The following is a 72089-nucleotide window of genomic DNA, read 5'->3' on the forward strand; positions in this document are numbered from 1 at the left end:
CAAACTGTGTAATTAGAAAAATTCAACATAATTTGAAAAAAAGTCAACATGGTTTTGTGAAAAGGAAATCATGTTTAACATATTTATTTGATTTCCTTTCCAGAGTCACATGTGTGTTGGATAAAGGGGAGCTTGTAGATATACTCTTCTTGGATTTCCAAAAGCATTTGACGAGTTGCCACATCAATGGTTCATAATGGAAAATAAAAGCTCATAGCGTTGGGGATAATATATTAGCATGAGTTGCAGTTTGACTAAACTGAAACTTCACAAAACATACATATGAATGGATCCTTGTCTGAATCACAAGATGTGATGAGTGGAATCCCACAGAGTTTGTGCTGAAGCCTCAACATTTCATAATTTACGTCAGTGGCACCAATGAAGGGAGCAAAGGCAGAACAGCAATCCACAAAGTAAGGAGCAAAGTAAGTTATGAGGAAGTTAGGTGGGGAGACTAGGACCCATGGGCACAGCCTTAGAATTAGAGGGGGTCAATTTAGAACGAAAATGAGGAGACATTTCTTCAGCCAGAGAGTAGTGGGCCTGTGGAATTCATTGCCACGGAGCGCAGTGGAGACCGGGTCATTAAATGTCTTCAAGGCAGAGATTGATAAATTCTTGATCTCACAAGGAATTAAGGGCTACAGGGAGAGTGCAGGGAAGTGGAGTTGAAATGCCCATCAGCCATGATTTAAATGGCGGAGTGGACTCGATGAGCCGAATGGCCTTACTTTCACTCCTATGTCTGATGGTCTTATGGGCTTAAAGACATATGAAGCTTACAGATGAATATAGATAAGGTGAATGAATGGGCAAAAATTTGGCAGATGGGGTATAAATTGGGAAAATGTAAAATTACCCACTTTGATACAAAGAATAAAAAAGTTGAGTATCATTTATCGGAGCACAGCTAGGGCAAAAGATCTAGTTGTTCTACTACATGAGTCACAAAAGAGTTAGCATGCAGGCACAGCACATACTCAAGAAGGCTAAATGCATGTTATATTTTATTCTGAGAGGAATTGAAAATAAGGAATTTAGGGTTCAGTTATACAACAAGGCATTGGTGAAACTACATCTCAAATACTTTGCACAGCTTCAGTTTCTCTATTTAAGGAAGGATATAAATATCTTGGAGGTGGTTCAGAGAAGGTTTACTAGATTGAAACCTGGAATGAGTGAGTTGCCTTATGAGGCTGGTCTTGTTTCCACTGGAGTTTGGAAGAGTGAAGGGTGACTTGATGGGAGTGTATAAGACCAGAAAGAGTTTGTCAAGGTGGGTGCGGAAAGCATGTTTCCTCTTTGGGGTCAGTCTGATAAGGCACGTTTTAAAATAATTGCTCACGCTTTTAGGGCAGAGATTAAGAGATTATCTTTCTCTCAGCAGGTTGTCTGACTTTGGAACTCTCTGCCTCAGAACATAGTGGAAAAAAGACTTTGAATATTTTTAAGACAGAAGTTGAGTCATAGACTTTTATATCATAGGAAGAGCCCCATTATTTCTGCACCAGTCATCAAATATCCATTTTGCAGCTCTTAGCCTGTTGCCCTGTAAGCTATGGTCTTTGTAAGTATTCGTCTAAGTAGTCCTCAAATGTCTTGAGGGTTCCCATTCCTACTACCCTTTAGGCAGTGAACTCCAGATATCCATAATCCTGTGGGTGGAAAAATATTCCTTCAAATTCCCACTAAGCCTCCCGCTCCTTACTTTAAAACTATGCCCACTGCTTAGTGACCCTTCTTCTAAGGGGAACTGTTTCTCCCTATCCACCCTGTATATGCACCTCAGAAGTTGGTGCACCTCAAACAGAGGCCCGTCAGCCTTCTCTGCTATCAGCAAAACAACCCCACTCCATCCAGTGTCTCTTCATTGCTAAGTAGATAGATCCTTGTTAAGCAAAGGAATTAAAGTTTATTGGGGTAGATGGGAATGGGAACAAAAGCAGAACAACCCTGAACTTATTGAATAGTGGAGCAGTCCTGAGGGAGCAAAGGGTCTAATTCTGTTCCTACTTCACATGTTTATAAGTTTTTGGTGGTGACATCATTCTGAGATGACAGAAATGGCAAAGGATGACCTTTTGAGTATGAAAGCTGCTGGGTGGAAAATGAGAGCAATGGGAATTCAATTGTAGTTTTGGTTGACCACTTTGCAGACACTTCTTCTCAGTCTGTGAGAATATCCACCCATCTTCCAGTTTCTTGCTTTTCGAATGCCCCATCCTTCTCTCACACGTACACATCTGCCCAATGCCAGTTGCAGCTTTCCAGTGAAGGCCAATGAAAACTTAAGATATAGCAGCTCATTTTCTGTTTAGGCATTTCACAGCCTTCTGGTCTCAACACTGAGTTCAAAACCTCCACAACATGATCTCTACCCTTCATTTTGTTTCGCCACTTTCTTGGTTTTTTTGTTGAGTTCCTTCTCCACTTTCTGTTTTCATTTCACCATCAACATCCCTGCTCTACATTGCTGAATTACATAGCATCCAACTATTTGCATTCACATGATTTAAATAAATGTATTTCTTGGTAACACAGTGCTTTATGCAAAGGACCATTATCATGGTTACTAAATCCTGTTACATTTAACTTCTGGGTTAATATACTGTGATGTTTGGCAAAATCTTTCTAGCTTATTTATTATTTTTCTAAATTAGATGATGTTCTTGCAACTTAAAAAAAATTCAGGCAATAGACTGAGAGATTAACTGTTCTGCATGATGTTTATTTAAACAGAGCGAGCGATATTTTTATGACAGAGTATTTAGATATTACACAACTAGCACTTTATGCCTCAGGTCATTTTATTGCTGTAATATTGTGTGGCAAATATATTAGCTTAAGCAACCAAAGCAAACATACACGTGTGTCGTCTTGAATTCAGCTCAGTCTTTACTTTTGCAAAGTCTTTGTAAAAGGACTGAGCTGATCCACAACAAAGCTATTGTGTCAGAAAGTATTTTAAAAATGCAGCCTGCAGTAATATTTTACACATTGGGACATTTAAAAGGCATCTGGACAGGCACATGAATAGGAAAGTTTTAAAGCGATAAGGGTCAAATGCGGGCAAATGGGACTAGATTAGTATCTGGTTGGCATGGATGAGTTGGGCTGTAGGGTCTGTTTCCATGCTGTGTAACTCTGCGACTCTAATCTTTAATTTCTGCAAAGAAGTCAGCACAGTAAGATACATTCATACATAAATTAAGAATATGAGCTGTAGAATGATAGACTATTCATCCTCCTTAACCTGCTTCTTCTAGCAAAGCTGTATAGCAGGGCCACACAGTGATAGTCTTACACTGTAAAAACCCCTGGCCTCAAAATATCATATTCGGCAGCTACCCATGGGGTCACAATTTTCAGTGCTCAAGCTATTGACCAGCCACTCCCCATCCAATGTCCCTCATTGTGAATTAATTTTTATAGACAGATTTGTTGAGAGTTAGTATCTCCTGACATGTAAACTGTAGACGTTGTGGAGTTTTTACTGCTGTCAGTGTGTTGAGTGTAAACACTGGAGTCAGGATGGGAAGTTACAGAGTCATAGAGCCATACAACACAGAAACAGACGCCTCGGTCCGACCAGTCCATACCAACCATAAGTCCACGCTAAACTAGTCCCAGCTGCCTGCATTTGGCCCATATACATCCAAACGTTTCTTATTCATGTACCTATCCAAATGTTTTTTACATGTTGCAGCTGTACCCGCAATCACCATTTCCTCTGGAAGTCCATACCACACATGAACCACTCTCTGTGTAAAACAAATTGCCGGTCATGTCTTCTTTAAATTTTTCTCCTCTCACCTTGAAATATGCCCCTTAGTCTTGAAAAACCCCACACTAGTGAAAATTCACCTTATCTACAGCCCTCATTATTGTACAAACCTCTATAAAGTCACCTCTCAACCTCCTACCATCCAGTGAAAGAAGTCCCAACCTGTCCACTTGCTCCTTACAACCTTCCACACCAGGCAACATCCTGGTAAATCTCTTCGGAACCCTTTCAATAACATCCTTCCTATAACAGGGAGACCAGAACTGGACACACTACTCCAGAAGACTCCTCACCAACATCCTGTACAACCTCAACATAACGTCTCGACCCCTATACTCAAAGGTCTGAGCAATGAAGGCCAGCGTGCTAAATGTCTTCTTAAGCATCCAGCTATACATGATGCAAACTTCAAAGAATTATGTACCTGAAACCCTCGGTCTCTGAGTTCTCCAACACTGCCCAAGGCCTGACTTTTAATCATATTAGTCTTGTCTTTGTTTGTTTTGCCAAAATGCAATACCTCACATTTATCAAATTAAACTCTATTTGCCACTCATCAGCCCATTGACCCAATTGATCAAGGTCTCTTTGTAATCTTAGATAACCTTCTTCACTGTCCACTATACCACCAACTTTGCTGTTACCCACAAACGTAACCACGCTTTCTATATTCTCAGCTAAATCACTGCAATAGCGCGGGTCACAGGCTTTCAGTCATAAAAACAATCCTCCTCCATCACCCTGTCCACTGCCATTAAGCTAATTTTGTATCCAATTGGCAAACCCACTGTGAATCCCATGTGATCTAACTTTACTAATTAGTCTATTGTGAGGAACATTGTCAAAGGCTTTACTGCAGTCAAAGTAAACAAACTCTGCCCTCGTCAATCATCTTGGTTAGTTTCTCAAAAAGCTCAATCAAGTTTGTGAGACAGGATTGCCCTCACACAAAACCATGCTGACCACACCTAATAATTCTTTGCTTCTCCAAATGCACTTAAATCCTATCCTTCAGATTCACATTCAACAACTTACCCACTGAAATCAGGCTCATAGTTCTATAATTCCTACACTTCTCTTAATATTCCTTCTTAAACAAATGCACAACATTACACACATGTATCAGTAGATGGTACAAATATTTCTGCAAGGGGCCCCACAATTTCCTCCCTAACTTCCCACAAAGTCCTGGGGTACACTAGATCAGGTCCCAGAGATTTATCCACCTTCATATTTTCTAAGACCTCCTGCAGTTCCTCTTCTATGAACTGTTTTCAAAACAGTTGTTCAATGGAAAACAGTTGAAGGTGAAATGAGCTGACAGTCATGTGGCAGGTTGTCAATTCTGTAAAACTTACAGAATGGTGCCAGTTGCTGCTGTTGAGGTAGTAAGGGAAAAGTAAGTGTGCATTTATGCTGAGGAATAGTGCAGCGTACCCTTATGCTGACTACTTATCAGGTGAGGGAAGAAATTATTCAGAGTGTCATTCTCACCCATGTTACTCAGGTAAAATATTGTAATCACTTCCTGCACTAGATCAAGGTTGTGAGTGAAATGTGTAATCTTAGCTTGCAAATCTTCTCTTTACTTTATCACTTTGTCTACCTCTTTAACATTCTCTAGCCACAGAATCCTTTGAAAACTTATCTTCCAGTTGCATATGACTCGCCTCATCTTACCAATGGTGTTAGCAACTTAAGCTATCCAGGTCTCTGCTCTGGAATTCCCACCCTAAGCTTCTTCAACTCTCTATTTCTTCCTATCTATATATCTTTAAAGCTCACCTCTTTAACTAATCTTTAGGCCATTCCTCCTCATAACTCACTAGCTGGTCACACCTTTATTTCTGATTGGTCCTCTATGGAGCTTTTCTAAAGTAAAGACATTTTATAAATGCAAATTGGTGCTGTCTGCAGCTTGAGGTGATGATGTTTTAACGTAGGAGAATGTGAAGATAATTGCAGGTTCGGCTGTTGAAATCCAAACGACATTAAAGAAAGATTCACTCACGATGTGGGCATCACTGGCTGGAGCAGCATTTATTGCCCATCCCTAATTGCTCAGTTAAGACTCAACCACATTGCTGTGGATCTGGAATCACATGTAGGTCAGGCCAGGGAAGGACAACAGCTTCCTTCCCTAAAGAATATCAGTGAACTAGTTAGGTTCTTCCTGAGAGCCAACAATGGATTCATGGTCATCATTAGTCTCTTAATTCCAGATATTTATTCAATTCAAATTCCACCATCTACCATGGTGGGATTTGAACCTGGGTCCTCAGAACATTCCCTGGGTTTCTGGGTTAACAGTATAGCAATAATACCACTACGTTGTCACAGCCCCTTAATTATGTCAAACATAGAAGTTCTTGAAAACGGTGAGAATTCATTTACAAATGTAAACATTCTTCTCTGGTTAGAAATTTGTGATATGCAGTGCCGAGATTATACTTTCAATATTTGCTTTTATATGCCATAGCTTAATGCACAATCCCTGAAATGGCTTGCCTTTGCATGTCAGATCTATTACAAAGGTCTCAGCTTTTTTGGGACTGGTGTAATTGTTTTCCAAAGTTCTCTTCTCTAGCTATTGGCTTCATCCCTCTCCCTGGCAATAGTCTGACACTAAACTAGAGATAACACAGTGTGGAGTTGGAGGAACACAGCAGGCCAGGCAGCATCAGAGGAGCAGAAAAGCTGACGTTTCAGGTCGGGTACCTTCTTCAGAAAAAAAAAGTAGGGTCCCAATGCAAAACGTCAGCTTACCTGTCCCTCTGATGCTGCCTGGCCTGCTGTGTTTCTCCAGCTTCAGACTGTGTTATCTCCAACTCCAGCATCAGCAATTCCTACTATCTCTGACACTAAATTAGTCTGTTTGCAATCTTGGTATCCCATTTAATTCAAGATGACCTTTGAACTCATATTCATACCATTACCACCATGATTGTCTATTTCACCCTCCCGAACATTTCCCAAACTCCCCTGCGTATCAGGCCCAACCATTTCCAGCTGCTTCATCATAAGGCCAGGAGTTGGGATGTTCATTGATGATTGCACAAACCTCAGTACCATTCATGGCTCATCAGATACCAAAGTAGTCCATATCAACATAACAGCAAGACCTGGACCACATTCAAGGTTGCACAGATAAGTGACAAATTACATTTACATCTTGCAGATACCAGGCAGTGGCCTCCTCGAACCAGCTCCCACTGATATTCAGTGGTATCATCATTGTTGAATCCTCATTAACAACAACCTGCATGTTATCACTGACCTGTAACTGAATTGAAACAGCCATATAAGAACAATGGCTACAAAAGCAGATCAGATGCTGGCAATTTTGTGACAAGTAAATAATCTTCTGATTCCGCAAAGTTTGTTCACCACCCACAAGGCTCAAGGCAACAGTGTACTGGCTGGAGTGTGCAGCTTCAGCAATAATCAAAATTGACATCATCCAGGTCAAAGCAGCTGACTTGACTGCCAACCCATCGGTTACTTTAAATATTAAATCCCTCTAACACAGACAAACACTGGCAACGGTATCTACCGACAGCTAGAAAATGCACCACAGCAACTCACCAAGGCTCTGCCAATAGTACCTTTGAAATCCATGACTTCTCCTTGGAAGGGCAAGGGACTTCTAAACTCCTGTTCAGGGCAGAACGCCATCCTGAGTTGGAACTATAACTACCATTTATTCACTACCACTGATTCAGAATTCTGGATCTTCTTTCCTAACAGCACTGTGGGTGTATCTAACCCCAAGCCCTCCCCTCCATCATGGGCTGCAGCAGTTCGAGAAGGCAGCCCACCACCACGTTCTCACGGCCAGTTAAGAATGGACAATAAATGCTGGTGTAGCCAACCCAAATCCTGTTCAAGGATTTCAACAATCCTGTATCAGCTGCTGCCACCTTTACCTCTATACTCATTTAACCCAATCATTCTTCTTTTAAAATGTCTCTGTGGCCTTGCAGTTTCCTCTTTCTATATTCTCCAAGTGATCCACAACCCTCTAAGATACCTGCACTCCTCTATTTCCAGTTTCTTGTGCATCCCTCATTCTAATTGCTCCACTATTGATAGCTTTGACTTCAGATATCTAAGTCCCAGGCTCTGGAATACCCTTCCTATATGAGTCATTCCCTCATATGTTTATCCAACTTTTTTTTAAATGTATCTATACGGTTCACTTCAACCAATCCATGTAGTGGTCAGTTCCATGTTCTCACCATTCTTTGGATATGGAAGTTTCTTCTGAATTCCCCACTGGATTCATTAGAGACTATTTCATATTGCTGTTATCTAGTTTTACTTTTTCTAACAAGAGGAGGCATTAACTCTGCATGGATTTTGTTAAAACCTTTCATGATTTTAAGGGTCTCTATCAGGCCACCTTTTGTTCAAAGTGACCTAATCTATCTGTTCTTTCCTAATAACTGTAACCACCATTTCTGGTAGTATCCTTGTAAATCCTCTCTGCACACTCTCCAATGTTCCTATATCCCTTGTATGATAACTAGAAATAATACACTTAATTGTGATCGAACCAAGGTTTGATTCAGGTTTAACACAAATTCCCTACTTATCAATCCTGTTTCGCTAGTAAAGTTTGGTTCTTTGTTTGTGTTTTTTTTTTCAAGATGGTCTTGCTAACCTCTGGTGCAATTTCTCCTGTGTGGTGTCTTTGCATTCCCATATCCATTTGTTCCCCTACCCCATCAGGACTTGATCCTTGCAAGTAATAAGAGACTTCACTGTTCTTCCCTACTTGTCCTCCTAAAATGTTTTGTAACAAATTTATTAGTGCTGCACTTTATTGACCAACTATTTAGCCTGTTCTGGCCTTAAAGCCTTTGGCCAGCTTTTTTTTCCTGGTTACTATGTACAAAAAGAAATTAAGGTGTGAGGGGAAGAGTGGGAATAGCCCAGTTACCATATATGGCACAAACGTATTAAACCAAATAGCCTTCATCTGCTGCATAACTTCCTATTATTCTGGTGTGGTGAATGACCCTCTACGCCGCATTTTCTTACTCCTGAGCTCCAAAAATGCTAAATACTCTTATCTATGGGTATCTTCTTATGTAGCCCTGGGTGTCCCTATGTCTGGACCAGGAGGTCTGTGTTCAAGCCCCAACTGCTTCAGAGATGTGTCATAAAATGCCTGTACAGTTTGATTTTAAAATACTTATAAAAGGACTGTGGTGGAAGATTATAAAGTACAAGTTAAAAGACAGCCATAGCTCACAACAATGTTAAACCATGCTTGAATGACAAATGGGTCGCCACTGTTTTAACATTCTGCTCTCAAATCTTCTCTCACTTCCTGACTTATCTCATTTTCTCTGTTATTCCTTTCGATACGGGGGGTTCTGCTATAACGCCTCTGCTGGCAATGCAAATTGACTATAACATGGCTGACGAATAGGGGAACGCTATTTCTAAAATGTGAACTTGATTCCATTGATTCCAACTGCTCTCCTTCAACCCATGGATCAGGGTGCAATAGCAGCTTTTAAAGTTTGTTATTTAAGGCACACCTTTAAGAAGCTGATTGCAGCCCTTGAGGGGGATAAGGATAGTGCTCTTCAATTTTGGAAGAGCTTTAACATCAAGAATGCAATTGATATTATGGTAGAAGACGGGGTGACGTCTGTCAGGACTGCCTGCATGCAGGTTGCCAGAAGCTTCTCTCAGATGTTTGTCAAGATTTTAAAACTTTTGATCTGTTGGAGGAGCTCCCAAGAATCAAAGATCATCGTGATGATTTTGCAAAACAAGTTGTATTTGAAGGAGTGGGGAGTGAGGATATTTAAGAACTGTTTGAGACCCACTGTGAAAACCTCTACATGATCTACAACAACTCGTCACTGAGAGGGAAGGGGAAGCTGGAGATGAAGAAGATGAAGTCCAGGATGCAACATCACGAGAGCTTCCCACTTCTGTTTTGTCTTCTATCCAGAGGGAAATTAAGCAGCTATTGCAACTCTTAGAGGACGACAATTGCAATGCAGCTGGGTAGCTGTTCATGGAATAAGATCTTATTTAGCACCCTATGAACAGCTTCTTCCTGAAAGAAAAAAAAACGGCTAAGCAGCAAAACTGGATGTCTTTTTAAGGCCAACCTCCAAGAAACTGTCAGAATATGATGAACCACAGCTATCTAATTCTAGATTAACAATATTTTGCCCTAACGCTGCAACCACAACTGCATCTGAAGGTGATGATGATGATGACAACCCTCAGCGTCTACATTTGCAACAGAGCAACATCAAAACCTCCTCCCCCATCAGGTCATCTTGACATTTTTTCAAGGTAAGGTGTTAAATTTACTTCTATTTCATTATTGGATATGAATTATTCAAAATGGACCTTAATCTTTCACCTACGTTTCTTAATACAATATCATAGTGCTTCATTTCTGTGAGAGACGATTACCTATACCAATAAAGATAATCTTAAATAAACTAACCATGCGGCAATTTTTACTGCCCCTGAAGGATAGCAGAAAGCATATACTGATTTCAACACAAAGCATTGCTTGTGAGCTATAATCAGACACTCTTAATGTTCCCTATCTAGCAAACTGGGCAATAAGCAACAAAAGATAAAATTGAAAATCCCTCAATATTAGACTACATTTGCAATTACATGATGAATGAAGGGGCTTATCTAGCACATATAATGCTTTGTTGGTTAGCAACCTATGACAAGCAGAGGTGGATAATGTCTTATTGCTGCATATCAACAAGACTTTGCTCTTCATTATGACACAAACACGGCTATCAATGAATCAGGAAAGAAAACTAACCTTTAAAAGTTACCTTTGACAGTGCTCTGAGTTTGATTGTAATGCTATACCTACTGCAAACTGGTGCTTATAATTTTAGTATCTTCCTGGTTCTACCTGTATCGATGGTAGACTGCACTTCAGTTTATTTTCCAGAATCTGTTCACTGAACTTCTCAACGATGGATGTCAATCATTTTGGTAGCATTGTGACAGCGCTTTCATTGCTGATCATTATTTCCAATGCTGTCGTGGTGGTGGTGCTGGTCCTAATGATTCTGAAGAACAGATCTGCTAGCTTGTGTTTCGTCTTGAACCTGGCAGTTGCAGACATGCTGTTGGGACTTACCTGCTTTGGAACAGCTGTTATAGTGCTCAGCAGACAGGATTTCACCGCCAGCAGAGAGTTGTGCATGTTACGGATTTCACTTGTAATCTCACCCTCTGCTGCCTCTATATTAACAATGGTGTCAGTTGCATTTGACCGTTTTCTAGCTATAAAACTACCTTTGCAATACTGCCGACTGATGCTGGATAAAATGGTGGTGTTAATCATTGTGTGCCTCTGGACTGTAGCACTTTTAATTGGGTTCCTTCCAGTGATCATTCAGCAGCTACAGCCTGCTGAGTATAATGGGAACTGCACCCTGTTCTCAATCATCAATCCTAAGTATATTATAATTGTATTTTGTTCTTGTTTTCTTCCTGCTTCATTAATTTTCGTCTACTTCTACAGCGTTATCTTCAAAATAGCATATTCCCACACACGTCAAATCCTCGAAAGTGAGCGAATAAGCACAGTCTCCAGCTCTGCTCCACCACCTCGCTGTCACATCCGAGATGTCAAAGCGATCAGGACCATAGGGATACTTGTTGGATGTTTTATGGTTGCATGGACGCCCTTCTTCATTGCAACTACTGTGCAAGTATGTTGCACCAAATGCCAATTATACACAACCATTGAAGACTACCTCTGGCCCCTTAGTCTGTGTAACTCTCTGATGAATCCGCTGATTTATTCCTATTGGCAAAAAGATGTGAGAATGCAGGTTCTTCAGCTCTTCTGTGCTGCAAAAGCTAGGATTTCCCCAACATGCACCTTCACCCGCTGTCAATGGGAAGCGAGTGAGATCCAAAGTCCTGGTGCAGAAAGTGGAACTGAACGTGAACTACCAGTGTCCTGTCCAGCAATTGGTGCTGTCAGTTATTACATAACAAGTACACTAAACGGTAAGTGCAGGTACATTTCAGTTTCAAAAGGTCCAGATTGTTGGGCTGTATTACTCTGTGAAATCTGAGGTCAAGGCAAGTGTCACCAGGGAGAAATTTAAATTGTTTTCAACAACTTGTATTGTTAGAACACCTTTAAGCCAAATAATAATTTAGCACTTCAGATGTGAGAATAATGCATGGAGTAAAGTGTGTTCCAAGCAAACATTACAGAGATTGCAGGAGGGGGCAATAGTTTGGTGAAAGATGTAGATTTTGAGAAGGTTTTTAAAGGAAAGAAGGGAACAATGAAGAGTTTTCCAAAGAAAACAGCCTCAATCATCATGGGTGGGACAAAGGACGGGAGACTTACAAAAGACCAAAGTCAAAGGAATGAAATATCTTTGAGTTAGGAGGTGCATTGTGATGGCCCAGGGTTGGAGAAGATTTCAGAGTTAGGATGGTGTGAGGCTAAGGAGGGATTTTAAAAAAAGGATGATCGTTTTTACATGGCATCTATTAGAATAGGTTGATCAATTTAGAGAGGAATAAACTGATTGACAAGTGGGACTTAATGTGGCAAGCCTGCATTTTATTTCTTAATCATTGTACGATGTCCTAGCTAGAGTGTTTTTGCTCAACATTTTTATGTATGTATTTTGTACAGGTTCCAATTTCTAGTACAAAACGAAGATATGCAAACCTTTATTAAAACAAAGTTTTCCTTTTGTTTTTACTCCCTAACTTTCTTCCCAACCTCTCCTGAAGGTATTGATTCAGATAGGATACAATTCCTTGAGTACCTGAAACCTGGATGAGTTTTCCCAAATGCCCATAATTTACATAGGAATGTAAATAGTGAGGTGAGTAAGGGATTCGACCATGGGAATATGTGAGAGGCAATCATAATCCTGAAAGGGCACAAGCCAGACCATTAGAGGATAAAAAGGGAGAACCTAAATCCAATGTTTAGCTACCACTTGCTGATGGAATTTCCTGTCTGAGTTGCTGAATAGTGATCAAAAACAAGGACTCTCACTAATTTGTTTCCTGTTCAAAGGATGCTGAAGGCAATTCTATGATCTCCTCTGAATTTGGTTGAGATCAACAAATTCATTAGGGCTGTGAGTAAACATTGCTCATTTAGTAATTCTGTAGGTCAGATTTAAATCTGATGATGCATTTTCGACCAGCACAGATCATTGGAAGGTGTTTTCTTTACAATCTTGCCTAGTTGTATTTACACTGATGGCAATGAAGACACTATGGCTGTAAAACTGTGCAGGTGGAAATTTTGTAAACAAAACAGTTCCAACTGTTTAATCCACCTTTCAAATCAGGCAGCCACATAAGTAAAATGAATAATACAAACCATTTCTTAATGTCGTACCGATCAATTAAAATGGCGCTGCTTAAAGGTAAGTTAAAGGATATTTATAGTTTGCATTTTGTTAAGGTTGTATTACCTATTATACCACAAACAAAAACAGAGAATGCTGGAGAAACTCAGCATGTCTGGTAACGTATGGGGAGAAAAAGCAGACTTAACTTTTCAAGACCAATTACCCTTCTTCAGAACCCCAGTTCTGAATAAACTGGGCTCTAAAGTTACTGTGCTTTCTCTTCACGGATTCTGCGTGGCCTGCTGAGTTTCTTCAGCAATTTCTATCTTTGTTTCAGATATCCAGCATCCACAGTTCTTTCTTCTATTTTACCCATTATATGTCTTGGCTATGGAGGCACGCAGACAATTCAGCTGAACTGAAACTGGCCTGGCTGCTTGATGTGGTCAGTATCAACGTAGAAGAACAAGGGAAGAGTTCATGTTTCTTTGCCATATCCAGTTGGTGCGCAAATTGTGTCAACAATAACTATTGGGTATATTACACGAGAAAAGTATCAGCATTTCAGAATTAAAGGGTGCCAAGCTCCCTGATTAGTGCCACATAACAGAGCAGTATTCAGAAGCATATGGACGTACATGGAATAGTGTAGGTTAGATGGGCTTGAGATCGGTATGACAGGTCGGCACAACATCAAGGGCCGAAGGGCCTGTACTGTGCTGTAATGTTCTATGTTCTAAATGGGAAAGGTTCGAACCTTTAGACGAAACACTTGCTCACCAGTCTAATAAAATTATGTTAGGTGTTAACACATGTACAAATTCTGCAGCAGCCTTCTGTTAAAGATGATGTGAGAAGCGGCGGTCAACTCTGTATTATTCATCGCATGGTGTGGTCCAGAAGCCCCTCTCTGGCATGGCTGTCATTATTTCACTTGCTCAGAGGAAGGCAGCAGGCTAAGAATGTGCATGATTCGCTAGCCCCAGTTTTTGCCAATATGTACAGCCTGACAATTGCAACATGGACTACTTTTCTCCACAATACTTGAGCAGTGAGGTACCTTAACAGTTTATGCAATTGTTGCAGTCATTCTTGTTCTTGTACAGGGTTATAAATTTGCATCATGCATTTCCTGAAGGACTGCCCATTTGTCTGACAGAAAGAGAGGAATTCATGAAGATAGTGAAGGAGTGCTGGTTTCCCATGGTTGTCAGGTTTCAGTAGTATAGCATCAGCACCTTGATTGTTGTCCATGGTAAGTGAGTTAATAGTCATTGCCAAACTCCTCAACTGTAGGTTCAATATCCAGCTCTGCCATCATTCACCCATTCTCTGTGTCAGTTGACATGGCCTACTCATGTGTAACATTCATGTTAAGTTAACACTCCACAGTAAAACTGGAGTGTCCTCACTCGGACAGCCTGGGTAAAATGTATGAAGATCTGGGATGTTCAAGATTCAGGTCACCTTTTTAACATGCGCGGCTGAGCTCAAAGAATGAAAAGCATAATGTTTGGCACCAGCTTAGTTGCAGGGGGTGATGAAACAGTTACATATTTAGACAGTGATAATGGGAACTGCATATGCTGGAGAATCCAAGATAACAAAGTGTAGAGCTGGATGAACACAGCAGGTCAAGCAGCATCGCAGGAGCACAAAAGCTGACGTTTTGGGCCTAGACCCTTCATCAGAGAGGATCTTCATCTCTGATGAAGGGTCTAGGCCCGAAACGTCAGCTTTTGTGCTCCTGAGATGCTGCTTGGCCTGCTGTGTTCTACCAGCTTCACACTTTGTTATCCTACATATTTAGACAGTCTACTTTTGCACTTCATTCCAGGTTTTGTGTCAGGGCTTCACTCCCTTCAGTTTCAATGTTCCTGAAGTATTCCCTAACGCAGGATGAAGGATAAGAGCTAAACATATTAAGCCTTTATTCATAATGAGATGTGAAATCATTGGAACATACAAGGTTCTGGGTGAGCTGGTCAGGGTAGATGTTAAGATGTTTCCAAAAATGAGGGAAATCTCAAACTAGGGGACATAGTCACAGAATAAGGGGAACTTATTTAATACTGAGATGGGAAGGAATTTCTTCTCTCAAGGGATCATGAAAATCTGGAATTCTCTATCCCGAGGAGTTGTGGAGGCTAGATCACGAAAAGTATTAAAAGAGGAATCACAGCGTCTTTGCGAAAAGTGTATAGGTTGCAAGATTTTTGAAATATAAAGAAGTTGATGATCATGTTGAGTTGGCATGGAAGACAAATTGAAGCCTGTGGCAGATTAGCCATGATCTTGCAGAATAGTGGGACAGACTTGACAGGCCAAATAGCCTACCCCTGTTCCTATCTCTCATATCCTTATATTCAGTGGAGCTATTCACACATAGCTGACTAACACACAAAAGCAGAAATCATGCTAGCTCTCATTTCCCACACAGCCGCCACATCACATCAACATGTTGGACACACAAGGTGAGGCTAATTGTAATGGAATAAATGCGTTTAGAATATCTGGTTATAAAAGATCAGGTCAGGGCTCACAAATTGACCAGAATGAAAAACTACCTAAAAAAAGGAAAAATCTTAATTACATCTTTGAGAAATTTCAATGAATTGTATCTACTTATTTAAAATGCAACAGAACTTGATAATGTGAGTTTTTGTTATTTTGAATCTCTGGATGGTGCTGCAGGCTAAAGCACCATTACAGATTGGAGCATATTTCAGAGTGTAATAAACAATAAGCAAAAGACAATCAGATTCTGTTGTCTGATTACATCTCCATGAAGTGCCTTGGCAATGTTTCCTGTTAAAGGCATTACAAAAATACAGCTGGTTATTATTGTTGATGTTGGATTTATGATCAGAGAACATGAATGCTGAGCTATTGGATTATGGTTGACAGCATATTTTAGAGTAATCTTGTTGTCATTATGCCAACTTTCCAGGTTGAGTTTTCTCTTTCTGAGCTCTGGAGTACGGACGTGAATTGAAATTGGTGTAATGTCTCCTTTCCTTGTTTGACAGTGAAATTTAATCTTCTTGAAGCTGCAAGATAGATGAATGGGCACAATGATCAGATAAACTAGATTTCTAGATTTAATCTGGATTTAATCTTAGTGTGACCACAGCCAGGAATTTAATAAAGTTATTCAGTGGAGCAAAGCAGTTGTACGCATAGTTTCTTTTAAGCTTATTGAGTTATTATTGAGATTTATAGCAGGAGGTCTGTAAAAATTTAGCAATACAGTTGTTTTGTAACAACAAAGCAAACAAATCAGACATTTGTCTTACAGCTAGGTTTACAAATGAACTGTTAAGAAGGTAAACATTAATTCTGGTTATCTTTAACTATGATATTCAAAGAAATTAATTGGTTTATCATTCATTGTCTTAACCATTCATAGTTCTGAAAGCTCTTACCTGTGTTTTCAAACAAGATGTTGGAAAATTAAGATAGTTTTCTGTTTAATCATCTGCAGCTATAAATGTTAATCATATTGGCTCCAAATTCATCCAAAAGTCAAATTCAACAGTATCCCATGTTAAATTCAGAGCTGATTGTTAATGCTTACTAAAGTTACATATTATAATTTAGCTTTCATGACTGAATTCATAACTATGGTTTGGGTTCCACAGTTGTATTTATACAAATCCCAATTACACATTTTTACCAGAAGTAACAAATCACCTGGCTCAGTTCACATTGTAGAAATTGCAGTTACAAGCCTCAAATCTAATTCAATACCCTGTCCATCACACCAATGCCATAATTTATAAAAGTTCTATTTTTTCTGCATGACATCTGAAATTATTATCCTTTGTCTTTAGATACATGAGGAAGATACCTGATCTGGTTCAGTAACTTTGACAAAGTGAGCGATGTGGACTCAGCAACAGATATCTGTGATGTAAGGAGAGTAATGTATCTCAGAAACTTTTCATCTCCTTCAGGATAATATTGAAAATTATGCAGTGCTCCGTAAGAAGTCATCTCTCATTTCAAGTCACCAACACCAAAGATTCTCATATGGCAATTGTATATCTATAATATTCTACATCAGAATTATCTTCCACTTACACAAATCAACTCAAAGGAGACAGAAACAAACATATTTTAAAATAACCAGGTGACTACTCAAATTGATTCATGACTTTCTTTATCCTCAGTACTTTTGGAAGAAGTTGAATAGGTCAAACAGTTAACATCCTGGAGCCCAGACTGTCACTTTAAATTATAACTCATTAGTTTCAATCAGATTTTTATGTCAGTAACATTATTACTGTCACTTTGATGGCTGGCATGGTGGAGAACAATGGAAGTTCTTTTATTTATGGAAATTGCTGAAAGATTTCTGCACGTCTCTGTTCCTTTCTGACATGAATGAATCGCTCCTACTCTATTGGGCAGGGATGGATCGGAGAAACATCAAGACATTCTGTTCCTCGCATGACTTCACAGTTTTAAGTTTGTATGGAATAAAATCTGTCAAGTTTGTAAGAACAGGAAGTGCTGGAGAAACTTAGCAGGTCTGGCAGCATCTGTGGAGTCAGGAAGTCCTTTAGGAAAGGATGCCTACTATCATTACCTGCTCTTGCCTACACGTAACTCCAGACTGACAGCAAAGTGGTACATTTTTAACTGCTGTCTGGGTAGTTCGGGAGTACAATAAATGCTGGCTTTGCCAGTCCTGACCACATCCCGTGAACTAAGTATAAAAGAGTCTCAAGCCTGATATGGAAGTTCTGTGAAAAGGTCACTGGACCTGAAACATTAACTGTGATTTCTCTCCACAGATTCTGCCAGAACTGCTGACCTTTTCCAGCAATTTCTGTTTTTGTTTCAAGTCTGATATGACTCTTTTACAGAATTAAAACAGGCTGGATAGCAGTGATTTTCATGCTGCTGACAGAGGGAGAGAAGATGTAATTGGAACAGATGGTGAGGGTGCCCCAAGCAAAAGACAAAGACAGTGCTAATCATGGTAAAGGAGAAATAGAGGTGTAAAACCAAAACAAATTAAGGTGCAAAAAGGTGAAAACGGGTCTGCTCCACAGCAAAGTCAACAAGAAGCAAACAAGACATGGCTGGAGGAGCATGGGAGATAAAAGAAAATTAGCAGATAGAAGTCATGCACTGAAATTGCTTGGCCTGCTATGTTCATCCAGCTCCACACTTTGCTATCTCATTGTGCAAACTGACATTGAGTGTTCAAGGATGTAAATTGCCTCAGCAGAAAATGAAGCGCTGCTTTTCCAGCTTGTGTTGAGCTTCATTGAAGCGCTGTAGCTGGCCCAGAGTGGATGTATTAGTATAGGAGCAAGATGGTCTATTGGATTGGCAAGTAACTGGAAGGCCCGGATCATTCTTACACACAGGACAGAGATATTTTACAGAGCAGTCACCAGTCTGTATTTCGTCTTGCTAATATAAAGGAGACTGCATTGTGAGCAGTGAATACGATAGACTAAATTGAAAGTACTAGTAAAACATTGCTTCACCTGGAAGGTGTATCTGGGGTCTTGGACAGTGAGGAGGGAGGGAGTGAATAGGCAAGAGTTGAACCTTGTGTGATTGCATGGGAATGTGCCATGAGGAAGTGAGGAAATGTTGGGAGTAATGAGGAATGGAACAGGGTGTCACAGAGGGAGGACAGAGGAACTAGGAAAACAGATTGAAATCCTTGCAAGAAGCAGGATGTGAGGAAGTGTACTCAAAGTGCAATGGGAGTTGGTGGTATTGTACTGGATATTAGATTGACAGGCTATCTCCAGAAATCGAATTGGCGAAGTCAAGGAAAGAAAGGAAGTGTCAGCTGTGGATCAGATGAAGGTGAGGGGAGGATGGAAATTAGAAGCAACGCTGATAAATTCTTATCTCCCTCTGTCAGAATTCAAACATTTCTTTCTCCATAGTTTCTTTGTCCATAGATGCTGCCAGGCATACTGAGTGCCTCCAGTACTTTCTGTTTTTATTTCAGATTTCCCGCATCTGCTGTGTTTACTTTTACCCACTGAAGTAAATATCCAGTTGTGTGTGTTGTTGAGATGCATTACGGTCTGTGTTTCAGAGTATATTGAGAGATAACTTGTTCAAATATCACAATAAAATAATTCTATTTTTATTCCGTTTTATCCAACACAAACTAAACCTAACAATAAGATGTGATCAAGGTCATTTCTGGACTGTTGAAGCAACTGTAAACAATCTTCTCCAATGCTTCATGTAACCTATTTAAGGGGAGTCTTTCTTTTAGCTGCGTGAATACAGGGGGCAACATTTCCCAACTTCTGAAATTTGCATTTTTGTTTTTCCCAGTAACTGCAGGTCCTAATAAGATTTAAACAAGTCAACTAAAATGGATATTTCAAATGACAGGATTGCATTAGATTTGTTACGTTTGCTTTAATTGTCATTAATATTTTGCTTCATGGCCTCTGCCTGTCGCTATAACCCTTGCTTCAATTTATAAACTTTCCCAGAACATTTGAAATCAGCTTCTTTCTCCAACTATTAAGTCCTGGCTAGTGAAAGCAAAATTCTTGTTCCTCAGTCTTTCGACACAGGGACCATAATTCATGCCATGCTGCATCTGTTCAGATGGAGGGGATAAAACACAAATTCATCTACCCATGTTGCCTGAATGAATTTAGTGACAGTTCCTAATTCATCTACCCATGTTGCCTGAATGAATTTAGTGACAGTTCCTACACCTTAGGTACTAAACCTTTAATTCCCCATAGCGCAGAAGATGGGAGTTGCATTTAAGCAGATGGAAAGATTTCATTGTCCCACCTTGAGTTTGGACACCTTCAAAAACCACTCTCACAAGGAAGTTGGGGTAGGTGCTGAGAAAGGTCAAATACTGAAGAGTGGAATTTAACAACTTCACGTGGGTAGTCCGTGTCACTAAATGTATCTTCTTTGGACATCTCGCACCCAACACAAGGTCAGCTTCTCATAAGTTTAAATGCATCACACCTCCAGCATACTCACAGTAGCAACTAGTGTCGCTCAAGTCTCATCTTGACATGAAAACACTGAGGAAATGAGCAAAATTGGACAATACAGCCCATTGGTCCACTCCCCAGTGTTTGGATTTTTGTTCTTTCAGAGAATCATAAGAAATAGTGAGAGAATAAGATAGTGGAATTGAGGCTAACAATCAGCCATGTTTGTATTCATCTTGGCCTTAATATACTCACCAATTGAGCATTCACATCAGCCTTAGTGTAGATAATCCCAAAGTTTCACAACTCATTGAGTGAAGATATTTCTCATTAACTCTGTCCTTTCATACACTTTCATCAACTTTTTGCAACATTGTATGGTTATTCCTTAACAATCTTTAACATTCTAGTAAACTACAGATTGATCTTTCTCACCATGTCTGTGATTTTATCATAATGCATCTTCATTAAAAATTTTGCATAGTTTCTTCAAACATTTCCTGCTGCTTATTTATCACCACAGGATTTGGTCTATTCAGCTAATCAACCTTAAAAAACTCGCTTGTCGTATCTTAAAGTTTAAGTCTCTTCTTTTGGACTCAGAATGTCATTCTCTTTAACAGGACTCCCTAAAGATCTTTCACTATAAGAACTTTCACTAATTACCCCGCCTTAATGTACATCATCAATGTAGCATAAAGTTTTATCCCTAATTGGTTCCACAATTTATTGTTGTGGGAAGCTGTCATGAACATTTTCTCCAAAATTATTTTCCATGCTATCTTCGTCAGTTTAATTTGTCCAATGTTGATTACCTTGCAACCGTGATTCAGCAATGACGAATATATCAAACACATTTATCTTTATTTGTTGCATTAGTTTGTTCTTTCAGATAAATTGTTTTAATTTCTTTTACTGCTATTATTTACTTAGACCTTATTAACTGATGCAGTATTATCATTAAACTGTGTCTCCCCACTTCGACTGCTTTGAGTACATTCACTAATTTTGTCTTCAGACTCTTTTCTGATCCTCTGCCCCTCTTTTAAAGCTCTATCCACCCCCTTTTGGGTAATACCTGTGCCAGTGTCTCAACAGTTGTAACATTGTCTTCTCACAGCACTCTTTGAGTCACATGTTTAATTCTCTCCTCTAACCCAATACTGATGTTTGAGGCTCAGGTAATCCAGAGAATATTGTCTTTGAGGTTCTGCATATTAATTTATAATGCAGTTCAACAAACTCCCTGTGCAGAATCCTGATTCTTAACGCTACAAATGCAGTCTGTCACTGTGTGGGTCATGTCAAATAAATCCTCTGTCTCTCACTCCAAGGGTTGAGTTTTATACCAGGAGTGAAGTTGCAACACCGGAAGCACCCGCACTCCATCCCAACAGCCACAATCGCTCACTGGGGACAAAGTGTAGGTGTCAGCTTGCCTGTGTTTGGCTGGCTCAGGGTTCGCAATAAGTTTGTTCATCTTTTGCTCAAGAAAACCTTGATATTCGCTTCTTTACTGCTCCAATAAAATTTAATCTGAGAAAGATATAGCCTTGTGCTAAGTAGATTTTAAACCTTTGTCGTGCTCAATCAAAAAATTTGAAGAGAGGAGAGACAGTTTACCCCTTCTCACATAGTCATAAACAACCCTTTAACAGCCAGTGGAATTCTCACTAATGGCCTTTAGGGAAGGAACTGCCATCTTTAGCTGGTCTGGCCTACATGTGAGTCCAGACCCACAGCAATATGGTTGACTCTTAACTGGCCTTAGGGCAATTAGGATGGGTATTAAATGCTGCCTAGTTAGAGATGCCTTCATCCCAAGTATTAATTAAAAAGGTGTCTGTTGTAGAATTCAGCAGCGTTTTTGAAAGGAGCATAGATCTGGTCAGCTCCCAGAACACTAGGCGCTGCTGCTGGAAAAACAGATCTTCATCAGTAGAAGAACTGTAACAGCTAGCATACCAACTTTAAAAGCTTAAAGAAGCCAGAACCAGGAGGAAAAAAGTTAGAGAAAAGCTTGTGAAGATCAGAAAGAGTCTCACTGAAGCTACAAGGAGGTACATCTGATTTGCAAAACATTTTAGTAGTGAAAGTGCAAGGCTAATATGTTCATGTAAAGACTAACAAGTCCAGAGAACCTTGGATGTTAAGAGACATACAGGACTGAATAATGAACAAAAAGGAAACTTATGACATATGCCAAGAGCTCCAAACAGCAGATGTTTTTGAGGAATATACAAAATGTAGCAATTATTTAAACAGGACATTTTTAGAGTGAAGAGGGATCATTAAAACACATTGACTGATAATATTAAAGAAAATCCAGAAGTGGTGTATAAATTTATCTCGGGTGAGAAAAGTACCATACGAAGAGACCACATTGGCATTCTGGAAGTCATAGCCAAGATTTTAAATGAGTTATTTGCATTTTTATTCCTATGCTATCCTATTGCTATGGAAAGGATGATATTGGTACAGAAATCAAGAAAGGGGTCTGTGATATAACTGAACAAATTAGAATTGAGAGGGAAGATGTATTAGTGCTTTCAGGGAATTGAAAATGACTAAATCCCCAGACCCAAATAAGATGTATCTAAGGCTGCTTTGAAATTAGGGAAGGAAATTGGAGGGTCTATGACATTGATTTTCAAATCCTCTGGCAATAGGTAGAATTCCAAAGGACTGTAGAATGGATAATGTGGTCCCTTATTCAAGAAGGGTAGTAGAGATAAAACTATAGGCCCGTGAGTCTAACATCATTGGTAGGGAAACCATTGGAAAAACTCTGAGGGATAGAATTAATCTCTAATTGGAGGGGTGAGGATTAATAGTCAGCATGGCTTGGTCTGGAGGAGGTCACATCTAACAAATTGTGTTGAATTTTTTTGAGGACGTGACTAGGACTATAGATGAGGTTAGAGCAATGAGATAGTCTACATGGACTTCAATAAGGCTTTTGACAAGGACTTGCTGTTTTGACAAGGCTGGTTAAGAAAGAAAGAACCAATGGGATGTAGGACAATTTGGAAAACTGGGTTCAAAATTGACTAATTTGCAGGAAGCGGTGACTGATGGTAGAAAGGTGTTTTTGTGACTAGAAGCCTGTAACCAATATGTGCCACAAGGATCAGGTGCTGGGTCCCGTACTGTATGTTCTGCGCAGTAATGAAGGAGACATAAATGTAAGATAAGTAAGTTCACTGATGACTTGAAAATTGGTGGTGTGCTAACTAATGAGGAGGAAAGCCTTAGACTAAGGATTATTCAGACAAACTAGTCAGATGGGCAAGACTGTTGAAATGGAATTTAGTCCTGAAAAGTAGGAGGTGGTGGTGCATTTTGAGAGGATTAACAAAACAAGGGAATATATGGTGAATGATAGGACACTAGGACATATGGAGGATCTTGATATTCATGTCCATAGAAACTTGAGGACATCAGGGCAGGTTGATAAGGTCGCAAAGAAGCCATCTGAGTTACTTGCCTTGGTTTGTCAAGGCATTGAACACAATGGCAAAGAGGCTATGATAGACTGTGTGTAACATTAGTTCAACCACACCTGCAGTATTGTGTGCAGTTCTAGTTGCCACACTATCGGAAGGATGTGATTGTACTAGAGAAGGTGTAAAGAAAATTTAACAGGATGCTGCCTGTGCTAAAATAATTCAGCCATGAAGAGACACTGGGTAGGCTGATTCCTGAGACATTTCACGTGAGGAAACTTAGAGGAGATTTATGGAAATAACTGTTCACCTCGAGGATGGTCGGTTGCTGGAATTCAGTGCCTCTATGCGTGGTTAGAGGCCAGAACAATCAAGACATTTAAGAAGAATTTAGATGAGCACCTGCCATACCATATGAGACTTCGGGGCAAGTGCTAGAAAGTTGGATTACATTCAGTAAACACTTGATGACTGGCATGAACACAATGTGCTGAAGTACTGCTGTTAAATCTCTATGACTCCATGTGAACCAGGAAAGAAGCAACTGACTTCAGATTCCAGAAGTAAGTTGAGTCCCTAGAAGAAAAGGTGAAAATTCATTTTTTTTATGGCAACATTCTGAGCAAGGAAGCTGACAGAAGGCTGAAATCATTTCATGCACTAAATGCACATTCCTTTCACTGTTTAAAACTGTAATTAAAGATTGCTAACAAATTGTTCAAAAATGGAATCATTCTTTAAAATATTCTTCAAACTGGCATTGCAGTTCAAGAGTTCAGGACCAAAAAGTTGAAAGTAGAAGAAATTTTTACTGAACATAGTCATTTTAAAGTTGAAACAATTTTTTGTTGTACAAACAAAAATATTAAAAACGCATGAAAACACTTCAATGCCACTTTTTTTCAGTTAAAAAGGGTGGCAATTAGTTGGAAGAAACAAAAACAATACAGAGCACCCGTTTTGATACAAAAGGAAACTCATGAGGAAGAACAGTAAAAAGGCATGAATCCTCAATCATAGTTCATTATTTCAAAGTCTTAATTTAATGAAGAAATGTCAACTTAAAGGGTTTTTTATAGTTTTTTAAAAAATATTTGAGAACTATAAAAATACTTTAAGTTGTAAATATGGTCTTTCAACAAAGCTTTCAATTTAGTTTTCAAATATTTAAAAACTAAATTGAAAGCTTTGTTGAAAGACCATATTTACAATTTAAAGATCTTAAACAGTTTCAAATATTTACAGAGAAAAGTTAGAAGTTTTTTTTAAACAGTGAACGTCATAATCATTTTTATGTAGAAGGTCATTATAATTTATCACTTATTAGGAGGTCGTGCATTACTTTATCAGCAATTAAAAATTAATTACAACTCCAAAAAATTCTATCTCCTTCAGTTCTTTTACAATTGAAGTAAGTTCCCACACTGGAAAAGTCTATCCAGGTTGTGCTAGAAGCTGAAATTCAGAAAAATGCCACAGAAAAGTCTATGGATGGAAGGACAAATTTACTCCATTGGACCATCAACTGCATAAAGTGAAGCATTCCAAACCATCACACAACTAACCAATGCAAAGAGTATTCAAATCTTTTGATGCTGAGAGATACTGTAATTGAGTATAGGAGCAAAGAGGTCCTTCTGCAGCTGTACAGGGCCCTAGTGAGACCGCACCTGGAGTATTGTGTGCAGTTTTGGTCTCCAAATTTGAGGAAGGACATTCTGGCTATTGAGGGAGTGCAGTGTAGGTTCATGAGGTCAATTCCCGGATTGGCGGGACTATCGTATGTTGAAAGATTGGAGCGACTGGGCTTGTATACACTTGAGCTTAGAAGGGTGAGAGGGGATCTGATTGAGGCGTATAAGATTATTAAGGGATTGGACACTCTGGAAGCAGGCAGTATGTTTCCGTTGATGGGTGAGTCCAGAACCAGAGGACACAATTTAAAAATAAGGGGTGGGCCATTTAGAACAGAGTTGAGGAAAAGCTTCTTCACCCAGAGAGTGGTGGATATATGGAATGCTCTGCCCCAGAAGGCAGTGGAGGCCAAGTCTCTGGATACTTTCAAGAAAGAGATGGATAGAGCTCTTAAAGATAGTGGAATCAAGGGTTATGGGGATAAGGCAGGAACAGGATACTGATTGTGGATGATCAGCCATGATCATAATGAATGGTGGTGCTGGCTCGAAGGGTTGAATGGCCTACTCCTGCACCTATTGTCTATTGTCTATTGTCTACTGTATAAGATGTGGGACAAAGAAACCAGACAAACAAAAGTTATTTTCAGCTCTATTGCAAGAATGTCACCTTGTGAGATAGTGGGATATTGTGCAGAAACCAGAAGCAATCCTTAAATAATAGAACAGTGTTGGTTATATCAGCTAAACTTAATTCTTTATACCGAAAACCATTAGAAAGTGTTAACTCCCAAAATATGCTTCGATTGTTTTGGGTGAAATATGTCCCTTGAAGAAATATTTCAATCATTCCTTTGGGGAAATTGGTGACTCATCTAAACAGGACATAACAAAGCTCATCCATGCCAAGAAACATCTAAGTCAATTCAAGCATGATACAGGAGCAAGTATCACCGTGATATCTGACAAAACTCCTTGGTTGAAAAATATAAAATTATAACTTACTGATTTGATGTTATGTTGACTACATAGAATAACACCTAAGTCTACAGCAGTGTTCAAAGTTTCTTTAAGGCATAAAGATCATCAGTTTGTAGAACTTATATATGTATAACAATCAATAACCATCACTTTTAAAAATTGCAAGTATGCTTTGCTGTAAAATATTGACATTTATCAGGCAGAGAAAAAACTTTACTGGCCTCATTAGAATGTTCACATTCTAACCCATGCAGAAGCATATACCTATGACCTTTAAGATTTCCAATGAAAAAATCTTCACAAACTTTTAATGCCCACAAGAGGAGCTCGAACAGTTCATCCATTTCACCAACACCTTCCACCCCAACCTTCAGTTCACCTGGACCATCTCCAACACATCCCTTACCTTCCTGGACCTTTCTGTCTGCTTTCCAGAGAGACCACTGGCTCCGTGACTCCCTTTTTGGCTCCACACTCCCCGCCAACCCTACCACACCCGGTACCTTCCCCTGCAACCGCAAGAAGTGCTACACCTGACCCCACACCCAGGCCCCAAGATGACTTTCCACATCAAGCAGATGTTCACCTGCACATCCGCCAATGTGGTATACTGCATCCACTGCACCCGGTGTAGCTTCCTCTACATTGGGGAAACCAAGAGGAGGCTTGGGGACCGCTTTGCAGAACACCCAGACTCCGTTCGCAGTAAACAACTGCACCTCCCAGTCGTGAACCATTTCAACTCCCACTCCCATTCATTAGACGACATGTCCATCCTGGGCCTCCTGCAGTGCCATAATGATGCCACCCGTAGGTTGCAGGAACAGCAACTCATATTCTGTTTGGGAACTCTGCAGCCTAATGGTATCAATGTGGATTTCACCAGCTTCAAAATCTCCCCTTCCCCCGCTGCATCCCAAAACCAGCCCAGCTCGTCCCTGCCCCCCTAACCTGTTCTTCCTCTCACCTATCCCCTCCTCCCACCTCAAGCCGCACCTCCATTTCCTACCTACTAACCTCATCCCGCCCCCTTGACCTGTCCATCCTCCCCGGGCTGACCTATCCCCTCCATACCACCCAACCCACACTCTCCTCTCCACCTATCTTTTCCTCTATCCATCTTCAGTCCGCCTCCCCCTCTCTCCCTATTTATTTCAGAATCCTCTCCCCTTCCCCTCTCTGATGAAGGGTCTAGGCCCGAAACGTCAGCTTTTGTGCTCCTGAGATGCTGCTTGGCCTGCTGTGTTCATCCAGCTCCACAGTTTGTTATCTTGGATTCTCCAGCATCTGCAGTTCCCATTATCACAAAGTTTTAAGAGCTGGTTTCTTATCCTCCACAAACAAGAGAATACTCAGGTTCTAAATTCATCAACAACAAAGAAATCTCGGCAACCAAAAGGCAATATGATAGGCTGGGAGACATTCAACCAGATTTACCTTGTAACAAGTTTGAAAGGATAAGACTACTTTTCATACTTAAGTTCTATCAGACATTTTGAAGAAATCAAAGAAACTCTGGGCATCATAGTGGTTCAGTGTCAATATTCATATGCCTTCACAGCAAAATATAACACCCACTAGCCTTTCTAGATATTAACTTTCAACATTCTTTGTGAAGAAGAAAATCACCTATTTCTTCAAGTTGGCATAAACTTGTAAAGTCAGAGACTTGATGGGAGAAGAAATAGTAGTAAACTTGATGTGCTTATTTAAACAATAATATACCGGGTTTAATAAGGAGGGAAAAACTGGGAGGGAGATATCATATATGATTATTGGCATGAAAAGTTTAACCTTCAAAAATTTGTATCGCTCCACCCACCAGGATCTCAGTAATTGTCTCTGTGAAGAGCAAGTCAGTTCTTGTTGAAGAGGCAGGGACGAGCCGGGCTGGTTTTGGGATGCATTGGGGGAAGGGGAGATTTTGAAGCTGTTGAAATCCACATTGATACCATTAGGCTGCAGAGTTCCCAAACGGCATATGAATTGCTGTTCCTCTTAGGAGATATCTATGTCTCTTACCACATCTAATTTGATTAACCAGCCGCTGCTGTAATAAAGGATGTATTTCATCATCTAAAAATGTTGTTCTAATGGAAGTATATTTTGAGAGTCAATATTTTCTTATAGTTTTGGGTATAAGATAAAAGTTTTTTCCAGAAAGAACCGGCACTGTTCTCTCAGTATGTAATAAACTATTTCTTGTCATTCTTGTCTGCCAAAGATTTATTGGTGGTTAACCCTTAACCATTTAATATTATTGAGTCCTGTGGTCTAGTATTACAAGCAGGGTTATATCTACCCAAAGACATTCTTAGCAGAACTAGGTCCCAGTTGAGGGCAGCCCTTACAAGAGGAAAGGGAAGGAAAGATTTACTTGTTGGTGGTGTTACGTGGGAGGTGGAGAAATTAGCAGTGGTAGAAACATAGGAAAAGGAGTAGCTTATTAAAGCTCTTGGTCAGAGGGCAAGTGGGAAAATAGAAGTGTTGACACCTCCTGTTAACCACAGTTACAGTGGGTGGGGATGAGGGGAGAGAGGAGATGGTTGGAGTGAAGAAGAAATAGAAAGACATATCAGAACCTGAAAGCTTTCCATCTTGTTAATTTCGCAACCTTCTCATTATCCTCATGGTTTTATCTCATTGACATCAGGGAATTTTAGATAACAAGAGACAACATTGTGCTGGGTGTTATAACCAGAAGGCATATTTAAATCTTCAATCACTTTACTAACAAGAGAGGTAGGTGATTGCTGAGCTGTTGGTGAATGCCTATTTTTTATTTAATCAGTCAGCTCAATATCTGATTTAAAAAAAACAGACTTAACAGGGTGGCTCAGACCTGTGGAGTGTCCACAATTCTTGAATCCAAGATAACCAGATGTGCAAGACTGAATTCAGTGGCAGCAGCAGCTGAAACTGCATGTTTTCAAGTGTGAACAGCAGCAGGTATTACTGCAGGATTGAGGGGTTTATGTGTAGTACATTTATAGATGTGGTCACTCTGCAATCTTAAGGTATGCAAGCAGAGAAGGAATGGATAACTGTCAGATAGTGAAGATTATCCAAGGAGGCAGTTCAATTTGGGCAAACTCTCTCTATTTTGAATGTTATATGAATGATGGTTCCTTTGGTGTGTCCAGCCAGCTTCTAGTCCTTGCTACCAAGCTTACTCAACACGACAGGAGAAGCAGGAAGAATATTGGAAAAGCATTAGACATCAGGGATTCAATAGCTATTGGAACATACAGAATTTTTTTCTGGCTGCAGACAAGAGTGCAAGATAAATTGCCTCTTCAGCACCAAGATCAAGGGTATCACTAAATGGCTACAAAACACTCTGAACGTGCTGGACAAATAGCCAGCTCTTATGGCTACTATCAGTATTAAGGATGTAAGTAAGAAAGAAGGATGATGTCCTCCAGAATGGATTAGGGATCTTAGAAAGAAGCCAGCTAGCAGGAGCTCAATGGTAGTAATTTGCAAATTATTCCCAGTAACATAAACTATTGTTTAGGAGTTTACGGGTTATGGTTGCCTGAAGCGTGCTTGCTGGGATGGTTCAGGAAGAAGGGCTTTGGATATCTGACACTTTGGGACTGGTTCTTGCGAGGTGTGACCTGTGCACCTTAACAGAGTCAGGACCAATGTCCTTACAGGCCTATTTGCTACTGCTGCTGCTGGGGACGATTTAAACCATTTGGGCAGAGGTGTGGGAACCAGGAGGTGACATAAAAGAGGAAGATCAAAATATATAGAGGATTAGGAGAGACAAATAGCATTAGAGTGAAAAATGGTGTTAGTTTGGGTGTGGGTGAGAGAAAATGTGCTAATGTCTAAACTATATTTACTTTTAAGAATGTATTAGAACATGCTAAATAAGACAGGTGAGCTCCAGTTGCAGGTAGCCACATGGAAATATGATGTTTTAGTGATAACAAGAGGTCTGGCATAATAAAAGGCAGAGTGTGGTATTAATAATCCCCAATACGAGGCATTCAGGAAAAAGAGGGAAGGAAAGATAGATCGAGGAATAGTTGTACTGATTAAGGAGAACATCGTAGTGTCAAAAGAGGGAGAGGATCTCCTAAAGTGTTCAGGACAGAAACTATTTTGTTAGCGCTAACAAACAATAGTAATACCAAATAAAAACTGGAAGAACTGCGGATGCTGTAAATCAGAAACAAAAACAAATTTGCTGGAAAAGCTCAGCAGGTTTGACAACATCTGTGAAGGGAAAAACAGAGTTAACATTTCAAGTCCGGTGACCCTTCCTCAGAACGCTGCCAGACTTGCTGAGCTTTTCCAGCAGCTTTTGTTTTAGTACCACTACATTGTTGGATGTATTCTATCAGACACTAAAGTGAAAAATATAGAGAACAAATTTGCATCAAAATTACAGAGATGTAGAACAATGAAGCAAGAGGACTAGAGAATTGCAAAAGTTATTGTTCAAGAAACAGTACAAGAATTGCAACTACAGGAATGTCTCTTTAAATATTTTAATCAGCCTGTTCAGAAATATCATGACACACCTCTGTTTACTACGTGCAACTTAAAACATTGAGCTCCTGGCCCCAGTAGGGGCACGAGCACCACACCGCAAGAGCTCAATCCAGTCATTTTAATCTTGGTGATGACAAAACTTTCAGACATGACAAGGTTACGGCTCACTGGGACAACTGAAAGTTAATTAAGGAAAACCAGCTTGGATGTGTTAAAAATGTCTGTTTCTTTCACTATCCCCAATGACAGACAACCTCATCCTCGCATGTACTGGGATTAAAATTCTCCGAAGGTTGATGACCTTTTGTCAGAACAAATGACAATTATGCATTTCCAATACAGTGGATTAATCAGATTTTATAATTTGCATTTATCTGCATTTGTTCAAGTAGCCAAATTGCGTATTGTTTTCCGACATTGAGAATTCAAGCGAAATCTCGATCACAGCGTGTGATTGGTGGCGTGCGTCAGTAGGTGGTGGTGTGTGCGGAGTTCTCCACTTTCCTGTTGCGGTCCTTCTTGCTCCTCTCCTTCCGCCCTTATCCGGGATGAGGAGCTGCTGTGGTAAAATTTGGGACTTTACTGCGAAATGAAGTGAGTAGGCGATTAAATTGATGTAGTTGCTGGTTTAACAAACAGCATCACTAAAGGGAGGAAATTACCTGTCCGGTATGGACAGGTAAGAGGTTTCTCTGAGTTACTTCAAGGTGGTAAAGGATCAGTGGCAGGATTTTTTATTTAAAATGTCCACCGTTCCTGAAAGAAAGGAACCTGCTTTCAGCACCAACTCTTAGTTCTTGGGAATTATTTAAGTAAAACACTAAAGACGGTTAATGACAGTGGTTTGATCGGAATAAAATGTGGCCAGAAGTATCTGAGTTGTTTGCCAACTGAAGTTTCAACGTGAAACGAATCAGTCGTTAATAAAACCGTGGAAAGGTTAATAACTTGGCATGACCATAAATGTGAATGAAATGGTAGCTGCTGCTTTGTCAGTCACTGTATTTTTGTCCTTTGCATCACCCCGTGCCTTGACATTTTTCTTTCAACAATCTCCCAAAAGCCTTTCTGTCTCCTTATGTTTCCAGTTTCCCTTCCCATTCCCATTATCATTTCCTGTAGCCTGTGAAGCAGTTTCATGGATTTTCACAGTATTTGAGGAGCATAATAAAAATGCGGGTTATTGAACTAGGATTCAGCTCGTCTGGCCAGCAAAACAACACTCTGCACTGATTTAGAGGGCCTTTGGAACATTTTCAAGATGAATTACTGAGCTTGGGAGAAGTGGTGAACAAAATAAAAGAGACAACCGTAAACCCAGTGGTGAAAACCGTGAGCTTCTTCAAACTAGGCATTTGTGGAAGGGAAGTGACTGTAAACTAAAATGAAAGCAAATGTGTAGAAATTCAAAATAGCTCTAGAAAATGCTGGAAACAGTTCTGTCCTACCATTTAATATGCGAGTGAAAAGTAGCCTCAACTCTGTTCAAGACTTCTTTTATTTTGAAACGAATACAGTTTGCACCCAAATCAGATGATCTTGCCTCTCATTAGATCAACTGGACAAAGTCTATTGCAAATGACACTTATGTAAGTGCATGTAGTCTGGGAAAGACTGAGTAGTCATCTGCACTCAACCCAACAATGTTACAAATACCAGCTTGGCCAAATATCCACTTGAGGATAATATATTTAAGTTATTTAATTTAATTTAATTTAATTTAATTTATTGCTGGAAAAACTCAGCAAGTTTGGCAGCATCTGTGGAGAGAAGAATTTCAGTTCTGAGGAAGTGTCACTGGCCCCAAAACATTAACTTTGATTTCTCTCCACAGATTCTGCCAGATGTGCTGAGTTTATCCAGCAGTTTCTGTTTCTGATTTTGATTTCCAGCATCTGCAGTTTTTTTTCATTTTTTTTATTATTGTTTGCAGAATCAGAATGTAAGCTATGGAAATTTCCTCTGATAGAATATGTTGTTTTCTTTTCAATACATGTAAAATGCTTTTCTTATTAATTCATGGGATGAGGGAATCGCTGGCAAGGTCAGCATTTACTACCAAGCATCAGTTGCCCTGTAGAAAATGGCAGTGAACCTTCAACTACTGTGCTCCTTGGTGTTTCCTCTGGCCCATCCTTGTGCTGATGAGATATCTATTCGGGATTTTGACCAATGACAATGAATAGCTCATATCCAAATCAGAATTTTGTGTGTTTTGAAAGAGAACTTGTGGGTGGTAGTGTTCCCATGCATTTTCTGCCCTTTTTCTTCTAGATTATAGAAATCAAGGGTTTGGAAGGTAGAGTCTAAGCAGTTTGGCAAGTTGTTGCAAATGCAAATTGTAAATGGTACGCATTGCTGTAATTATATGTCGCTGGTAAAAGCAGTGAATGTTGAAGGTGTTAGATGCGGTCGCAGTCAAACAGGCAGTATTTGGACAGAGGCTGCTTTAGTATTGGAGGAGTTGCAAATGGTGCAGAAATTGTGCAGTCATCAGTGAAGGATCTCACTTCTGACATTTACAATGGAGAGAATGTTGTTGAAGATGGTCGGGTCTGGGACACTACCCTGAGTAACTCCCGTGTCTCAGTTGATTGACTCCAACAACACAACCACCTTCCTGTGTGCTAAACAGCAGGGAGTTACCCTCTCCCCCTCCAATTCTGATGAACTCCAGTTTACTGTGGCTCCTTAATGCCATACACAGTCAAATGCTGCTTTGATATAGAGGTAATCACCCTTACTGCCCCTCTGGAGTTCAGCTGTTTTGACTTAATTTATAATGAGGTCAGGAACAGAGTGGTCTGTTAGAACCCAAGCTGAGAGTCTAGTAAACAAATTGTTGTTGAGTAAGTACTGCTTGAAATCACAGGTGGTGATGGTGCTTTCTGTATTTTCGTTAGAGGATAGACTGATGGGATGGAATTGTTGAGTGGGATCTGTCCTGCTTATTGTGGATAGGATGTAATCAGGAAATTATACATATTGCTGGATAGATCCCAATGTTGTAGCTGCAGTGTACGAGCTTAGCTAGGGTTGCTGCTAGTTCTGAAGCGTAAGTCATCAGTGGTATTGCTCGAATGTTGTCCAGACCGATTACCTTTGCAGAGTCCAGTGACCAGTTTTTATTTGCCATTATGTGGAATAAATTGAACTGGATGTAGCTGGAACCTGTGATGCTGGGGACCTCAGGAAGAAGCTAAGATAGAGCATCCACTAGACACTTTTGGCTGAAACTGTAGGAAAATGCTTAAGCCTTCACATTGACCTGCTGGGTTCCCAATCATTGAGATAGAGATCTTTGTGGAGCCGCCGCCTCCAGTGAATTGTTACATAGTCCACCACCATTCACAACTGGATGCAGCGGACTGTAGAGCTTAGATCTTAAGATGGATGCCTTTGTCATTGTTCCACAGTCTAGTTAAACAACTGCCTGATTCTCAGTTTGAGCTCCAACAGGATTACTCAGCTGCTGACCTCAAAAGTGTTCTGAGATAGGGTCACCAAACCCAAAACGTTAACTCTGATTTTTTTCTTCACAAATGCTGTCAGACCTACTGAGCTTTTCCAGCAACTTCTGTTTTTGTTCCTGATCTACAGCATCGACAGTTCTTTCAACCTTAATACGAGGTTGGTCCAAACACGGACAAAAGAGTTGAGGTGAGGTAAAAATGACTGCCCTTGACATAAACACAGCATTTGACCAAGTAGGGCTTTAAGGAGCCTTGGAAAACCTGGAATCGGTAGGAATAAGATGGCATTTGTTTGCTGATTACAGTTATACCCAGGAAAAAGAAAGATGGTCATGGTTGTTAGACAGCGAACATCACAGCCCTAGGGCATTTTTGCAGGAACTCCTAATGCTAGATATTTTCTAATCAACGTGTTCAGAAATGTTATTATGTATTTCTCTGGAGCAGGTGGGACTTGAATTCCTGAGGATAAATATTTTAATCACCCTGTTTAGGCATGTTATTATGTACTTTGGGAGCAGGCAGGACTTGAACCCAGGCCTTCTGATCTAGCGGCAGGGTCACTTCCACTGCAGCCCAAGAGCTACCAAAGAGCATAAAGGTCTTTCTTCCTTTCTAAATATTTTTAATCAGTCCAGAGATATCCCTGGAGCAGGCGGGACTTGCACCTGGAACTCCTGGTTCAGAGATAAGGGTAGTACCACTGCACCACAAGAGCCCTAATTCCTGAGAATGGTGTCTGAGATCCAATGATTTTTCAGCTGTTTCATCAATAATCTTTGCTCCATCACAAGGTCAGAGCTGGGGATATGCACTGATGTGCAATCATCAGTGCTCCACTGTCCAGCATCTTTCACCATATCTCGGATACCGAAGTGTCCATATGCAGCAAGATATTAACAATATCCAGGGATGGACAGATAAGTGGTAAGTGATGACCACTTCACACAAATGTAGGGTAATGACCATCTTCCGCAAGAGAGGATCCAATTTTCAATGGAATTATCTCTAAGTGCCAACTATCAATACCCTGGAGTCACCTTTTACCAGAAAGTAAAACAGGCCCGCCAGTAAATACTGTGGCCACAAGAGTGGGTCAGAGGCTAGGAATTATGCAGAGAATATGATGACATACTCTCCAGTTGTCTTTTTGAGTTTGTATCAACAACAAAATGCTTGACATCAGACAGTATGAAACAGCATGCATCATTGGCATTCCATTCATCACCATCAACATTTACTGCTGTCATTTACTGCTTGCACAATGGCAGTAGTATCGACCATCGAGAGGAAGCGCTGAAGTAACTCATCAAGTTTCCTCTGAGAGCATCGTCCAAATCGGCAACTTCTATCACCTAGAACGACTAGGTTAGTAAATTCATGGGACCCCTGTCAACTGCAAGTTTCCCTCCAAACCACACAATATCCTTATTTGGAAATGTAATGCCATTGCTTCACCGTTACAGGGTCACAAGCCTGGAATCTACTTCCTAACAGAACTGTAATATGCCTACAACCTTACTAGTTTATGAAATAATGTAGGGATAGGCATTAAATAATGGCCAGTCAGCAATGTGCACACTCCACTTGAGTAAAAAATAAATCTCCTCACTACATTCCTAGGCCAATTGGGAATAGGCAATAAATGCTGTCCTTACCAGCAATGCCACACCCCATGAACAAATAAAAGGAATGCGTGAGTTTTTTTAATCAAATTTTATAGAAGTTCGATACAACTTGCTTGGTTGTTTCAGAGAGCGTTTGAGTGCCCATTATATTGCTGTGGATCTGGAATCGATATAGTTTAGAATGGAGGAAGATGGCAGATTTTCCTTCCCTAAAGGTCTATTGTGAACCAGATGGATTTTCAAGACCGTTGGCAATAGTATATGGACAGCATTTGAATATTTTTTTTCTTCCAGACTTTTTCACTTACTTCAAATTTCATCTGCCAAAGTGAAATTTGAACCCATATCCTCAGAGCATATGGGTTAGTCTGTGCCAACCGATTACTGCACAACCACCTCCCCTCATAAGGAGTTAAATAAAATTTGGCTTCGTGTCCGGGGAAAGGACATGTATCTTCTGAGATCTCATGAGCAGTGAGTGAGTACAAGCAGCTGATTCTGTGATCCTTGATCATACCTCTTTACCATCACAAGGTGAAAGCAATGCGATGTTTATAGGAAACTGAAAATCTGTAATCAGGTGGCTCCAGAATGCTGCCTTGCCTGCATCTTCCCTTAGCTTTAGGGCTTTCTTGTTTGCAAACAGGTAGCAAAAAGCCAGTCCTTCACTGCATGAGGGAGTGGGTATCATCTGTAGATGTTTCAAAGTTGATCCCGTATCTATGGGTAAGGTCACTAAGGCTCAAATTACTGTTGAAGGATGAAACCATTTGTGCATCCTTGAGTAAGGAGATGATGCCAGTACTAGAGATGTTCTGGCAACAATTAAATTGTTAAAAGTAGGTTAGGCAAATTCACTCTAAGTTGGATATAGAGAAGCATTTGAATGAAATTAACAGCTGTGCTGAAGCCTGCATGGATTTCTAGAAGGTATTATCCAAGTCTTGTAATGTAATAAAATTGGAATTTTTTTTTCCACTCGAATGGCTTTGATGAGCTACTTTAACTCTGGACCAGCTTTTAGGTTGCAATTTTTACTATTAAAGCGCTTGTCATTTGGCTTTTGTGAGTTATCAAGTAATGGCCCATTTAATGTGACCAGAAAACAATATTAAAAGGCTTTTGTGGTGCAGTGGTAGTGTCCCTATCTCCAGCCAAAAGGCCCATCTGCTCCAGAATTGTGTCATAATATATCTGAACAGGTTCATTAAAGTATCTATAATAATATGCTGAGATATTTCATTGCGAGACTAAGAACAGGAACAAACAAGCCTGTCCAGTCAATTTTGAGGAAACATTTTTGTTGAAGGCATATAGTGTGATATGAGGTAAGGAAAAGATTAATAAAACAAGAATCAGGATTTGACAAGCGGTGTTGTAAGCTGGGTCTCCCGTAGAGTTAAGCAAAAGCTGGAACGGTTGGTGGATCTGACTGTGTGCAGAATAGATTGTGATTACTAATCTGCAGGGTGAGTTTGCATTTGTCGAGCACGGAGCCTGGGAGCATGCAAAGAAAGCACTGGAGACATCAAGCCTGGAGGTGACATATATGGGATTGAGCGGTGCAGTCTGAATGGATGAAACTGAGACAGTACGATGATTTTCAAAGTTAGAAGTTGGTCTTCTGGTGATGAATATAGAAGTAGTTAACCTAAAATGATCTATCATTTCCCTTGATTCAACTGGTGTGTTGAAAGTTTCCATTATAGGAGATGATCATTCCATCGATGCAGGGTCAGTTTTCCTTTCTAGTAAAAACTTGGCCAAAAACTATTTACACAAATGCCAAGATAAAAATGTATTTGTGTCCTGCACAAAATAACCAGCGAGACAGGGAAAATTTCTCAGGATGTAAATATTTTTCCATTTACAATGGATCCACCTTACCATCTCAGATACCAACCTTCCTACCTCACCCCTGGCCACTCATCTCCATTACCCTAGTCTCAGATCCTCCTATCTCTCTCTGGGTCAAGACCACAGTCTCCTAAGTTTGCCAAACTTAAAATCAGCCAATATTATTTCCAACACCACAACACAAATGCCAGGCAATGATCATCTCCAAAAAGAGACAACCTAACCATTGATACTCAACTGTCTTACCATCTTTGAATCCCCTACTGACAACATCCTGGGGTATACCATTGAATTGGATTCCCATATAAATGTTACGGTAACAAGAGCATGTGAGAGGCTAGGGAAATTGCAGCAAGTAACTCACCCACTGACTCCCAAGAGCCATCTACAAGGCAGAAGTCGGGAGTGTGATAGAATATTCCACACTTGTCTGGATGAGTGCAGCTCCAACAACACTCAAGCTTGACACCATCCAGGACAAAGCAACCAACTTGATGGGCACCACAAATCAAGCACTCCCACCACCACTGTAGCAGCAGTGTACCATCTTCAAAATGCACTGCAGGAATTCTCCAAAGATCCTTAATCAGCACCTTTAAAACCCATGATACTTACATCTTGAAGGACAAGGGCAGCAGATACATGGGAGCACCATCACTGCAAATTCCAAAGCCACTCACCGTACTTACTTGGAAACATGTCGCCATTCCTTTGCTAAAATCGTGGAATTCCTTCCCTTACAGCATTGTAGATATACCTACAGCACATGGACTGCAGTATTTCATGAAGGCAGCTGTCCATCACCTTATCAAGGGTAACTAAGGAAGGGTAATAAATACTGAACCACCAGTGACACCCACATTCCATGATTGAATTTTTAAGAAAGAGCACGTAGACTTGACAAATTTCTGTTTTGTTTGAGTACCATAGTCTTGTTGCACTTTATGATCAGTTTGCTCTGTACTTCTACCCTGTACTTAGTCCACTCACAAAAGTGAAGCTCATCAATGAGCTAAATGCAAGGGAGGTGGAGTTGGGTGTACAAGATAAAGTATCCTGGCATTCAGAGTACAAGGACAGTGCATGGATCTTTCTGGGTGAGTGAAACCTTTTCCAGGTTCCAATGTGTTTTTTTTAGTGGCTGCTGTAACCTTGTGTTTCGTAGAATTTTGCTTTGAATTCCGGGCACTTTAACGGGCAGGACTGAAGCAGATTTCCTTTTTGAGAAGATCAATAGATCTAAAGATTTTCTGTGTGATAGGGGTTACTTGTTATCTTTCCTTGTGTGCCATAATTCTGAACATGTTTTCCATGAAGCTCAGTTTCAGGTATATTTGAGTACACACCTCATGTAAGGACACACTCCTGATTTCATTCATGCCACTTTGGTATCTCCAAATGTGTACAAAAATCTGCCTGGCAAGAAGCAAGATAGTCACAGGACTGATACATTGAAAGACCACATGTAGGAATATGTAATGCCTGTTGTGATATGAGAAGAACTCTACACAGACAGTCACCCAAGGCTGGAATTGATCCCAAGTCCAAGGCACTGTCGGGCAGCTTGCTAATTACTGAGCCATTTGGCTACCCAAATATCCTTGAGTGTGTTTTCTCTAGAGCAAGTCTTTCCTTCCTGTAATGTGATCAGACTAAGTAAGCAGCTCTAGTTGTGGCCTAGCCAATGTCTTATATATTTCCTTGCACTTGTATTCAGTATCAGCCCAATAATGAAAATCATCCATTTGCTTTCTTTATTACCTTATCCACCTATCATTCCACCTTCAGGGACCTGTGGACGTGCATTGCAAGGTCCCTCATTTTTGTGCATTCCTTTCATTTGCTTGACATCTCCAAATGAATCACCCCCCAATTCCTCTGAATTAAATTCCATTTGCTGCTTTGTCACCCTTTCAACCAAACCGTTGATATCTTGTTGCAGTCAACAGCCATCCACTCTGCTGTCAACTACACAGCCAATTTTTCAATCGCCAATGAATTTCCCAATGATGTTTCCCATATTTAAAGTTAAAATTACTAATATATACCACAAACAGCAACAGACCCAAAGCTCAGCCCCGTGGCACACCACTGGATACAGCTTTCCATTCACAAAACTGACAGTTGAATATTACACTTTGTTTCGTGTCACTGAGCCAATTTTGGATTCAACTTGTCACGGTCCAATGTATCGCTTAGGCTTTAATTTTTCTTAGCATTACCATGCAAGACCTTGTCAAGTACCTTACTAAAATCCATAAGAATAACATACCCTGCACTACTCTCATCAATTTTCCTTGTTACTTCCTCAGAAATTCAATTAAGTTAGTAAGGCGTGACAAAGCAGTGATGGCTATCCCTGATCAATCCATGTCTTTCTGTGGAGCAGTTAATTTTGCTTCTCAATATTGATTCAAGTAATCTTTCCACCACTGAGGTCAATTTGACTAGCCTATAATGATTTGGCTTATTCCTTGCACTTTTCTTGGATAATAATAAAATGTTCGCAGACCTCCAATCTTCTGCATCATGTGAAAAATAGGAAATGACCCTCAGAGCTTCCACCATTTCCTCCCCTGCTTTATTTAACAACCTGGAGTATAATTCATCTAGAGCTGGATAAATGTTATTTAGCTTTTAGTTTAAACTTAAAGCCTTGGGGGGAGTCGTAGTTCCTTAAAAATGGTAATTATATGTTCTCTATTTAAATGTAGTTATTAATAAAGTGACTAAAATTATTTTGGCTAGAGAAATGGTTACATCATTGTAAACTTTAATTCACTTCTGCAGTGATCTGGTCCTATCTGTCTCACTCTGCAATATTAAAGGCATTTATTGCCCACTTCTTCTGCACCTTCTTTCATTTTTGGTTCATCGGGTCTCTTCAATTTCTTCTAGCTACCCCACCCATGATTTATTAACTTATTTAACAGTTCTTATAATTTCAGAAACAAAGTTTATTCATTTAACTTGTCATGACCAGCTCTAAATGTCTGTCTGAAATAAACAAGATTCTTTTTGACTTCTCTAACCAATCTTGTTTCACTGCTGTAAACAGCCTATTCCTTGGCCATTTCTAATAATAAGAAGGAACTACGGCACAAACAGACTTTTTATTACCTTACAGTCAAATCCCTTCAGTAAGTTACCTGTCAATCAGTTCTACCCCAAGGCTGGAATCCTTCCGTTCTAATCCTAGATAATGAAAGTCTTCAACTCTTGTTGAATCTAATGGAATTAGCTGGGTCATGGGTTGATTTCTCCTGGGTTACAAAGAACTCCTTTAAGATAATTGAATGGGTGGTGTCTCCTTGTAAAGACTTACTGCTGACAGTTGCAAATTACATGAAAGGAGAGTTTTTACTGCTGTTCACTTGTCAAAAAGTTTTATAGGTTAAACATTTTAGATGCTTAGCAATTAGAAAATGCTTTAGAGATCGAATAATCAAAAATTTATTTAAACATTTGCTTCACTAAGACTTGCTTTGTTCCTGTACTGCACTTGTATGTGACTTTTTGCGTCAAATATTTAAAAATCTGAGTATTGTTGACCTCAGACATGTCTATAGATTTCACTCCAACGTGTAGGTTGGGAATCATGCTGATTCCAACTCTGGTGTGCACAAGAAAATAAGAAATGAGAGTGGGTAATGCCATTTAACCCCCTCATGTCTACTCCACTCATTCGCGTGGATCAAGGCAGATCTTTTATCTCGGCTTCACTTTACTGCTTGATTCCCATATCCCTCAATTTCCTTGTTGGGGTTCAAATGCATATCAATCTCGGCCTTACGTAAAATTTTTAAACAGACTATCAATATTATAAAAAAAAGGAACAGGCTAGGAAATGGTGAGGGCTTATGAACACTGGCCTGCCCCTATTTTCCTGTAACCGTCAGGGCTGCTTGTTGGCCTACTTTTTCCTTGTAGAATCCCATGTTGTTTTCCTCTTTGCTGCTGATTGGCCTGTTTGCAATACTATCTCTCATCCAATAATTTGTAACAAATGTTAAAATAGAGGCAAGTGAGAAGACTGAGAAAACAAAAGACAATTAATGAGCTGGGCACAGGAATGTAAGAGGTAATGGTGTCTTAACCATGCCTAATGTACAGCAGCATCCCCTTTCTTAGGCATTAGGGTTTCATTGGGCTTCACAGCCTGAATTACAATAAAATGCAAAGAGGGTTTGGTAACATTGTGGAATAGCACTAAGGGAGCTCGTTCTTGTTAAGAGTTAATTCTTGAAATCAATGCCATGGCACTCTTTTTGTAGCTCACTTACCAGGTGTCACTTCAGGTGGGCTGAGTGAAGCACCCTCAGAGAAGGGGAAGGGATTTGTTTCAGAAAATTACGCTTAAAATGTTCTGTAGTGTTTATTGCTTTGAGTAAACTACAAATGCACGTAGGACCAGGGTATAAGGATTCAAATGCCAATAACAAACCAAAAATAATCATAAAGCTAGATTTTGTATATTGGCTCATAAGATTTAGGAACAGAATTAAGCTATTCAGCCCATTGAGTTTGCTCTGCCATTAGACCATGGCTGATATGTTTCTCAACCCCATTCTCCTGTCTTCTCCCTGTAACCATTGATCCCCTTACCAATCAAGATCCTATCTACTGATGTCTTAAATACACTCAATGATTTGGCTGCCGCAGCTTTCTGCAGCAGTAAGTTCCACAGATTCACGACCCTCTGGCTGAGGAAGTTCCTCCTTGTCTCAGTTCTAAAGGATTGTCCCTTAACTCTGTGCCTCTGCCCTTGGTTCCAAGTCTCTCCTTTTGGTGGAAACATATTCTGCATGTCCACTCTTTCCAGGCCTCTCGGTATTCTATTAGTTTCAATCAGATTCCCCCCTCATTTTTTCTAAACTCCATTGAGTAGAACCCCAGAATTGTTTCACAGGCTACTGCTTCTTATAGTGCTGAACATAATCACTACAAAACCAGTCACTAAGTGTTTCTCAGTTCAATTTCACGTGTGGAAAACATGTGGCAGTTAGATATTGAGTCATAAGTATGATCAACGTGTTTTAATAGACTTGCATATTAACAGCCTGGGTTATATAATCAGAAGATTAAACAATATAAATTCCTTTTGGGAAATGTGTGTGACTTTCAACTTATAAGTTGTACTTATTAAATTGTGCGTGGTACTGAATATATAGAGGTCTTTACTTTGGTAGTGCCAGCATTAAATGTAAGGGTATGATTTTCCATGTAAGTATGCTCTGTTTTCGTTTTCTTAGGTGGCTTGCCCTATGAATTAACTGAAGGAGACATTATCTGTGTGTTTTCACAGTAAGTATTACTTTTCCTTGCTAATTTTGCTGATGTTAGGTACTATGCTGAAAAGGAGCTTCTCAGCTATTGCTTCACTTACGTTCCTCAACCAAGTGACCAGACTATTTAACCATGGGTGCAGCACTTTTAAATCCAACCCAGTCCATTTTTAATGTGTACCCCCGTGCATTCACGGCAGAGTCTGTTGGCTATTGGGATAGATACTTTTGACTAGAATTTCTCTCTCAGACATAGTTGCTTCTGCCACTGCCTCAGGCGGGACCAACTAACAGTGCACACCATTGGAGATTGAACCTGGAACTTCTATGGTATGTTATGAGAGCATACTGTATGCAAATGCACTGCTATGCTCCCAATATCACTACAGCGTTAACACAAAGTATTTCGTTAGCTTTAAACTGTTTGGACCATGAAAAACCATTTATAATTGCAAATATTTTTCATTTCTCAAAAACATTATCATGAACATATCATGAACATATGTGCTTGATTTTAGATTGTTATTTCTGGGTTGGTTTAAGAAACGGATATGGTTTTGTGCCAGTAGGTGGCATAATGTTACAGCTTTCACATCATCCTGCCATTTGGTTGCAATGTTGTGACCTGCAGGGATTTGGAAAACAGTAGAGTATATTAGGGAGTAAAACCAGCCTCCACTAAATACTGAGGGAAACCGAGAATATTGTATAGAATGTTGACGAGTCAGAACATTAGGTCTGGAGAATGTTGCATAGATTTCAGTAACCTGTGGAGAGACTTGTAACCAAAGATGAAAATTGAGTACATAAAATGGAGTGGAGATTAGTAAGAGACTGACTGACTGATCAGTCAGCAGGACTGAGCATCTAAGTTAGAATGAAGTACATTTATGGAGGTTAAAACAAAGATATATTTATTGATGTCACTTACAACAAGAATGTGTAGATATAGCATCAGGAAGCAGAAAGCCAGAATAACACCTCCCTTCCCAGTTTTCCTGTAATTTCTGCACAGGAAAATCTTCTCTAAGAACTTTAGAGCAGAGCTTTAAAGGGCGATACACTTGAAAAAGAACAGACATGAGGAAAGGAGAGGGAGACACCTCATGGGCATTTGAAAACGACGGTCATACTCTGGATAGTTTAGGGAGATAATGTGAATGAAAATACATCTGGGTAAGGTGGCCTTTGGACAGAAGGAAAATTCAACTGTGAATCACTGTTCCATCAAGCCAAGTATTAGCCAGTTATTCCTGGATTAAATACTGGGTAGAGAATGCTTTGCTGATGAGAGCGGACATTTAAGGGAATATGTCACAGCAGGCAGCCAGCCAGAGATATTGGACACTGCAGACTAGTGAGAAAAAAGGGTAAGAGAGGCTAACTCCTTGTGAAAGAGCTGAGTTGGAGCCTTACTGAACAAAAGAAGTATTTACAGATGAGACTGCAGTGGAGGATCTGGTTAAGTGCAACCTCTGATAAAAGTAGAGATGGGTAACCCAGAGAGATGGGTTAAATGCTGTAAACCATTGACCTTTATTTGATAGGTATGGCGAGATTGTTAACATCAATTTAGTTCGAGATAAGAAGACTGGAAAATCAAAAGGCTTCTGCTTTATCTGTTATGAGGATCAAAGAAGCACCATTTTGGCTGTGGACAACTTTAATGGAATCAAGGTGGGTCTGAAAGTAAAAGGTGGAGTCATTAAAAGGATGAAACATAGATGTTGTCTCACCTCTTCCAGGTGGCCCATTTCAAAGACTCATGATATGTTTGCTTTCTTGACTGTAGTCAGCCTGAAAATTGAAGTAAATGACAAGATTAGAGTATCTTGGAAATATTCCACAAATAAAATTAAGACCACCTTGGGAACATAACAGTAATTATAAAATAATTACATTTAGAAATCTAAAATGTAAAATAGTTTTTCAAGTATCACAAAAAGCTAGCACTTTGCCCAGTTTAGTGAATATATGTCTGCTTTTCATCTAACACAATGTCAGAGAAAGTAAGAATGTGTGAGGTACTAGGAAATACCCCATTTGCTAGTTCCTGCAATTAATCATGTAGTTCTACCCGATAAATCCTTCCCTTCACCTCCCCACTTTTAGATTAACTTTGCTTATAATTCTAGAAGACGTTGATTCATTCTGGCTACAGTTCAGTGGTCAGCAGCATGTTCAAGTAGCTTTTACCAAGTGACCATTGTACCTATGGTCCTTGGTAGATGATATAGATGTGGACCTTTATCTTCATACACACATCCTTCCAGTGGCTGTCGTCTGGATACCTGAGTGAGCCCTGGCTGAGATCAATTAGAGCTCCTCTATTGCCACTACAACCTGGTAACTGGTGGTGTTATGATCAAATGGATCAAACGTGGCACCTTCTTGTGTTGATTGAATGCATAAAGAATCTGGGTTCAAATATCCAGTAGAATTTGAGGCTTCTGAGTTACTGCTTTTTTGGTTTGCATGTACACAGTTTGTTTTATGATGGAGTGGCAATGCCACCATAGGACAGTAGCTGTTTCTAGTTATAATGTATCAATTTTGCTGTCTCATTACAAGATTATTTTCAAAATGAAACTGAAATTAATTCACTAATACATTGACATACATTAAAAAATATTCATGTCATACATTAGCATTATACAGGGAGTAAGTTATTTTTATTAGTTTCTAAAACGTATTAAGAGTTTCCTGTCCTTTGCAATGAAGGAGGCAACAACTGCTCATTAATAAACAACTTCAATTTGCATTTGAACATATTCCAGTATGGCAACCTAGAGGTTACCGTACTCTGAGACCAGAATTGCAAGAAGTTTGGGATGTAGTTGGCAATACCTCTCTCTTTTCTGCCTTCAGCATGCTCTTTCATCAGACACCATGTTCTTTCTATTTTGTTGATACTGCTATAACCATATTACTTTGGACTTCCTTTTCTTGTAAACTCCTTGTACAGCATCTAACATGCTCTTTAATCTCTTACTGTTGGAAGGGAGATTCAGTGCCGTTCTCTTTGGAATTTTACATTCAGATTGTTATGTTGGAATATAACTAAAGCTGATTTTGGGTAATATTTTTGCTTGGTGCTGTGAACATCTTGAACTTTTCAATGATTCATGTCACACACTATGGCTGTGTATTACAATGAAGTTTTGTAAACCTGGATTGGAAGAATATCTTTTTGTGATGTCCTATTATTATGTGGTTGTTAAAACATTTAATAAAGCTCATGCTGGTTTATTATAATTAATTTGAATTTTTACAATCTATCACATGCTCAGAGAATATTCTTATTTATGTAGTGTTCAAATGTACTGGTATCCATTACATGAGGGTGAGGTTCTAGTTCAGTCAATCATGTGGAATGACTATTCTTAGTCATGAAAGAATGGGCTGCAAAAAATGCAGCTTGTTTCCAGAATCTGAGTAACAAGAAACCATAGACATTTGAAGGATTTTGGGAATGTGGTAGGTAATCATAGTTAGAACTTTGTGCTATATGGTCTGATTTGTCTATTTTGTTGTTGTAACTTATTTTTAAATGCTCCATTTAGATTAAGGGAAGGACCATCCGTGTTGACCATGTGGCCAATTACCGTCCTCCAAACGATGGAGCTGATGTTGATGCTGTGACTAAAAGACTGAGAGAGGAAGGCTGTGCACCTAAAGCACCTCCATCAGCATCAGATTCCTCAGAGTCCTCCGAAGAGGATGTTAGCTCGGTGCCAGCAAAGAAACAGAAGAAAGGTATGTGAAGTGAAATGCATGGATCAGCTTAAGGGATGGGATTTTATTAGAATTTTGGGTTTGAGCATATTAGATGATAGCGTTTTTGGATCACTGATTCACAGAAACTGTCACTGGTATACTGGTTTTATAATGTGGAATTGTAACTGCTGTCCGATATTTGAAGAATGTCAGTAGAGTTCAAACACTTCAAGACTGGATTGATTTTGGAATTGGGTGATGGAGTGAATTAGTAACTCAACTTTTGACCACTAGATCAGGGCAAAATCCAGCCTGAACATGGGATGAAAATCCTGTGGTAGCAAGCACTGGCTAATACACTGCACCAAGTACATTTGGCCAGTCCCTGTTGAAATCCAAGCACCTAATGGAGCACTGCAAAAGAACACTAATTCAGTATGAATTAGCAATCTTGGCTGGAGGGTTTCCAAAATGGCCAGTGTGAGAAATGAAATGATTATGCTTGGTGGACTGCTGAGTTTGGCACATGATGTAGAGTTTTTATGTGCTACAGCCTGTCCAAAAATCCTTCATACTAACTTCGAGAAATGCTTACAAAGGAGTAATTGCATCCCTTGAAGTTTAATTTGCCCCTTTTGGTGAGCCATAATTCACACTGTTGTTTATTCTCCAGACAAGAAAAAGAAAAAGAAAAAAGGAAAAAAGGAGAAAAAAGTCAAGGTAAAGAAAGAAGCTGCCTCCAAACATTTGATCAAGAACTCTGGCCGAAACCAATCACCTCCACCCCCAGTAAGAATCAAGAGAGAAAGAGAGGATGTGGGGTATGAGAAATATGCCAAAACGAGTCAAGACATTCATCGGGATGGTAGTGTGGACCACAGAAGTGAAGAAAGAGGAAAAGGAGATGGGAGGAAACATACGCAAGGAGCTGATGAAATGAGGACCAGAGAGAAACACAGAGAACGGAGTCGAACTAGAAACTCTGAGAGAAAGGAAAGGCGAAAAGGTGATCAAAATGGGAGAGGATCTGGCAATGAAAGGTCAGAGAGAGATGTAAGACACACTCACGGTGATGGGAGAGAGTTGAGATATGATGAAGAAAGGCACAGTGAGCAAGAGAAAATGCGAAAAGAAAACAGGATTGACGGCAAGAATGATGACCATGACAAGTACAGGAAATACAGTCGCAGTAAGAGACACGAGTGGGATTCACATTGTGACAGCATCAAGCATAAAGAGTCGAGATTCGAACATGACAAAGTCAGCCTTAACAAGGGAAAATACAATTACAGAGACAGTGACCAGAAAAGAAACTGAACAGTCAGAAGTCTGCAGCTAAATGCAGTACACCTCCCCATCCAAAGTCTATAGACAGAATAAAGTCCCAGCATTTAACAACCAGAAATAAATATTCTGAAATTTGCTGCTTTCCGACAGCTTTTTCTCTTGAACTATTTCTTTATATATGTGGACTATTTTTGCAATGGAGAATATTAAACAACTTGCAGTGCCCCTTTAACTACTGATGATTTTTTAAAAATAAATTTAAGATGTTTATTTTTGTGCTTACTTTGAAGATATCAAATGAAACAAAGTTTTATTCTGATTACATGTAGTTGGCTGTTCATCTTGCAAAAAAGTTCATAATTGAGTGGTGATAGCCTTTCAGATTGTTGCAGGACATCCAGCTGGGCCAACTCCCACTCTTGCTTCATGTCGTCAAATTGGCACCTTCCAGCAGGGGGACTGGATATCAAGTAGCAGTGAGAATACTAGTTTATTTTCTTTTGGTATTTTTCCTCTGCCCTACATGTAGGAATTAAGTAGTGTTGCAACAGCCAAATCACCAAAGACCTGGATTTTGAAGCTTCCTTGCTCAACATGGCAGTGATCCACTTTAGTACACACTTATCTGCATAGCTCTGTATGTTTCTAATGATATTTTAAAGTCTCATACCTGATATTCAGAATTATTGACTTAAATATAAATTCTTTTCCATGTTTTATTTTAAAGTAGGGATGTTACAGTTTACATCAAAAGCTTCTAGTTGTGTAGATATTTATAAAAAGAGAATAAGCAGAATGGGTGGACAATATTAGACCTAACAGTGCAAGACCCATCAATTAATTGTTTGAGTCCCCAGAATTATTTTTCATTTGTTGTTATTCATAAATTTTGGGGAAACTCCAGGGTTTGGAAAGTTCAGAACAACGGAAGCGATAGATTGTTCTGTGAGCTTACTGTAAGAATGGCATTATTAAATCAATTAAATTTACGAGCTACTCTGAGCAGTGGATTGTTTATGAAAAGGTGCTGCTAACTGCATATGGGGATTTGACTTAAATTACATTTTCAGAATTGTTTATTTTTTTCCTTCTCAAATAGGATGCACTGCCTCCACCTGTTACACTGATGTACAGGTCCAGTGCTTGCCTTCCCAAGCTGAAGAAGGGTTTATCTGTTAAATAAACAGAGGTGCAGTGATGGTGTGTGAAATAACTGCACACAGGTCAGTACCCTGTCACCAGGTCACTATTTACACCTGGAGTGTCCTTGACACTGCTCCAGCTCCCTCAAAGCCCACTCTGAGTGAACAGGCTGCCTGACACTCCTGTTCCTATCTGTCAGACAGGACTCCCTGATTGCGCATGTTAAGTTGGTCCAATCCGGGAACAATATTCTACGAGGATGACCTGGCTGACCACATTATCATTGCAACAGTGTGGTCTCTTGTTTAAATGCTGCTCAACACTTACTTAATATGAAAGTGTATTGTTTAAGATGTATCTGAAGAGGGTTGTTGCCAAGGTGAAATTACACTGGACAACTGCTGTTTTTCAACTTTAAGCAGGTTTTCTTTATTACTTTAAGAAAACATCCTATTGCTCAAATTAGACAGTTACTTGGGAAAGCAGTGTGTTCTTTGTGTCTTCTAAAAGGAAGGAGAAAAGTTGTTTCATTTGAGATTCCAATAATTGTCAGGTTGTATGCAACATAAGATTTCAGCGTCTGTGATTGTCACTAATCTCATTTCATATGGGATTCCCTCCCCTCCCCCTCAAGAAGAAAGCACCTCAGCTCATAGCGTCCTCAAGACCGTAGAGACCTATTGTTCCTGTGTGTAGCTGCCCCATAGGATTTATTTCCTCCTACCCTGATACATTTTTTTCCTCCCTTTGTCCAGTCCCTTCTCACACTTTTTACATTGGTTTCAGAATTCCCACATTTCAGTGCAAGCTGCCTTCTCTTTACCTCGGTTCAGAGATACTAGGAAATGCAGAATCTGAGATAACAAGGTGTAGAGCTGGATGAACGCAGCAGGCCAAGCAGCATCATAGGAGCAGGAGAGCTGATGCTTTGGGCCTAGGTTCATCCAGCTCCACACCTTGTTACCTCCTCTCTACCTTGGATGTACAGACCAGCTACACACCCATGAGCCATCAGGAAGGTCTCAGGGCTGTCCACTCCTTTCTTTGAAGAGGGTTTAGTCATCCCCATCAACCTCCGCGTGACCGAGCTCGTCCACACTTTGAACTACTCCTTTAATTCATTTCTTCAGATCAAGGTGTAGTTAGGAATCTCCATTTGGGCTCCAGTTATGCCTGTCTCTTTGTGGGGTATGTGGAACATTCCTTGGGTCTCTCCCCGTAACGATATCTCTGGCATATCACTGATATCATTGGTGCTGCTTTCCTTTCTCATCTAGAATTAGAAAACAAAAATCAATTTTTCTTCCAATTTCTATCCTTTCCCCACTTTTTCATCTGGTCCATTTCTGACAGCCCCTTCCTTTTCTCGATATCTCTGTTTCCATTTCTGGGGTTAGGCTGGCCACCGGTATCCAGTACAAGTACACCAACTTCCACAGTTACCTGGACTGTACATCCTCACATCCTGCTTCCTATAAGGACTCCATTTCATCCATTCTGCATCTGTTCTGATGTCGCTACTCTGTGTAGAGTGGCGTCAGAAACGTCCACCTGACAACAGCAGCATTGTATTGCGCATCCTTAACTGCCCTTAAGAAGGTGGTGATGTGCTACCATCTTAAAGGAAAACTGCAGTTTTTGGAGGAATTCTTTGGTTCTGATGAAGAGGCACCGGACTTGAAACATTAACTCTTCTTTCTTTCCACAGATACTACCAAACCTACTGAGTTTCCCCAGAAATTTCAGCTTTTCGTTTTTTCTTCATGATTCACCATGCACAGTTTTGTTTTTAATATTTTTCCGTCAGCTTTTGTGTTATCATGCCAAACAATTTTCTGAATATACAGGTGTCTTTATCCTTAACATGAGGGATCATCCTAATCCCACACCTCTGCCCTCTTTCCATGTCACATCATTCCAATTTCCTCAAACTGCCTGCTGAACATATTTTTAAATGCTAACATGACCTCTGATTCAGTCACTTACTCTAGTAGTGCATTCACCAGCTTTGTAGCCCTTTGATCAGAAACACTGGGATACATTTTCAAAGGAATGACAATCAGATTGTCACATGCTGCTCCTACTTTAAGGAAGAACTCTGTTTTTGACAGGAGATTCTGATCAGGGCGTCTTCAGGAATGTGGCGGGCTTTTGCACTGCAGGACAGTCTGAGAAAGTTAAATCATGCCTCCATTTCCAGAGTAGTCATTTGCTGTATTGTGATTTAAAAGGTCTAACACAGCCATTTTGACACATCCTGTGAAAAGGCAAATACACAGGACAAGATTAGGGTACTGGGGCATAATGTAGAAAAGGAGTCATATAAGTGGTGGAGTGCTTGGGGTGGGTTGTTATATCTTCCATCAATTTCCTGATTTCTGCTTTTATGTGTTAAAATTAACACAGTCTTAAGGATAAGAGCTCGAAGTTTATGCTTGACTGCTCTAGTTTTCACAAAGCATTTTGGCCAGTGTTGGTGTGTCCAGGTTAAATTTCTATTTTAAGTGCAATTTGCCTTCATCACAACTTGATTTTCTGCAATGTTTTGTACTAGGTTTTAAAATATTGTGCTAGAAGCAGGCCTTAATTCTCAATGTCTATAAATTAATTGCATCCTGAGGAAGTATTAATTACTGTTGGGACGTTTCACTAATTCTGCTTGTTTGCAGAATTTAAGGCAGGCTTTAAAAATTAATTGGTTCTTTCGGATGCAAAATCACTTAAGAAAGGTATGTTTTAAAGTTTCTTAAGTGAGATAATTGTATTCATTTACTAAGAAACCAGAATTAATAAACCCCGATATGAACAATTGTTTAAATCATACTTCACCTAGTCACCACTTATAAATAAATTTAGGAAACGTTTTAAAATGTCAGATTTTAAAGAAAGTACATTTTGAAACACTGTGCAATTGTGCTTGTTTATGAAAGAAACTGCAATGGAAATTTCAGGAAGATTGAGGACTTCTCAAAACTAGGCATTTGCGCTTGAATCGGCATTTGTACTGAAAGCAGAAGCTTTCTTCTAACGTAATTAAAATTAATATGCTGTGGTTTTGCACATTTCCTCATTGACTTGTCACAACCAAGCTGAAGATGCAGTAAATTTCTTTACTCGAAACTTTCCTCCACAGATCTCACCAACTTTTAAATTTGAGCAGGTTACTATAAAGCTAGTTATATAGATCACAGATTGTCAGGTTCAGCATTAAGGACAATCTAGCCAGAGTTATTAAGTCAACAATAAATAAACGGCTTTAGAACAAAAAAAAACTTAACAATACAAAAGATTATTAACATACAATTTGAATGATACAAATACATACATCCATTCTTTTAAGAAACTAAAAAAACAGAAAAGTGAGGAGAGCAAGAAAAAATTGCAGAGTGTTGACTTGAAAATATGTTTGCCAAGTAATAGCCAAACTTGTGAAAGAAAGATATGTCCAGGATTTATCCCAAATGGTGTTCTTATTCTGATGCTATTCAGCTGTTGTGATTGAAGAGTCTTCATGAACCTATTGTCATTGGCTGAATTTCCTTCGCTTCAAATGTTTGGGTAGATTACAAGAAAATACACTTCCAGAGAGCTAAAGATAACCTTCAATGGATTTTCAACTCATGTATGTTGGGAAACGTGGCAGGGAGAGAGGGAGCAATGGGCTGTTGGTCTTCAGACAGATCAATTTTGTTCACTCAATTAAAAAATGCAATTGTTTTATCCTGCTCTGAAACTGAGCCATGAGACCTCTTTCTGCAAGTTCTCCAGGCTGTATGTCTCAAATGAGCTTTTTGCAAGTGCAATACTAATGCAGTTGTAACCTGTGTCTCTTCTTTAGCAAAGTTTTCTGTGTCTACATATTCAAAAATATATTTATATGGGTCTGTATAAAATTTTAAATTATATTTGGATGAAAATTTCATAGAGTCATAGACATATACAGCACAGAAACAGACCCTTTGGTCCAACTTGTTCAAGCCAACCAGAAATCTTGTATAAATCTTGTCCCATTTGTCAGCATTTAGCCCATATTCCTCTATACCCTTGCTATTCATATACCCATCCAGATGCCTTTTAAGTGTTATAATTGTGCTAGCATCCACCACTTCCTCTGATGGCTCATTCTGTACACGCACCACCCTCTGCAAGAGAAAATTGTCCCTTAATTCCCTTTTATCTCTTTTCCCCTCTCGGCTTAACCCTCTAGTTTTGGAAAGGACCTTGCTTATTTATCGTATTCATAGCATTCGATGCAGTTCCATGGACTTCGAAAGACCCAATATCTCACTTGAATGGCAGCTGCATAATATTCATAAGATGATAAAAAATCAAAGTTGCAGAAGACCATAAAGCCTATGAGCCTGCTTTGGCGTTCAGTCTGATCACAGCTCATCCTATACTTAAACTCTACATTCACCATCTGCTTTCCATATTCCTTGCTTCCATGAGAGTCCAGAAATCTAACTCAGCTGTAAATATATTGAAAGATGGTGCATTCGCAACCCTTGTCATTAATATTCTAAGATTCACAGCTGTTTCACTAAAGAGGTCACTCCTCACCTCCATCTTAAATAATCAGTCCCTTAACCTCATTAAGTTTGCTTGTTCCAGATTCCTCAGCCAAGGGAAGCAATAACTCAATATCTACTCTTCTAAGTCCCTTCAAAATCTTTAGTGTTTCAATGCAATCACTTCTCGTTCTTCTAAGTTCCAGAGAATAACTTTTCTCAGCTTTTCAGCAGAAGACATGTTTTCATCCAAGTAACCAATCTCGTGAACCTTTGCTATACTTTCTCTGATGCAAGTATATTCTTCCATAACAATGGAGGGCGAAATTGCATGGAATTCTTACCAATGACCTGTACAATTGTAGCAGAAGGTCTTTATTCTTACACTGCAATATTCTAGCAATAAGAGAAAATATGCCATTTGTTTTCCTAATTGCTTAATGAGCTTGCATTGTAACTTTCAGCATTCCTTGTATGAGTAGATCCAAGTTTTCCTGAACATCAACATTTACAAAATTCCATACCTTTTAAAATACTCTGCTTTTCTTACAACCAAAGTGAATAACTTGCAGCTGTCACCTTGTTTCCCACATGCTAACCCTGTCTGTATCTTTTTGCAGCCTCTCCTCACCGCTTGTATTCCCACCTGACTTTGTATCATCAGCAAAGTTTGATATATTATTCTCTATCCCTTGCCTAAGTCATTAATATAGATTGTAAATCACTCAGGCTCCAGCATTGATCCTTGCGGTACTCAGCTCGTCATAGCCTGCCAATTTCAAATGCCCGATTTATCCCGTACTTTCAGTAACCAATTCTCTATCCTGCTCATAAACCAACTCCAGACTGGGTCAAAAAAATCACACAACACCAGGTTATAGTCTAACACATTTATTTGAAAACACTAGCTTTTGGGCCGTTGCTCTTTCCTCAGGTGTAGTGACAGAGGATTCTCAAGACACAGAATTTATAAGTAAAAATCAAAGGATCATACAATTGATACAATTGAATAAACTTAAAATGGCTCCCCCCTATTAAATCTTTAATCAGTTAGAAAGGGGATGTAGGTTTCGATTGATTAATTGATACATATTTCTGTTGCCCCCAATTTTTATTGTTGTGAATTAACTGCACAGAAGCCAGTATCACATCACAAAGTCACCCTTTATTCGCATGTGGAGAGTCCTTGATACTGATGTAGCTCCCTTGGAGCCAATTTTCAGAGTGAAGAAAGCCTTTGACACTTCTGTTTATATCTGTCAGCCAGGGCTCCCTGATTGGCACTTTTAATCTGGTCCAATCAGGGAATTTCTATGACGTCCACCTTCCAGATCTTCTTATAATCACTACAGTCTGAAATTCTCAATCTTTCTTCACCCAAGCGCTCTTGCTCCACTATTAGTTCAAACCTATTTTTCTTGACTTTGATTGTATTTGCTAATGTGCTGTTCTGTTTGTATGCTATGGCCCTTCCTGTTATATTCTTCTTACCATTACATCATTACTATCTGGACTATTATCTGTCTTTTTTAAATTTCAAAGTCTCTCCTCACGTGAACTCTTCCTTTATCCCTCATCCTCTCAGTGTTTAGTTTAAAGTGCTCATGACAGTCCTTATATGACTTATCACATTAGCCTTGGTTATGCTTGATTCTAACCGCAGCGCGCACACGCTGCAATAGAGGGTCATCAGTAATGGTAGATATGGCTGATATTAAATGCACCTTCATGCACTGTTGGAACATTTATTTCAGAAAAAGACAGCCTTGGTTCTGTGATAACAGTGAAGCTGTCAACATGCCCTATTATTATTCTGTGAAAATTTCAAATTTTTAACAGCTTCCAGAATCTGCACAAGCAGACTTAAATACGGTAATTTAGAAGTTAATGGCAGTCATTTCTTGCTCCTCCATAGGTGTGATATTCATTAAAGTTTATGGAATTGACATAAATTTCCATTTTTTATACACACTGTGAAAGCTCTTCAAAATGTTTAGCCTTGTCCAGTGGCACATTACTGGACTTTTAATTGCTTACAGTATCATAATTTCTGCTGACCAACACTATTGGACCTGAAAACTAATTCTATGATTGCGATTGTCAAATGTCTCATTCATGATTTTACACAAAATGTAGATCAGTAAAATAAAATCAAACGTTTGGGCCATATGTCCCGAGGATTGGTGGAGTGTAACAAACAGAATATCAGTGTGGCTGTTTATAACAAGCAAGGTATTGACTGACTATAACCAACCAATCCATATTCACAAAACTCCAAACACAGTGCCCAGCATTAGATGTGATTCTGCAATAGAGTAATGTTGGCCAAATAATCTTCAGCGTGAGAAGCATTACAATGACAACTATTTTAGGGTTGGCAGTTGGGCACACAGTTCCTTGCTATACAGGAAGCTACGTATATTAATGCTTATTCAGGGCTCTGTTCTTTTCAGGCAGAAAGAACATGTCCAAACACTCTCCCTCTTTCAACTCCACCAAAATAGGTGCTAGCCATTCTCTGGTTCATTTTACAGGGTAATTCCTTAATCAATCAGAGTTAACCTGCCTAATTTAAAACTTAAATTAAAGCTCTAGTTAGGCCCCATTTAGAATACTGTGCCCAATTTTGGGCCCCACACCTCAGGAAGTACATACTGGTGCTGGAGCAAGTCCAGCAGAGATTCACATGGATGATCCCTGGAATGGTAGGTTTAATGTATGATGAACGGCTGAGGATCCTGGGATTGTATTCATTAGGGTTTAGAAGGTGGAGGGGAGATCTAATAGAAGTTTACAAGATAATGTATGGCTTAGAAGGGGTGGACGCTGGGAAGTTGTTTCCGTTAGGCGGGGAGACTAGGACCCGTGGGCACAGCCTTAGAATTAGAGGGGGTAAATTTAAAACTGAAATGAGGAGACATTACTTCAGCCAGAGAGTGGTGGGCCTGTGGAATTTCATTGCCACGGAGCACAGTGGAGGCCGGGATGTTAAATGCCTTCAAGGCAGAGATCGATAAATTCTTGATCTCAGAAGGAATCAAGGGCTACGGGGAAAGTGCAGGGAAGTGGAGTTGAAATGCCCATCAGCCATGATTAAATGGCAGAGTGGACTTGATGGGCCAAATGGCCATACTTCCACTCCTATGGTCTTATGGTCTTAAATGAAGATTGGCAGTTAATTGTCATTTTTCTTTAACTGGTGCATTCTCCATGCAGTGCCTCTACCAATCAATAATCCCATATACTGTAAATGTTGTTTTTACTTTACTTTGGTATTTCTTTCAAATTCCTCTGATAAGTACGGGATGAAATGTTTAAAAAGAGACATATTTTCTCAGCAATACTCAGTTTGCACTACCAAACGGCTATTTAAAATTTAATAGTGTAATAATTGTTATTTTTAAAGTCTATTTATGACATTTCAGTTCCAGCAGTAATCCTAATTTATTTTGCTTTCTGTGACCTTTCAAAAAGTGAATGATAACATCTGCTTATCATCCCTTTGAGTTCATCATTGGTTGTTTCATCTGTTTAATAATATTATTGTTGCTGAATGCCAGAGGCCCCCTACTGCTGTTAGGAAAAGTGAAATGTATGTCACAAAAGATGTTTATGGATAGGTTTCTCGAAGTCAATGGTGAATACTATCATTTCAACACTAGCCATAGTTACCTTTGACTATAAATAACCTTTTTTGAATAAACTCTTGTCACGATCCTAGCATGAATCTAACCATCTCCCCACGATATTCAATGGTATCACCGTCAGTGATTTTCCCACTACCAACATGCTGGCAGTTACCATTGATCAGAAACTGAATTAGTCATATAATAATTGCAGCTGCAAGAGCAGGTCAGAGGCTAAAAATTTTCAGTGAGTGACTCATTTCGTGATTCCTCAAAGCCTGTTCGCCATCTACAAAGCACAAGTGAGGAGTGTGATGGAACACTCTAGAAGCCTGACACCATCCAGCACAAGACGGCCTGCTTGATTGGCACTGTATCCACCAACATTCAGTTCGTCTACCAGCAACGTTCAGTATGTGTGTTATCTACAAGGTACAGTGCAGAAATTCACAAGATTTCTCAGACACCACTTTCAGATCCATGCCCATTGTCTTCTGGATGGACAAAGGCAGCGGATATATAGGAACACCACCTCCTACAAGTTCCCCTCTAAGCCACTCAACATCCTGACCAGGAAATAGTTTGGTGTCCCTTCAGTCGCTAGGCGAAAATCCTGAAATTCATTCCCTAACTGCATTGTGGGTGTAGCTGTGTCAAATTCACTGCAGGAGTTCAAGCAGACAGCTCACCACCACCACTTCAAGGGAAACTAGGAATTGACAAAAATTGCCGGCCAGGCCAGTGACGCCCACCATGCCATGGATGAAAAAGAAGGCCTCTGAATGTAAGATAACAAAGTGTGGAGCTGGATGAACACAGCAGGCCAAGCAGCATCTCAGGAGCACAAAAGCTCACGTTTCGGGCCTAGACCCTTCATCAGAGAGGGGGATGGGGAGAGGGAACTGGAATAAATAGGGAGAGAGGGGGAGGTGGACCGAAGATGGAGAGAAAAGAAGGTAGGTAGAGAGGAGAGTATAGGTGAGGAGGGCAGGAGGGGATAGGTCATTCCAGGGAAGATGTACAGGTCAAGGAGGCAGGATGAGGTGGTAGGTAGGAAATGGAGCTGCGGCTTGAGGTGGGAGAAAGGGATAGGTGAGAGGAGGAACAGGTTAGGGAAGCGGAGACAGGCTGGGCTGGTTTTGGGATGCAGTGGGGTGAGGGGTCGAGCTGGGCTGGTTTTGGGATGCAGTGGGGCGAGGGGAAGAACTGGGCTGGTTGTGGGATGCAGTGGGAGAAGGGGAGAGTTTGAAGCTTGTGAAGTCCACATTGATACCATTGGGCTGCAGAGTTCCCAAGGGGAATATGAGTTGCTGTTCTTGCAACCTTCGGGTGGTATCATTGTGGCACCGCAGGAGGCCCATGATGGACATGTCATCTGAGGAATGGGAGAGGGAGTTAAAATGGTTCATGACTGGGAGATGCAGTTGTTTGTTGCAAACTGAGCGGAGGTGTTCCGCAAAGCGGTCTCCAAGCCTCTGCTCGGTTTCCCCAATGTAGAGGAAGCCACACCGGGCACAATGGATACAATATACCACATTGGCAGATGTGCAGGTGAACATCTGGTTGATATGGAAAATCATCTTGGGGCCTGGGATAGGGGTGAGGGAGGAGGTGTGGGGGCAAGTGTAGCATTTCCTGCGGTTGCAGGGGAAGGTGCCGGGTGTGGTGGGATTGGAGTGGTCTCTCCGGAAGGCAGACAAGGGTGGGGTTGGAAAAATATCTTGAGTGGTGGAGTCAGATTGTAGAAATGTCGGAGGATGATGCATTGTATCCGGAGGTTGATGGGGTGGTAACTCCCTACCTATGTCCGTGACACCAACCACGTCCTCCACCTCCTCCAGGACTTCCAATTCCCTGGCCCCCAACACCTCATTTTCACCATGGACGTCCAGTCCCTGTACACCTGCATTCCGCATGCAGATGGCCTCAAGGCCCTCTGCTTCTTCCTGTCCCACAGGCCGACCAATCGGCCTCCACCGACACTCTCATCCGCCTAGCCGAACTCGTCCTCACCCTCAACAACTTCTCTTTCCATTCCTCCCACTTCCTACAGACAAAGAGGGTGGCCATGGGTACGCGCACAGGCCCAAGCAATGCCTGCCTCTTTGTAGGTTACGTGGAACAGTCCCTCTTCCGCACCTACACAGGCCCCAAACCCCACCTCTTCCTCTGTTACATTGATGACTGTATCGGCGCCGCCTCTTGCTCTCCAGAGGAGCTCGAACAGTTCATCCACTTCACCAACACTTTCCACCCCAATCTCAAGTTTACCTGGGCCATCTCCAACACATCCCTCACCTTCCTGGACCTCTCAGTTTCCATCTCAGGTAAGCAGCTAGAAACTGATGTCCATTTCAAGCCCACCGACTCCCACAGCTACCTCGAATACACCTCCTCCCACCCAGCTCCTGCAAAAATTCCATCCCCTATTCCCAATTCCTCCGCCTCTGCCGCATTTGCTCCCAGGATGAGGCATTCCACTCCCGCACATCCCAGATGTCCACGTTCTTCTAGGACCGCAACTTTCCCCCTGCAGTGGTCGAGAATACCCTTGACCGTGTCTCCCGCAACACATCCGTCACACCCCGCCCCCAGAGGATCCCCCTCGTTCTCACATACCACCCCACCAACCTTCGGATACAACGCATCATCCTCCGACACTTCCGCCATCTACAATCCGATCCCACCACTCAAGACATTTTTCCATCCCCACCCTTGTCTGCCTTCCAGAGAGACCACTCTCTCTGCGACTCCCTTGTCTGCTCCACACTGCCCTCCAACCCCACCACACCCGGCACCTTCCCCTGCAACCGCAGGAAATGCTATACTTGCCCCCACACCTCTTCCCTCACCCCCATCCCAGGCCCCAAGATGATTTTCCATATCAAGCAGATGTTCGCCTGCACATCTGCCAATGTGGTATATTGTATCCATTGTACCCGGTGTGGCTTCGTCTACATTGGGGAAACCAAGCAGAGGCTTGGAGACCGCTTTGCAGAACACCTCCGCTCGGTTCGCAATAAACAACTGCACCTCCCAGTCATGAACCATTTTAACTCCCCCTCCCATTCCTCAGATGACATGTCCATCATGGGCCTCCTGCAGTGCCACAACGATGCCACCTGCAGGTTGCAGGAACAGCAACTCATATTCCGCTTGGGAACCCTGCAGCCCAATGGTATCAATGTGGACTTCACAAGCTTCAAACTCTCCCCTTCTCCCACTGCATCCCAAAACCAGCCCAGCTCGACCCCTCCCCCCACTGCATCCCAAAACCAGCCCAACCTGTCTACGCTTCCCAAACCTATTCTTCCTCTCACCCATCCCTTTCTCCCACCTCAAGCGCACCTTCATTTCCTACCTACCACCTCATCCTGCCTCCTTGACCTGTCCGTGTTCCCTGGAATGACCTATCCCCTCCCTACCTCCTCACCTATACTCTCCTCTCTACCTATCTTCTTTTCTCTCCATCTTCGGTCCACCTCCCCCTCTCTCCCTATTTATTCCATTTCCCTCACCCCATCCCCCTCTCTGATGAAGGGTCTAGGCCCGAAACGTCAGCATTTGTGCTCCTGAGATGCTGCTGGGCCTGCTGTGTTCATCCAGCTCCACACTTTGTTATCTTGGATTCTACAGCATCTGCAGTTCCCATTATCACAGCCTCTGAATGTATCCTGTTTCCTGACCCTCATTTATTAATATGTCCTCAGTAGAAAGAATCCTTCTGTTATGTGTCTTTGGACTGTCTCTTTAATGCTCACTGTTAGATATATGTTAAATGAAAAAAACAAATCCTCCTCACATTGTTTAGACTCGGGCAGAAAAGAACCTAACATTTAAAAGCAATTCTGCTAATTGATGTTCTTCAAAATCCTATGAAATATTTTTCTAGCATATGTTCATGACAGCACATTAATAAGTACTTGGAAAATAAAAGCAATGCTAAATATGAAAAATGAAAAATTGTTAAATTGATAAACATATTTTGTGACAGTGATGCATTTTATATAACCTATCTGATAACTACAACTCTATATCAGCTTCATGGATTTATCAAGGCTAATTTTAGCTTCTTTGGAAATGACATTGCACTCTATTAGGCTTTGTATTATAAATGAATCAAAGTCTTTCACTTAGTGAATCAAAGGAATAAAAATGAGGAGTTCAAAATTGACAATATAAAACATCTAAGACTGTACACTTTGTACAGTTGTATTTTGTTGAAAAGCTATCCATTCCGCAGCAAATAATTGCAGATTATATCAGCAGTTTAACAACGGCAAAATCTTTTAAGACAGGAGATTCAAGGAAATGTATATTGTGCAAATCTGGGAAATAATCTGACCAGTATTTGACTTTTAATGATGTTATAATGATCTGATACTTCCCAGAATGTAAAATGAACTTTTAACATGTCTGGGATGACCACTAAGGTTGCCTACTTCCATTTGTGTAACATTACTCTCTGTGCCGCTGTTTCAACACACCTGTTATGTACATGAATGGGAAAAATTTGGACAAATATGGGCCAGGAGCAGACAGGTGGGACTAGATTAGTTTGGATTTATGTTTGGCATGGACTGGTTGGACTGAAGAGCCTGTTTCCATGCTGTATGACTCTATGAATCCTGACTGTTTCATTGCACTTGCAATTTGATACTTCTACCTTCTCTGAAGTTGAAGTAATTCTGCTCATATGCCAACTCCCATAACTGCCATTCAACCATCACCCCTGTGCTCAGTGACCTGCATTGACTCCTACTAAAGCCATAGATGATGATCCATACCTGTGATTACATGCAGTGTTCCTGGTTTAAATCATCCTACTGTAAACAGTAACCAGATGCATTCATCCATAGTGAGGAAAATAAAGCTAACTGAACAATAGTTTTATTAAACAATTGACTTCTAATGAGGACCTTTCACTCACTGGAAAGAATGCTTCATCTCTTATTAGCATTCCTATATGCCTTTTGCTGGTAATCAAACAAAAGAAAAGCAGCTACACTGAATTCCACCCACTTGAACATTTCATAAGAGTTGATCATGGCCAGAGATCATAATCCCTTTCTCCTTCAAGGTCATTATTGCGTTCCCCTTATCCTAAATTTCTACCCGCAGCCTCCACACTTAAAGGATGTCTTCAACTAAATATGCTACCTCAAGTATGAGGCCAACACCAAACACTGTCAGCATTCCAAAGGGACTGTTCTCTCGTGCTCCATATCTCAATCACTTTCATCATAATATCCTCTTTCCACTGCGCCTTCCCATGCAGTTACAAGAGGGGTAACGCTACCTTTTTATCCCCCATCTCTTCACCATCCAAGGCTGCAAGCACTCTTTTCAGGTGAAATAGTGATTTACTTGTACTACTTTCCATTTAGTAAACTGTATTCACTGTCACAATGAAGTGTCCTCTACACTGGGGAGACCAAGCACAGAGTGCATGGCTGCTTTGAACACCTCTGTTCAATCAACAGTCATGACTTTGAGCTTCCAGTTGCCTGCCATTTTAGTCACCATCTCAAGATCCTGCTTACTTTTCTATCCTCATTCTGCTGCACTGTTCCAACGAAGCTCACCGCAATCTCAAGGAACAGCATCTCATCTTCCAGTCTTTTGGACTCAACACTGAGCTCCATAATTTCAGACCATAAAATCCATACCTAATTTTGATTCTGTTTTTATTTGCCATGCCTAGTTTGATTCTGTTAATTTTTTTTTCCCTTTGGCAGCGCTGTTCAATTTTAAGCTCACTCTGGGGAAGTATTTTTCTTTTTACTGCAACCATTACCACTGTCTTTGCTTTTGTTATGTGATGTCTTTCATTTAATCTCTCCCATCCTCTGTCCTATTCCTGACCTTCTTTCATTTTTTCCCTGCCAAAACAGGTAAAAAAACCATCACATTTTTACCTTCCTTTAGTTCTGAATAAGAGTTAAATCCGACTCAAAACATTAACTCTATTTTTCTCTCTACAAATTCTGCCAGACCTGCTGAGTATTTTTCGCGCTACTTGTTTTTATTCCCTATATTCATATGCAACCCTAATGCAATGAAGGCCACCATTATGGAAGCCTTTCTAATTACTTGCTATATCTACATGGCTAACAGTTTGGATTTATGTATAAGGACACCCAGATCCCTATGCAACGGTATGCAATATCTTTCTCTTTCAATAATATTCTGCTTTTCTAGTCTTTCTGCTGATGTGGAAAACCTTACATTTTTCAACATTATATTCCATCTATCACATTTGGTCCATTCACTGAGCCTGTCTGTGTCCATTTGCAGATTCTTTGTATGCTCTTCACAATTTCCTTTCTTACCTATATTTTACATTATCCACAAATCTGCCTACATTATGATCTGTCCTTTTATCAAATTGCTATGATAGATTGTAAATAGTTGAGGCTCAAGCACTGATCCTGTTGGCACTTCTTTCATTTTGATTTTAATTTTATTGTCAAGTGTACCGAAATTCAGTGAAAAGCTTTGTTTACCAAACTTGCAGAACACAGCAAGCAAATGATGTACAGATCAAACAGACTTAGAAGCATACCGGTTACATTGCAGGTTACATTATTTGAGGCTAGAGTCCATTCAACAGTCTGATAACAGCCGGAAAGAAGCTGTTTCTGAGCCTGCTTGTGCATGTGCTTCTGTATCTTCTGCCTGATGGAAGAGATTGTAGGAGGTCATTACCAGGGTGCAATGGGTCTTTGATGATGTTGGCTGCCTTTCCACAGCAGCGAGCTGTTTAAATGGAGTCCATGGATGGAAGGTTGGCTTCTGGGGGATGGTCTGGGCTGTGCACACCATCTTCTGTAGTTTCATATGGTCCTACGCCAGCTAATTTGAAAATAACTCCCAGTGACACAGTTAATCTTCACTCCCAACAGCATATATCAACTCTAACATCATGAGCTCCTATCTTCAGCTGTAACACTTACTATTAGGAGACGTCATGATGGAATATAGTATTAGATTAGTAATCTCGGGTAATGCCCTGGGGACATGTGGTCAAATTCCACGGCAACAGACAGAATTTAAATTCAATCCAAAACTGTTGAAACTGAAACATAGTCTCAGTAATGGTGAGCATGAAACTGTATGAAGAATGCATCTGAAAGAGTATCACTGGACCCAAAATATTAACTCTGCTTTCTCTTCTACCAGTTACATTGAGTTATTTCTGCTTTTGACCAGAATAATGTCCTTATACTGTGACAGTTGGCCTCCAAGATTTCACAGCCATCTTTCTTTGTGCTATGCACAATTACAACCAGTAGACTTTTCTCCCTGATTCCCCATTGTTTCTAGTTATCTGGAATTGAACTTGATAGATATGATCTCCCCGTGACAAAGTCATGCTGACTATTCTTAATTAATCTGGGTCTCTCCAAGTGGAAGTAAATTCTCTCCTTCAGATTTTGTTCCAAATGTTTCCTTACGACTGACGTTAGACACAATAGCCTATAGCACCCTGATTTATCTCTGACACCGTTCTTGAATAATGAAACGATATTAGCTGTCTCCCAAAACTCTTGTGCTCAGGGAGGATTTGAAAATTAATGCCAAGGCTCCTGCAAACTCCTACTTTTCTCCCGTACCAAACTAGCAAACATCTCAATAAAAACCAAAAGAACTGTGGATGCTGTAAATCAGGAACAAAAACAAAGTTGCTGGAAAAGATCAGCAGGTCTGGCAGCATCTGTGGAGGAGAAAACAGAGTTAAAGTTTCGGGTCTGGTGACTCTTCCTCATTGTTGTAGCAAACATCTCATCTGGGCCAATAGGTTTTTTGAATCCCAAGCCCGCTAAAGTGCTAATACCTCCTCCCTCTCAATGCTGATTTATTTATCACAGTCAACCTCTCTGATTTCTGTATCTACATCATTCTTCTCAATAATCAATGCAGATACAAAGTACTAATATTTTTTAAACTTCGCCGACTATATTTTGGGCCCTTAAGTTGATTGTTACTTTGGTCCTTCCCTGGTTATCCTCTTGCCTCTAAAGCACTTACAAAAAATACTTTGCATTATCTTTAATTTTACCCACTGTACTTTTTGATGCCACCTCTTTGTTCTTCTATCTTTGCTTCCAGGCTTTCTGGATGCCTGAGGGCAACTCCCAGTATTAGTTTTCCATGGCAAACTGCAACTTAGAAGTCCCAAAAATCTAAGGCCATCTGATAAGGCTTGTCTTACTAAAGTATCAAATACAGTTCCTCCAAATCTTAGGTGATCAACCATGTGTAACCAACCAGGGAAACCCACACAGTTCTACTATTGACCTTCAAGTTATAAAAATAAATACACCTAGTACATACTCTGCAGCACAGCCAAATCTACTTTTCCCAATTTATATTCAGAAAATATACGTAGTCTTTACACTTAATTATCATTGACTGTCTATTTTGCACATGAACGAGTTATTTAACTGCAATCACCAATTAGTCATCCTGAAAATCTCACATTTGTTGCACCTGAAGGACTAGCATGTCAAATTATATTAGACAATGTGTCTTAGTTTAAAAGAGGACTATTTTTTGCACTATATCTATGAAAAAAAGTTTTCCTTTGTGTATGTCAACCCCATTCTGTCTTTGGTTGTCATTATAATTGTTACTTTTGAAAAAACCTTATCATTTGTTAGTACTGAATAATATTGAATCGTACCACCTTGGAATACAACACAGACATTCAGGTGGATGACTGAACATGTTTAGAACAGGAAAGTAGGTTGTGAATCATCTGACCTTTTATGTTAGTTAACTGCACCAAGAGCCTCGGGTTATTAGTGAAATGATAGTTTGAATCACAATAAAATGTAAAGAAATTTGACACTCTAATTCCAAAACAGAATTCAATTCAAAAATATTTGAGATAGCAAACGACAATCTACTTTCAAAAATATTAAACCTGTTGTGCTCCATTATTTTTAAATATTTTTGCCATCATTTAGCTGCAACTTTCTCTCTACTCCATGCATTATTATATACAAATGTTATATCTATGGACCCTGAAAAAGGCACTTGATAAATTTCCTCAAGAACCTTATTTTTAACACATATGACACAGGAATTTGACATAACCTATTGGCATGGGTAGGGAATTAGTTAGAGATATAATTATACCAGAACTTCCACTCCCTGATATTCCATTCATTTTGAGACAATGGTCTGGATTCTATTAACATTTTTAACTATTTTAATTATTTCAATCCAAAATTCCGTGTTCCTTCAGTGATTCTAGCATTTAGAACAGTTTGGGAGGAATCATCTCCTTGTCTGGCAACAGTAATGGCAAGAAAGATGGAAAGGTTTGATGAGATTGAAAATCTGGTTATTTTCAATGTCATAAAAATCTCTCCTGATTTTCCCTGCAAACTTTAAATGATGATTTCAGCATCTTATACTTGAGTGACAGCTACAGGAAAGACATTATTAAATTGGAGAGGTCTCAGAGAAGATATACCAGGATGTTGCCAGTAATGAAAGGTTTGCGTTATAAAAAATAGGTTGGATAGGCTGGGACTTTTTTCACTGGAGTGTAGGAGGGTGATCTTATAGAGGTTTACAAAATCATATGGGATATAAATAATATGGATAGCAACGGTCTTTCCCCTAGGAAAGGGGAGCTCAAAACTTGAGGGCTGTTTTTAGGTGAGAGGATAAAGATTTAAAAAAGACATGCGGGGCAACTTTTTTTTAACACAGAGAATGCTTCATGTATGAACTGCCAGAGAAAGTGGTGGATGCAGGTACAGTTACAACAATTAAGAGACATTTGGATAAGTACATGGTAATAAAATGTGAGGCTGGATGAACACAGCAGGCCAAGCAGCATCTCAGGAGCACAAAAGCTGACGTTTCGGGCCTAGACCCTTCATCAGAGAGGCCCGAAACGTCAGCTTTTGTGCTCCTGAGATGCTGCTTGGCCTGCTGTGTTCATCCAGCCTCACATTTTATTATCTTGGAATTCTCCAGCATCTGCAGTTCCCATTATCTCTGGATAAGTACATGAATGGGAAAGGTTTGGAGGGATTTGAGCCAAATGCAAGCAGGTGAGTCTAGTTTAGTTTGGGAAGAGATGCTCCATGGTCAATGTGGACTAGCTGGACCGAAAGGTCTGTTTCCTTGCTGAATGACTCTATGTTTTGCATTTTCACTTTCCCAGGTGCTACTTTTAATGGGATGAGGAGAAAACAAAACTTTGTAAGATGATTCAGACTATGGCTTGGTTAATTGATCAATTCACCTCCTCTTCAGAGCTAATTTACAATTGGTATAAAAATCAAATAATCAAGAAATGGGTCAGGGAACATGAAGAAAGAGAGAATCAGAGTAAACTTTTCAGGGCATATAACTTTTCATTTGCATTGTACATCTGCAGTTCTTGTTCTATAACTAGGGCTGGTAAATGAAACTCGTACCACAAAATAAACTCCACCCATCAGGATATAAAGCCTGTTTCAGAGAGGAGCTAACCAGTCTTTAGTGTCTGCTTCAGCAATTTGTCTTGGTGTTAAAAGTATGTAGCTAACATAGTAATACATATCTATTCTTAATTTGAGCCTGTCTAACAAGATCGATCGTGTATCCTAGAGATGTAAAACAACTAGCTATTAAGTAAAACATAGAAGACTGACTACTGGCAGTGGTGGAAAGAAAGGTTTGTTTTTTGTACAAATCTCTTTTTTTGGAGAGATCATTAGATTGCATTTAACTGAAACCAGTAGGTTAACTGCTAAAGTTTCCAGCCTTAAGCATGGTCTTGACAAGGACTCCATTCAAAAAACAGTTGGGCTTAGTTAATTAAAGAAGTAGCTCAACCTAGTTTCAAATGATGCAGGTAATGGGGCTCAGGGGTCAGGAGTGCAGGAGGCTCAACCTTTGCGATCTTATCCAATAGCTTTGATGTTCTTTACAACTGTTTTCCCATATTTGAGGGCTGCAAGCTGGATGAGCCAACTGACTATGGCACTGTGGTATAGGAAGCTCTTCAAGTGGGGGAGCAGAAATGAATGTAGTGGTAGTTGGAAAACTATAGTCAAAGGGTGGCACCATTCGCTAGAGAAAGAGTATGAGTCCAGATGGCTGCATTGCCTGCCTGGTGCCAGGGATCTGGACATTGCTCAGGGTTGGAAAAGAACTTGTAGTGGAGGTCTGGGCCTTCAGTATTTGTGGTCCATGTAGGTACCAAAGACATAGGCAGGAAAATAAAAAATTCTACGTAGAGAATATGAGGGGCTAGGCACTAGATTAAGATGCAGAAGCGCAAAGGTCAAATTGTCATAGAGCAAAAATCAGATTAAGGGTATGAATACGTAACTCAAATAAGGGTGTGGATGAAATAGTTTCTGGTTCATAGGCTAATGGATTTGTACTAAGGGGACCGCCTCCATCTGAATTATGCTGGGGCTAATGTTCTTGTGAGCTACATAACTATGGAAATAGGGTGAATTTTAAATTAAATAGTGTGAACGTGATTAAAATTGGAAAGATGTGGTAAATCAGACAGAATCAGGCATCTCATGAAAGGGATTAATACAGGAAAAAAGAAGTAAATAGAAAGATAAGGCTAGAAAATACAAGATGGAAAAAAGGATGAAACCGAATGCATATGGCATTCAAAACAAAACAGATGAACTGAGGATATAAATAGAAATAAATAAGTATGATTTAGTAGGCATTACAGAGACCAGGCTGGAAGATGGGGACTTGAAATTGGAAGGACATAGGACATTTAGGAATGATGGGTAGGACAGGAAGCTAGGAAAAGGTGGAGGGAAGACTTCTTTAGTTAATAATGGCATTAGTACGATAGAGAGAGATGGCTTGAATTTGGAAAACCAGGAAAAGGAAATAGTTTGGGTAGAGATAAGAAATGATTAAAAGCAAAAAGTCACTTGTAGAAATGGTAGCAGTAGGAGGGTGACACATAAAGGAAGAAATAATGTAAGTAAAGAATTAACAATGTGAAACATTGGACCTAAAGAAACTAAGTCTGGAGAATTGATAATGGAAAATAAAGATATGGCAGCCAAACTGAACAGTATATTTCATCAGATCTCACTATAGAGGATGCAAGAACTTCCCAGAAGCAGCTATAATTCAGCAACTAGAAGGGAGGGAAGATGTCAGGAAAATTACAATCAGCTGAGAAGCCATACTCAGTACATTGTTAGAAATGTGGGCTGAAAACTGCTTGGGTCCCAATGAACTTCATCCTAAAGTCTGAAAAGAAGTGGTAAGTGAGATAATTGATGCACTGAATTTACTATTCCAAAATTCCTAAGATTCGAGGAAGGTCCCATTAGATCGGAAAATGGTAAATGTTATTCCATTATTCCAAAAATGAGTAAGATAGAAGGTGGGAAAATAAAGCCCAGTTAGATTAGATAATTTCAGAATAAGTAGGCTGAATCAACATGCTTTTGTGAAAGAGGAATCTTATTGAACTAATCTTAAGAGAGTTCTTTGAGGAAGTAATATGTTCTGTGGATAAAGTGAAACCAGTGAATGTACTATACTGGGATTTCCAAAAGGCATTTGATAAAGTACTACATCAAAGGTTGTTGTAGAAAATAGAACTTCAATGTATTAGGTAGCAGATTGGATGGATAGATGTTTGGCTGTTAACAAGTAGAGAATAGACATATATAGGTCATTTTCAGGTTGGCAAGCTGTAAGAAGTGGTATGCCACAATAATTGGTGCTGGGACATCAAATATTTACAGTTTATACAAAGGATTTGTAGGACATGAGCATATGACGTGAATTTAGATTAGAAAATAAGTTGAGAGGTGATCTTGAGGAGATATATGTATATTTTTCTAAAAAAGAAATAGATGGGGTAATTAAGTTAGAAAATGTGTGGTAAATAGAGTATTATTTGGGAAAATATGAACCTGTCCATTTTGGCATGAAGAGTGAAAAAAGGCAATCTAAATGGTGGGAGATTGCAGAGCCTATATGTGCTGAGGGATCTGGGGGTCCTAGTGCCTGTATGGAAAATGCTAGCTTGCAGGTAGAGCAAGCAATTAGAAAAGCTAATAGAATGTTTTCATTTTTGTAAAGATTAATGAGTGCCAACAGGGCAATTATGCATTAATGACTAATAAGACTACATCTACATTACTATATACAATTCTGGCCTTCTTATTTAAGGAAGAATATAAATGTATTTGGACAGAGTTCAGAGGTTCGCTGGACTAGTACCTGAAATGCTGGGTTTGGCTTTTGAGGAAAAGATGAAATTTTAATTTTTGAAAATTGAAGGCTTGTATCAGCTGGAGTTTATAAGAATAAAAAGTGCCTTGACTGAAACTTGATAAGGGTTCTGAGGGGTTCTGATGATGGATGTGGAGCAGATGCTTCTTCTTATGGCAGAATCCAGAACAAGGGGGTCAGTGCTTAAAATTAAAGGACCACCTAGTCAACATTTGTGAGGTGATTTGCGGGAAATACGGAAGACACGGTCAAGGGCGTTGTTGCGGAAAATACGGGAGACGCGGTCAAGGGCGTTAGACCTAGAATACACCTCCTCCCACCCACCCTCCAGCAAAAATTCCATCCCCTATTCCCAATTCCTCCGCCTCCGCCGCATCTGCTCCCACGAAAAGACATTCCACTCCCGCACATCCCAGATGTCCAAGTTCTACATGGACCGCAACTTTCCCCCCACAGTGATCGAGGACGCCCTTGACTGCGTCTCCCGTATTTCCCGCAACACATCCCTCACACCCCGCCCCCGCCACAACCGCCCTAAGAGGATCCCCCTCGTTCTCACACACCACCCTACCAACCTCCGGATACAACGCATCATCCTCCGACACTTCCGCCATTTACAATCCGACCCCACCACCCAAGACATTTTTCCATCCCCACCCCTGTCTGCTTTCCGGAGAGACCACTCTCTCCATGACTCCCTTGTTCGCTCCACACTGCCCTCCAACCCCAACACACCCGGCACCTTCCCCTGCAACCGCAGGAAATGCTACACTTGCCCCCACACCTCCTCCCTCACCCCTATCCCAGGCCCCAAGATGACATTCCACATTAAGCAGAGGTTCACCTGCACATCTGCCAATGTGGTATACTGCATCCAGTGTACCCGGTGTGGCTTCCTCTACATTGGGGAAACCAAGCGGAGGCTTGGGGACCGCTTTGCAGAACACCTCCGCCGCTCAGTTTGCAACAAACAACTGCACCTCCCAGTCGCAAACCATTTCCACTCCCCCTCCCATTCTCTAGATGACATGTCCATCATGGGCCTCCTGCACTGCCACAATGATGCCACCCGAAGGTTGCAGGAACAGCTACTCATATTCCGCCTGGGGACCCTGCAGCCTAATGGTATCAATGTGGACTTCACCAGTTTCAAAATCTCCCCTTCCCCTACTGCATCCCTAAACCAGCCCAGCTCTTCCCCCCCACCCACTGCATCCCAAAACCAGTCCAACCTGTCTCTGCCTCCCTAACCGGTTCTTCCTCTCACCCATCCCTTCCTCCCACCCCAAGCCGCACCCCCATCTACCTACTAACCTCATCCCACCTCCTTGACCTGTCCGTCTTCCCTGGACTGACCTATCCCCTCCCTACCTCCCCACCTATACTCTCTCCACCTATCTTCTTTACTCTCCATCTTCGGTCCGCCTCCCCCTCTCTCCCTATTTATTCCAGTTCCCTCTCCCCATCCCCCTCTCTGATGAAGGGTCTAGGCCCGAAACGTCAGCTTTTGTGCTCCTGAGATGCTGCTTGGCCTGCTGTGTTCATCCAGCCTCACATTTTATTATCTGAGTACAATGATCTTTGCTACGGTATAAGGCAATGGTTTTGAAGGTGTCCATGATCATGTTACATAGGTTCCACCCATTTTACTGATGTCATACAGTCT

At 40.3% G+C, this 72089-nt stretch overlaps 2 protein-coding genes across 2 annotated transcripts; both read left to right on the forward strand.

The window, feature by feature from the left end:
- Nucleotides 1-10974: 10974 nt before the first annotated feature.
- On the forward strand, nt 10975-17869 carry LOC125458991 (glucose-dependent insulinotropic receptor). Its single transcript, XM_048544863.2, has 2 exons — nt 10975-11815; nt 16971-17869. Exons 1-2 carry the CDS (start codon nt 10999-11001, stop codon nt 16976-16978), a joined length of 825 nt encoding a protein of 274 aa, XP_048400820.2. The 5' UTR covers nt 10975-10998; the 3' UTR covers nt 16979-17869.
- A 13177-nt stretch (nt 17870-31046) lies between these two features.
- On the forward strand, nt 31047-48893 carry rbmx2 (RNA binding motif protein X-linked 2). Its single transcript, XM_048544761.2, has 6 exons — nt 31047-31251; nt 38597-38712; nt 42868-42919; nt 44448-44577; nt 46464-46656; nt 47291-48893. The coding sequence occupies exons 1-6, from the start codon at nt 31247-31249 to the stop codon at nt 47932-47934; spliced, it is 1140 nt and encodes a 379-aa protein (XP_048400718.1). The 5' UTR covers nt 31047-31246; the 3' UTR covers nt 47935-48893.
- Nucleotides 48894-72089: the final 23196 nt, after the last annotated feature.

Source organism: Stegostoma tigrinum, chromosome 15 (assembly GCF_030684315.1).
Source record: "Stegostoma tigrinum isolate sSteTig4 chromosome 15, sSteTig4.hap1, whole genome shotgun sequence".
Lineage (NCBI taxonomy): Eukaryota > Metazoa > Chordata > Chondrichthyes > Orectolobiformes > Stegostomatidae > Stegostoma > Stegostoma tigrinum.

What these genes read in the sequence shown, in the direction of transcription:
- rbmx2 (XM_048544761.2), top strand. An exon ending in ACAACTTTAATGGAATCAAG is followed by an intron (nt 44,578 to 46,463) that starts GTGGGTCTGAAA and finishes TGCTCCATTTAG; the next exon opens with ATTAAGGGAAGGACCATCCG. An exon ending in AGCAAAGAAACAGAAGAAAG is followed by an intron (nt 46,657 to 47,290) that starts GTATGTGAAGTG and finishes TTTATTCTCCAG; the next exon opens with ACAAGAAAAAGAAAAAGAAA.
- LOC125458991 (XM_048544863.2), top strand. Translation starts at nt 10,999, where the DNA reads ATGTTACGGATTTCACTTGTAATCTCACCCTCTGCTGCCTCTATATTA.